The sequence below is a fragment of the Molothrus aeneus genome, chromosome 6 (genome assembly GCF_037042795.1).
Source record: "Molothrus aeneus isolate 106 chromosome 6, BPBGC_Maene_1.0, whole genome shotgun sequence".
NCBI classification, from domain to species: Eukaryota; Metazoa; Chordata; class Aves; order Passeriformes; family Icteridae; genus Molothrus; species Molothrus aeneus.
The window spans coordinates 55,827,444-55,884,117 of NC_089651.1; the positions used below are offsets into that span (position 1 = coordinate 55,827,444).

At 47.0% G+C, this 56,674-nt stretch overlaps 4 protein-coding genes across 12 annotated transcripts in view; 1 reads left to right on the forward strand and 3 right to left on the reverse strand.

Moving 5' to 3' along the window:
• Positions 1-5,547: 5,547 nt before the first annotated feature.
• Positions 5,548-7,925, reverse strand: HSPA2 (heat shock protein family A (Hsp70) member 2). The gene has a single exon (XM_066552103.1). The coding sequence runs from the start codon at positions 7,836-7,838 to the stop codon at positions 5,937-5,939; it is 1,902 nt and encodes a 633-aa protein (XP_066408200.1). The 5' UTR covers positions 7,839-7,925; the 3' UTR covers positions 5,548-5,936.
• Positions 7,926-13,804: 5,879 nt separating this feature from the next.
• On the reverse strand, positions 13,805-40,529 carry ZBTB1 (zinc finger and BTB domain containing 1). 4 transcript variants are annotated; one of them, XM_066552863.1, is made up of 3 exons: positions 38,181-40,529; positions 26,188-28,099; positions 13,805-15,629 (listed from the first exon to the last, which is right to left on the reverse strand). In XM_066552863.1, the coding sequence occupies exons 2-3, from the start codon at positions 28,077-28,079 to the stop codon at positions 15,593-15,595; spliced, it is 1,929 nt and encodes a 642-aa protein (XP_066408960.1). In that variant the 5' UTR covers positions 28,080-28,099; positions 38,181-40,529; the 3' UTR covers positions 13,805-15,592. The 4 variants fall into 4 exon arrangements, with proteins under 4 accessions (XP_066408960.1, XP_066408959.1, XP_066408957.1 ...); XM_066552862.1 differs by lacking the exon at positions 13,805-15,629 and having other exon boundaries at positions 23,182-28,099; positions 38,181-38,413; positions 39,552-40,529; XM_066552860.1 differs by lacking the exon at positions 13,805-15,629 and having other exon boundaries at positions 23,182-28,099.
• A 668-nt stretch (positions 40,530-41,197) lies between these two features.
• Positions 41,198-44,885, forward strand: ZBTB25 (zinc finger and BTB domain containing 25). Of its 2 annotated transcripts, none has more exons than XM_066552866.1 (3): positions 41,198-41,305; positions 41,971-42,150; positions 43,300-44,885. In XM_066552866.1, the coding sequence occupies exons 2-3, from the start codon at positions 41,978-41,980 to the stop codon at positions 44,432-44,434; spliced, it is 1,308 nt and encodes a 435-aa protein (XP_066408963.1). In that variant the 5' UTR covers positions 41,198-41,305; positions 41,971-41,977; the 3' UTR covers positions 44,435-44,885. The 2 variants fall into 2 exon arrangements, with proteins under 2 accessions (XP_066408963.1, XP_066408962.1); XM_066552865.1 differs by lacking the exon at positions 41,198-41,305 and adding an exon at positions 41,432-41,893.
• Positions 44,886-52,613: 7,728 nt separating this feature from the next.
• AKAP5 (A-kinase anchoring protein 5) overlaps positions 52,614-56,674 on the reverse strand; it is a 6,877-nt gene continuing 2,816 nt past the window's right edge. For all 5 annotated transcript variants that reach the window (XM_066551325.1, XM_066551327.1, XM_066551323.1 and 2 more), the window contains one exon: positions 52,614-56,674. This exon is cut by the window's right edge and continues 1,400 nt beyond it. In XM_066551325.1, the coding sequence (XP_066407422.1) occupies positions 54,900-56,674 (1,775 nt within the window). In that variant the 3' untranslated portion in view covers positions 52,614-54,899.

The following is a 56,674-nucleotide window of genomic DNA, read 5'->3' on the forward strand; positions in this document are numbered from 1 at the left end:
CCACTTCACATTATGCCCACCTCACACCCAGCACCAGCCTGCCCCAGAACCAGAGCCCTCAGAGCCACATCCACAGCTCCAGCCTGCCTGAAGGTGCTGACAGGCAGAGGCAGAACCAGGTCCTGAGTCCACACCAAAGGTCTGAGGGACACCCAGCAGTTCCCTTTAGTTGCAGTTTCATTTTGGAAAGCCAGAAAAACCAGCTGCACATTCTTCTAGTGAACTCCTCGTGCCATTACTCCCCCTGCATGGTTTTATCAGATGAAGTTATTGAACACAAGTAGTTGTCAGCCCTTTTCACACAGCCTTGCCCCCCAACAATCAACCTTTTGTTATAAAGTGCCTCTGACAGAAAGGAAGAAGTATTAAAAGGTACCTCACACTCAAAAGCTATTTTCAAAATTTTGATTTTGATTCTGTATTCTGAGGTGGTCAGAAATCTACAAACTTTACCCAAAAATGCCATAGCCTAATTTCTAGTTCTTCTCGGGATGTAATAACCATCTCCCTGCTCCAGAAATGGGGGGGGGGGGGAAAGGTGAAAACTTAATATAGAAATGCTATAGACAAGATCTTCTCTATTCAATTCTGTGAGCTTTGAAGAAAACTTGAAGGAAATTATGGCAGACAACCTGGCTTTTAGGTTTTTTTTGTGGATTACAGAGACTTTTTATATTATCAGAATTTTAAAATTAGTTATCTCCCACCCGTAGTGCTGGGGGTAGGACTAAGGACTAGCTACCATCAAATGTCTTTAACCAGGCTGTGCTGGAACATTTGCAAACACAAATGCAAATGAATGAGGTCTTCAGCAGGGAAATAAGGAGTCTTCCAATTGAGCAATGTGGTTTTGAAAGAAATATGTGTACATTTTTACATACAGCCTGGCAAAAAGAAATTCTGCTTTTATCCATGGCATGTGATTGCCAGACTGTCAGTGCAACTGTGCAGCAGCTCTTACAAGGATTGACAGAAAGTATTTCATGGTGCTTGGCAGTGAACATAGAAAGGCAACCAAGACCTCCTAAACCCATAGAAGTTTCTAGAGTGCTGCCAAAGTACACAGCATCACCACTTCTGCAAGTGATTTTGTCTCCTTAATCCTAGCCAACATAGATTTTTAACTGCTGACCTGCAAATAAATTTGGAGCAGTTGCATTTTTAACTGCTCCAGCAGGTAAGGTAAAGGTGCTGCCAACTGGCTACCTAAGCATGGGCAAGAACAACCTCACACTGCTTGGTCCAGGATGCAACAGAAATCTGTCAACTTTTGCAAAGGCCAATACAAAAAAAAAAAAACAATTCCTGAATGGTGGAAGAGAATATCTTCAGCAGTGGAAAAGGGGCAAAAATTTCCTGTGCTCTCAGTTTTCTTTAAGACTACAAAAAAAGTGTTGGCTCTTAGAGGGAAATTTCTCCCCTCTCTGAAATTCCTGGCTGGTGCTGTTACTGGGATGACAAGGTGAGCCAGCTTGTCTCTGTCTCCACCCTCTTGATGCAGGAGAGAGTAAAAGCAAATGGGTCATGCAAGGGTGGATCAGGGGGTTTTAATACTGCCATTTCATATGTGGAAGTGAAATATGTTGTTGCATCTGGAAATGCTGGCCTGCCCAACTCTATAATCACCACGCTGCTGCAAGCAAGATCTGCTCCAGAGGCAGGTCTGTGCTATAGGCTCCTGCCTGCATAAATACATGGAGGAGAGCAGCAGAGAGATGTGATACCTGACCCACATAGGTGTGCTAAAGAGGCTTTACTAGCATAACTTGTTTCGCTGTGGGGTAGGGAGGGGTGATAACTTTCCTGTGATGAACAACTAGAGAAGGTAATTTTGCTGCTGTAAGAGCATCCACATGCTTTGCTGCTTTAACAGCCCAGGACTCCCGAGTGCCAAGGTGCAGCAGCAGAGATCAGACCACCATGTGCTTCCTGAAGGGACACAGTAAGGGAAACATGCCAGGCACAGGGCCAAGGAGGAGAAACAAGGAATACCTTTGAGATAAGTCGAGTTCAAAATGCTGTTACCCTGCACTGCACTAACAAGACTGAAAAAAAGGAGCTTTAAGTATGCGTGCTGGGTGTAAGGCCATGTTTTTTAATGTGATGCCTCACATTTAATGTGAGTGCCAAGACTGGAAATGTGAATTTCCTGAATATTTTTTCTCTTTCTTCCTGTTCCTCATATGTATCTATACAAGTGCCTCACAACGGGGAAGACAGAATTTATGGTGCAGTCCTGAGATCCTTCGTGTCCTACCTTGGCTGCACCAAACCTCCAAGGCGAACCTAAATGACAGGCAGCTCCCAAGAGAAATGCTCCGCAGCCTGCAGGGCTGCACACAGCGCCTGCCGAGAGATAAAAGGCAGGCTGCTGGGATGTATTCATTCCTGCCTTGAAGATGGTATCACAAGGGATGAGCAGGGCTGCAGCCTGTCTGTGCGCACAACTTCAAACAGACGCTCCGGAGCGGCGGGGCCGGGCTGACTCACCCGGCCGGCTGGGTGGACACCGCCTGTCCGAGCACGTCCCGGCTCCCATGGGCTGCCCTCACACCCCTCTCCTGTCCTCAGCTCCTTCCGAGGGCTCTCACACTGCACGGGATTTTAGCAATGCTTTTGGCTCGGTCTTTTTTTTTTTTGGCTCTTTCCCCTGCCAAGTTATGGTAGGGAATTGCAGCGTGACACGGCTTGGCTGGAGGGGTTTAATTTGGGTGATTAAATTCTCCAATGTTAATGCCACGGGTGTTCCTCTATTTGAAATAACACCATCCAAACTCAATCAGAAAAACTTATGGAGCCATCAAAAGTTAATACAGGCGTTGCACAAGTGCTAGGACTTCCAAGCACTTTACATTCTCCCTTATGGGCTTTGTCTTTCTTGCACAGCCTTGTTGGAGCTTGGCAAAGTTCAGAAAGCCAGCCCAGGATTTTGACAGGAGCAGCTGGCTTTCCTGTGAGTCAGGACCATGCACAGGATGAGAGACGCTGAGAGCAAATGCAATGAAACTGCAGATTTTAAACAAGATTACTTTCCTGACTTTGCCAAATACATTTGAAAAGCGCAACCGCTCCCCAGAAGGACATGGACACACCAAATGCACCGATCTGCAAATGAGGAGCAGCATTTGGGAAATTGACTTTATTTCTTTAAGAAACTGGGGAGGGGAGGGGGGAATAGAGACCCACTGGAGTTAGTGGCAAGTTTCCATTAATAGGATCAGAGTTCACTCTACAGTTAGTACAACATAATGAAAATCAACGTGAAGTTTTTTCTCTGTTTTATAAACTAAGTGAATGAATGCAAGGAATCTAGCTCTGAGCTCTTCAAGTTTTCTTCTTCTTGCATTTCTGGGGGTTTGTTTGTTGACATATTTGAAAGGCTACTTTGTGCCTCAAGACTATAAATCTTTTCCCAAGCATGTAAGTCAGCACAAGTTTCCAGTCCTTTACATACCCCACACATAGCCTTAGGTGTATCACCCCAAAAAATCACCTCTTTTGTAGGAAAAAAAAATACAACTCTCCCAGTGTTAACCTGTTGTTGTCCTCAGCCACTTTCACCATTTAGATGGAGACCCCACATCCCTGCTCTCTTTTCTGTGACTGCCTCACTGCTGGAACAGGCACAAAGCAGCAGTGGCCGAGGTGAGAGGAAGGACAGAAAACAGCACAGGCGTGGGACAAACTGTCTGCTGTGTGCATTTAGCTCCATTAGCTCTGCAAGACACTTAAATAACAAAAAATTGTGTTTAATAACTGGGAAGCGACGCTGAGGAATGCAAACCAAGGGCTGAAAAGTAAAGGAAACTATGTGGCAAGGGCAATTACCAGTTGGTTAATAGAAAAAAAAAAATAGTTCAACCTGCATTTACAATGAAAATGAGTGCTACCTATTCCTCACTGTCATCCCATAGTAGTGGGATTTTGGTTAAGAAGAGTTTATGTGACAAAGTATTACAGTTTACAGCAACAACTTTTCATTTACAGAAAATCTAGTGCCATTCATAAACATATTACCTATTCATTCCTAGGGGAAAAATAAAATTAAAAGTCACAGTACCTTCTCATTCCCAGGGGCCCTCTCTATGTCACAGCCTGGAAATCAAGAGGCAGTGTACCTGGAAACAGGCAGCAAAGTGCTGTGTACCTGAACACCAGGAGCCTGACTGCTGCCTTTGGAGATCTCACTGAAGCCCTCAGCAGGTGCTGAAGTTGCTGCAATCGACTTCTTCAATCTCACAGTGATGGCACTGACATTTACCTGCGAGCTGCTCCATAAACCTGAAGTGTTTTTGAGTCATTTGCAACAACAGCTATCAAACAAGCTTTTTACAAGCCTCACATTCTCCCCTGTGATGACTGCAGTCCTTTTCTGCAGCCATAAAGAGAAAGCCACAGTCAGTGAGTGCCCTGGAAAGCTGAGAGAAATCCATGTAGTAAACCGGAGTGTTACATCTCTGCTGGTTATTAAATACTAAACAATTTTATTGTTGCCTCCCTTCTTGACACAAAGAACTAACTATAGATTTTTGTTTTAAATATACATCACCTACAAGCTTAAGCAATCAGAGTCCTAAAAGCTGTTTGCAGTGGGGAGAGCTGGCAGGGCAGCACCCACCACGGTTCCCAAGACACCAACGCTGCTGATATCCAAACAAGCAACAAACCAAAACACGGCAGCCGATTCCCTTCAGCTGCCCACTGCTCTGCAGTTTTTTCCCTTAAAGGACAAGCCAGTCCGAAATGTGCGTGCCACCAGGCTGCTGCAGGAGAGCTCATTAACTCGCAGCGCCTCGGACTCCCAAGCTGCCTGCCAGGTTTTTTGCTTTCTTATACAAATGAAGAGCTCTGCAGACAGTTTGCAGCAAAGCCAGACGAGTTTAACTACTATGCATTTTGCCTATTCTATTAAGTTCAGCATACCAGCTCCTTACTCAGCACTCCCAGCTCTACTTTTGATTGTCTAAAGAGGAGAAAAACACACAGTAAAGTATTGAAAACTCAGCGAGCACACAAGCAACCCAAGAATAGCTCAGCACTTTACAGCTGCCCACAAGCCGGTCTCTATTTTACCGAGCCCCACCACCTGCCAAGCAGGACTATTTCTGTTGTCCTCATTTCCCCGCTGTTCTCTCCCAGCCGCACGCACACGATGCATTCCCAAGCTGGGAACTGCAGCCCCAGACACTGGTTGCGGGTAGGAGCAGGTCCTGCCCCAAAACAGCACCGGCACACAACTCCCGGGAATTTTCCCTTGCTGTGAAAATCCCAGGAGCCGCACTCCCACTGCCTCTGCCAGGAAACCGGGGGGCTGCAACACCAGGACACCCCCTCCCCAGCACCCATCCCAAGCTGGGCTCGCCTCAGGGACCCCCATGCTCTCTCCCATTGCCACTCCAGGGCATCAGCCACCCCTCCGGAGCCCAACGCCCCCTGCTCCACTGCTGTCACCCCCCAGAGCCACAGACACCAGCAGAAAGGTCTTCCTTACCCCCACCCCCCCCCACCCCACTACTGCCCCTTCACAGAGAGGAGAAAGAGGACAGATTTATGCTTTTAAAACATTTTATTTATTACCAAAATTTCCAGAAGCCAAATTTGGCAAATTTTTTTTTCATCTTTTGTAAAGGTTTTCATGCATAACTTGAAACTTGTCAACTGCAACAGTCAAGTGGTTACTTTAGAAGAGACAGAGACAAACATCCAGAACACAAACAGCTGTATCTGAATTAACAACATTTGTCTATTACTAACCTTATAAAGCAGGACGTGCCTTCCCTCTTATCAAAACCAAGCTGACAGATCTGCCTTTATACACACCCAACAGAATAAACTCTGTTATCGGCAAGGACGTTTTCCTTAAACGTTAGAAAAAAAAAAAAACAAAGCAAAGAATGGAGTGACTGTCCATAAACCAGTCTTTACTTCAGTCCTCTTTAATCTACTTCTTCGATGGTGGGGCCACCAGAGCCACCACCGGCCCCTCCATCTCCCCGGTACAATTTTGTGACAATCGGGTTGCAGAGTTTCTCCAGCTCTTTCTGCTTGTGCTCGTATTCTTCCTTCTCAGCCATCTGGTTGCGGTCGAGCCAAGACACCACCTCCTTGCACTTGTCGAGCACTTTCTGCTTGTCCTGGTCACTGATCTTTCCCTTCAGTTTATCATCCTCCACTGTCTGCTTCATGTTGTAAGTGTAGGACTCGAGGGAGTTCTTAGCTGCCACCCGATCCCGGTTAGCTTCATCCTCTGCTTTGTACTTCTCTGCTTCTTGCACCATGCGGTCAATGTCATCCTTGCTGAGGCGACCCTTGTCATTGGTGATGGTGATCTTGTTCTCCTTACCCGTGCTCTTGTCCACGGCGCTGACGTTCAGGATACCATTGGCATCGATGTCAAAAGTGACCTCGATCTGGGGGACTCCCCTGGGTGCTGGGGGGATGCCTGTTAGGTCAAACTTGCCCAGCAAGTTGTTATCCCTTGTCATAGCCCTCTCACCCTCGTACACCTGGACCAGGACGCTGCTCTGGTTGTCTGAGTAGGTGGTGAAGGTCTGAGTTTGTTTGGTGGGGATGGTGGTGTTGCGCTTGATGAGAGCAGTCATCACTCCTCCAGCCGTCTCGATGCCCAGGGACAGAGGGGTGACATCCAGCAGCAGCAGATCCTGCACGTTCTCAGACTTGTCTCCCATGAGGATAGCTGCTTGTACGGCAGCACCGTAAGCCACAGCCTCATCGGGGTTGATGCTCTTGTTCAGCTCTTTGCCATTGAAGAAATCCTGTAGCAGCTTCTGGATCTTGGGGATCCGGGTAGAGCCACCCACCAGCACGATCTCCTGGATCTGGCCCTTGTCGAGCTTGGCATCACGCAGAGCCTTCTCCACCGGCTCCAGGGTGCCACGGAAAAGGTCAGCATTGAGCTCCTCAAAACGGGCACGAGTGATGGAGGTGTAGAAGTCAATGCCCTCAAACAGAGAGTCAATCTCAATGCTAGCCTGTGTGGAGGAGCTGAGGGTGCGCTTTGCCCTCTCACAAGCCGTGCGCAGCCGCCTCACCGCTCGCTTGTTGCCAGCAATGTCACGCTTGTGCTTGCGCTTGAATTCTTCCACAAAGTGGTTCACCATGCGGTTGTCAAAGTCCTCCCCACCCAAATGGGTGTCACCAGCTGTGGACTTTACCTCAAAAATCCCATCCTCGATGGTAAGGATGGAGACATCGAAGGTGCCCCCTCCCAGGTCAAAGATGAGAACATTCTTCTCTCCAGCCCGGGTTCCTTTCTTGTCCAGGCCATATGCGATAGCAGCTGCGGTGGGCTCGTTGATGATACGCATCACATTGAGGCCTGTGATGGTGCCGGCATCCTTGGTGGCCTGGCGCTGGGAGTCATTGAAGTACGCCGGCACTGTGATGACAGCATTCTGCACCTTGCACCCCAGATAGGCCTCAGCAATCTCCTTCATTTTGGTCAGCACCATGGAGCTGATCTCCTCTGGGAAGAAGGTCTTCATCTCCCCCTTGTACTCCACCTGCACCTTGGGCTTGCCTCCCTCATTCACCACACGGAAAGGCCAGTGCTTCATGTCTGACTGCACTGTGGGGTCATCATACTTGCGGCCGATGAGGCGTTTGGCATCAAAGATGGTGTTGGTGGGGTTCATTGCTACCTGGTTCTTGGCAGCATCCCCGATGAGCCGCTCCGTATCGGTAAACGCCACATAGCTGGGTGTGGTGCGGTTCCCCTGATCGTTGGCGATGATCTCCACCTTGCCGTGCTGAAAGACACCCACGCAGGAGTACGTGGTGCCCAGGTCGATGCCGATCGCCGGCCCCTTGGCAGACATGGTGTCGGCTGTTTGTGGTGCTGCTCGCCCGTGTCCACCCCGCCCGCTCCAGCTGCCGCCGCGGCGCGATATGACCAGCTCGCGCCGCCGCCGCTCGTTTTATACCCGCCGCTGCCGCTTCTGGAACCTGCCAGAACCCTGACGGCCAATCCCGACGTCCCTCGAAAAGCCGTTTGGCCAATCGCCCCCGCGAGCCGCCGGGGAGTGCCCGCCCCCAACGCTCTGGCCAATCAGAACCGCTAGCGCCTACCCGCCAGCCCGCCCCTCGGGGGCCGCGATTCTTCCGGGTTTTTCTCGTGCGCCGTGGCGCTCAGCCAATCCGCGGCCGTGCTGTCCCCTCGCCCCGCCCCTGGCGCGGACCTCAGCTAGAAAGTTCCAGCTGACATGACGTTATGCCGGGGATTGACAGCAGCGCTGTCCAATGGCAGGCGGGGACAGGCCGGGGGGCGTGGGGCTGTGCGGTCGCTACGGGACGCCCCCGCGCTCCGCCCGAGCGGACCCGCGGGGTGGGGGGGTTGTGGGTTCGCGGCCGCTCGCGCCGTGCGGTGTTTGTAATTCCTGAGCGCTCAGCCCGGCACTGGGGAATTTGCCCTTATTTGGTCGCAGGGAGGCAGAAATGTCGCCCTCCCTCCCTGACACAGACACACACCTCCCTTCAGCCTCTCCCCCGATTGTCAGGGCGGAACGGCCTCCACCCCTCCCCCGCCGCGGCGACCCCCGCACTGTCATGGCGGAACGCCTCCCCTCAAACATCTCCGCGCCCTCCCGCTGAGGGAAAGTGCCTGAGGGAAAGTCCTGCCGAGCCCGTGTTTAGCCTTATTTCGCCCGAACTTGGCCGGCTGACAACACCCCCGCCCCGTGTCTGTCCCGGTACCCAAACTCGGGGAGCGACACCGGGTTGTCCCGTCCTGTCCCCCCTCGGAACTGAGGGAATGGCACCGGGCTGTCCCCTCGTGCCCCGGCACCAGAGCTCAGGGCATGGCTCCGGTGGGGCTCTGGGGGCCCTGTTGCTGCGTGTTCCTGCGTGGTGACCATTCTTGAACCGCCTCCAAATTCTTCTCTGTTGTGCTAATGTGAAATGTCGTCACGCCTACGTTTAGCAAAAGCTATGGAGCTATTAACTCGGAGGTAGGAAAGTGCTTTGATGAAAATATATTAAACATGAAAATCCACTGTGGTTTCTCCAAATTATGCCTCCGTACTCTGAGACAAACACTTCAAAATATTCCAGTTCTAGTAAGGAGGGCAAAACATCCTGAGATTTTTTTTTTTTAATATGGAGTCTTAGTGAGTAGCTCCTTTTCAGCTCCTTTTAAAGTGTTGCTAAAAGTTTGCTATCCATAGACTTCAGGAGTTGTGTGAGAGAAGAATTAATGTCACTGTATATTTAAATCCTCTTTCATTACTTTTGTCCCCAGCCTTCAACAGTTTGCTGTCCCTGGCCTCATAGAAAACGTGTTACAGCTTTTCCCAGAGTGATTTGTAGTCACACAATTTTTACAGGCACTGTAACTCCTGTTCAAAAACATCCTTGTTTCCATTAGTGTATTTTTCAAAGTCTGTTTTACAAGACATGAGAGCTCCACCTCTTCTGTGCATTATGTATTTCATTTTGTGATGGAAGAGCCTGGATTTCTGACCATACATATTGTACATGCTTAAATAACTATTAGTCTTCCATAGATCCTGGTCTTTTTTTTTTTCTTTTTTTTTTTTTTTTCACATGGGTTCTGACCTTGGAGCAATCCAAAAGAAGTCACTGGAAAATGGGAACCATCAGCTGTCTCTGCCTACAGGAGCTGCTCTGTATATCCTGTGTGCATATTTCTTTGATGGGATGGGTGTCGGTTTCTCTTGTAGTTAGACCAGGGACTGATTCATCACTGAACCATCTCTTCCTGTAATTCACTGCCACTTCATTCAGTTGATTGTATTATGTGGGACAGGGAGAAATGCCAGGGCAATACAAAGAGAGGTGGATAATAAATTCTGTTTCAGCTGAAAAGTTGCTGTTGTTTATTATTTGTATCCTTGTGAGGACTGTCCCTTAGGAACACTAATAATGCACAAGAAACCTGTTTTAATAGCTGCAGCACAAACTCAGACCCTGTTATTCCAGAGTAAAAAGAAGACTCCTGCCTCAAAAACATATTTATAGAAACAGTAGATGGAGACAACAAGGGGAGTAGGAAATAACACGATATTGATTAACACAAGAAACAGTCTTCGCAGCAAAATTAATCTAATGTCTCATTTAACTATAGCTGTAACTGAACAAGGTTTATCCAATTTAGAAGTGACATTTCCTTTATTTGGTCCAAAGCTTTTAACCATATGTTTTATCAGCCCAAAAAATCAGGCACAAAATATATACAACAGCTTCAGACAAAACTTGTTTGGTGTTTCCTTGCCCAATAACTAGTGTGGCCCTGATATGGTTGTGCTGATACCACATGTGCTGGTAACCTGCTAAAGAGGTGTTTGCATTGCCTGGATTACTACTCACCCTGAGAGTACTCTCTCAGTCCTGTTTATTTCATCATGGGAGTTGTTTTGCTGTAGTAATTCTGGAGAAAAGATCTTGGAGGAACACATGAGCACACCATTTTAATGCTACTGGTGTAAAGAGACATCCTAAGGAAAAATCCAAAGGTCTCTGCACTGAGGCTGTTTAGCCTGTTGTTGCAGAAGTATTTCTTTTCCAGCTGGGCACACAGGTGCTGTTTTCTTCTGTGCAATGATATGTCTAGGTCTGCTTTTTAACTTTCATTCCTATTCAGTCAGAAGTTCACATGACGCTCTTGCCATCACCTCTTACTGATGTCCTCAGAGAAAGTCCAGTCTAACGAGAGGGAGCCATCCAAAACCTCATTAGACGTATTCTCTCTTCTCAGCAGAGCTATTACCAACCTGCTTTTTGTCAGCACTTTGGGAACCAACTCATGCATGTAGTCATCCTCTCATATGGGAAGAGCCACATGATTCCCTTTTATGTTGCTTCATATGCAATCATGGTACAGGTGAGCCAAACCAACTGGTTCAGAAATTAAAGAGTGAGCTTTATGGGGAGGACTTCAGCACAAGTCTGATTTTCCCTTTAACAAAACATTGGCTGTTATTCCCTCATCCTGAATCTGTAAGCCATATTTTCACAGCAACTTCCAGAGCAGCAATTTGGTACCTCTGGCAGTGGCAGGCCTCTTTCTGATCCATTTATTTGTGTTTAGGATTGATTATGCACCCATGTTTCCTGTTTAGCAGTGTTATGTAATATGCTGTAGGCTATTCTCCATTACACCACCCAGCCAGAAATGAAGATGATATTTAGATTTCTTCAGTGAAGCAAGAGCTCAGTATCTGGAGCAGAACTGAGAACTCAACTCTTATCTTTATCATGATAAAAGGAAAATTGTTTTTTCCCCACGTGTTTCATAAGGCAATGGAGTATAAAAATAGGACTGAACCCAAATTAGAGTTCAATCAGACATCAACCACTTGGATCATTAAGATAAAGTTGAAATGCAATGAATGATTTTTTCAGGTTTGGCAGTCAGAAGACCTTAGATCTTAAATTCTGGTATCCATTTCCCTAATACTCATTTCCCTTGTAAAACTATCCCAAAAATTGCATAATCAGATTGTATCAGTGAGAATGGATTATTTCATAATACAGCAATCAGTTCAGAAAAGTCTAAGCAACTGCTATTCTAAGAACTAGTAATACTTTGTCACAATACCTTTTCCCCACTGAAATTCTTCCTCTTGTTTAGATTTGTTAATGTAAGTCTGGTACTTGGAATTCAGACAAGAACTAACAGCATATAAAATGACAAGATTCTTCTAACAAGGTGTTGCATTAAAAATCATAGTGTATGTGGGGGAACTATGTAACTTGCTTTGTATTTATATACCTCCAGGTTTTGTGCACAGCTGCTCCTTGTTAATTTAAAGGGCAGCCACAAGACATCATCTTACTTATGTAAGTGCTTCTTTGTTTTTGTGACTAACAAATAAAAGTTCTGCAAATTTGTATAACGTGTTTTTTGGCAAATTACACAAATGTGTGATCAGTACTATGGAAATAGTCAGAACAGCAGAATACAGGGCACTGTAATTTCATACTGCCAAACCAGGAGTGCAAAACTCGTGAGTCAGATCTCCTAAATTATAAACCTAGTGGCTTTATTTACCTTCTGGCTTTTTCATTTTTACCATATGTTCAGATTACACTTTTAGGATTTTCCATGTAATTGGCAGGTCTAATTTTTTTTTAATAAACAAAATAGCTCATTACACCATCTTATAACTGAAATCAGGCAGCCTTAGATTGATTAGACTCAATAAAATCATGGAAGTTGTCAACACTGATTAAACTAATGCTTGATGCTTCAAGGAATAATTATTTTATAATTAAGTGGTTTTTAAGCACATTTATTTACATAGACTTCTGCCAGTTTGCTAAGGCATGATTAAAAGCTGAAGTTAGTATCACTAGTGCTAACTAGATAAACTGGTGTGCTGTGCATTTTAGGCAGTGAGTTCTTTATTCCTTTAACTGCAGCCTCCTTTTCTTGCAGCCAGTACCAGTTCTACTGAGTCCTAAGCAAGTGACTTTAAAGCAAAATATTTTCCAGCAATCACAGAATCAGATCAGAAATGACCTCAACACATCATTTAGTCTCATTTTGTGTTTAACCAAGATTTCCTTTCTTGCAATTTAAGGCAATTATTTTTATTCATATTGACTTTGGATATGAGAAACAGTTGTGCCATTTTTCTTTGCAACCAGATTTTTATATGAAAATCATTGTGTTTTCTCTCCACCATCTCTTCTGTAAAATTACTTAAAATTACTCAACCTGTACTCAGAAGGCTTCTTGGTTTCCAGACATTCACTGCTTTCTCCTGGATTCTCTGCATGCACCTTGTCTCTTAGTTTTCAAGTGCTATGCTCAAAACTGGAGACATTACCAGCTCTTGCCTTGGTGGTTCTGAAGAAGCAGATGACACTCCAGTTTCTACATTTCAGTTTTTACCTTTATTTGCAACATCATGATGTTGCAAATTCTCAGAATATGATCCAAAATAATGCATTGATTTTTTTTCAATTGAAATTGAAAGAGTAAATTTAGTTTAGATATAAGGAAGAAATCCTTTACTGTGAGGATGAGTGAGGCCCTGGCACAGGTTTCCCAGAGCAGCTGTGGCTGCCCCTTCCCTGGGAGTGTTCAAGGACAGGTTGGATGGGGCTTTGAGCAACCTGGTCTGGTGAAAGGTGCCCCTGCCCTTGGCAGGACACTGGAATGAGATGGTCCTTAAGGTCCCTTCCTTAACCCAAACCATTCTAGGATTCTATGAAATTAAGCAGCTGTTCCTTTACTTGTATGGTTCCAGCTTGCACTTGTTCCTATTAAATAATATCTTTTCAGATCCCATCTGCACCTTGCCAGGATTATTCTGAATTCTGATCTTATCTGTTAATGTACCTGAACTCTGCTTGGTCTTGCTTGAAGATATTAAAAGGATACTCTATATGGTCCAGGGGGTAAATAAATGAAAACAAAGAATTTTACCTAGAACTGCTGTGATGGGGTTAAACAATATACTGCAATTATTGGCAGTAACTGTAAAGCTGGAAAATTATGCTAAGTCTTAAACAAGATAAATGGTGTAGTGTAAACACAGGCAAAGACCAATACTTCTTACTCAGAGATCAGTATGTGATTAATCTCTCAGATTTACTGATATGCTTAGTGTGAGCAGTTTTCATAATAATTGAACGGTAGCATGATATGAATTCCTCGTTTTCTCATTTCTGTGATTATTTGATAATTATTCATCTCTGTTTTCCCTCTTGTCATTGGCAGGTGAAAGGGAAAAACACAGGAGCCGATGAAGCAGGTGGCACCTTCACCCTGCTGCCAAGACTGTTATCAACTCAGGTATAAGATGGAATTAAATCAGAATAATAAGCAGATTTGTAAGAGTATTTTATTAAAGATACTGTTGCAAAGCACAGAATAAGCTTTAAAGATGATGATAACTAACCTGGAATGTCTTTACTGATACTCTACATAGACTGGAAGTAATTGCTAAGTTACAGAACAGTCACAGCCTGTTCTAGATGTCCTACACTTTGTATACCGTTGAAGGCGATGCTATAAATGTATTCCCTTCTCTGCTCTGCTTTGTGGTGGTCCTGCTCTTAAGGTCCTTCATGTTGTCTCTAGAAAGCACATCCCATTTGCTCTTAGGTATCTTGTGCCTTCTCCCTGCAGAGTCCCCAGTGGTATCCAGCTTTGCCCAGATATTCACCATCCTCCCCTTTGCTCCATACAGCCACTGGGACTGAAGTGTCAGCATCCCAGTGCTGCACTGGAGGCTTTTCAAATACCTGCAATAATTTTTGAGGTGTTATGTGTTAATAGAGCTGGTACCTTCAACCTCTATATGCTGAAACATTGGGGGCTACGTAATTAGATTAAGGAATCACATTCAAAGATATCTGAACATCTTTTCTTGCATTTGTATAGTAACTTTATAAACTCAAAAAGAGTAAAGCAAGCACAGACACATGCCCTATACAAGCTGCAATACAGACAATATTGTACACACTTTGTAACAACAGTAATGAAAATGATGCCAATTATAAATAAAATTATAGACAGACTCTTCTTGAGATAACAGTTATAGTGAACAATGAAACATCCTTTTATAATCATGAGTAGAATTAGTAAAATATGTAACTACAGTAGAATATAATCAGCATGTTTAGTCTGCTTACATGTCTTAATTTGATCCACTGTTGTCTGAGGGAAGCAAAAGAAATTGATATTTTTATAATTCATGCTTGCCCTAATTTGGAACACTTACTGCCTTATTGCTTTTTTAGTTAAGGTTTTTCCCTCCCCCATTAATTTAGCTGGAAACATTACTATTCCTAAAATGTTCAAATCTGAACATGAACGTCTGATTCTCTTCTTCGAGCCAGCTTTTGCAAGGCTTAGCTCCAGAACAAGGTGCACCCTGTGCCCTGTGAAGATTATTTTACATTTACTCATCTCCTTGTTGGTAAAAAAATTTCACCATTCTGTTTAAAAGACCAGAGCACCATTTCTTTACTCTCCACATACAAGCACTGTGCTCCATGGAAGGTCCTCTTCAGCTTGCAAATGATGATCATGGCAGCAGGGAAAATCATGTCAGCTGGATCTCTCTCACCATCCTGTCCTTTCTCAGGGACCCTCTGTCCTCAGTTTTTAAGATTTTTTTTCACCTCTTACTCTTTTTTTTTTTTTTCTTTTTTAACACTTGATAGTTTAGCATTGTGCATGAATATACACTTGTAATGTTTGAACTAAAAAATCTACACAGTTTTTGACAGCAACTCTAAGAAGCCATATTTCATAAAAGGAGCACTCCAGCGTGTGGATAGAAATTTTGCAAATTCATTTCAGTGCAGCCCTTAACACCTGGCATCTGCCTCTTTTGGCTGTTTGCTCCATGAAAGACTTTGAATTTGTTTCTTACAGCTGTAATAGTCACAAAGAAGTAAGATTTATGATACATAGAAGAGTCCAAAACAACTTTTACTGCATGTTCTAATTTGACTGTTTGGTGCCTTTTGCGACTGCTGTAGTTATGTCAAAAAAGCAAAGGTGGTGCCAATTCAGATCTGGCACACGAGGTTCTGAGTTTTTATGAAATCTTTTGCCGACCAGTTCTTCCTCATGTCTTCTCCAAATCTGGTCCTCTCAGTTGTTCAGAAGCTTAGAAGTCCCTATTTCACTACTGCCATGCAGAAAAGAAATGCAAGAAAAATATTAAAAGTCAGAAGCCCGCACTGCAGTACTGTATTTGCTAGCATGATGTGGTCCCTCCCACCTCACCATGTGTGGTTTTGCTCTAAATACCCATCCTTCAGTTATATTCAGAGCACCCACCACAGTCAGGAACTCTTTTAAAAAGCCATTCATTTCCTTCAACCCCTACCCCACCAGAACACAATCTTAAACAATGTTGTCATCTTGTTTCAGAAACTTTTGCTTCTTTTTCCTTTGCCTTCTGTTTTCAAAACAGATACAGATTTGCTGAAGAAAAACTTCACTTCCCAAACCTCCCAGAAGCAAGTTTTCATACTGTATGTGTTACTTTCCAGCAGTGGTTTATGGCTTGGCTTAGTGGATGCTCAAAAAATTGCACAAGTATTATTTCCCCATAGCCACTCACAGCTTGGAACACCCCCACTCTGGAATACTTCTTACTGCTTCATATTTGACTGTATTTTTGGTTATGGTTTTTTTTTATCCTGCCAAACTCAGAGGTAACTGTTATGTATTTACTAAACACACACACCCTCACATACCCCCCAAATTCTTATTTTAGGTTAAATGCAGATAAATTATAAAAATATTTACAATTTCTGGAAGTCTCTTTCAACCACACTAGTTCATGACAAATATGAGCAGCTTTGTGTCCAAGAGGAACAATCAAGAAACTGGAAATGTATGGTTGTAACTTTTGAGGACAATCCTCAGGGTTCTTGGGTTGGTTTTTTTTTTTTTTTTGCACACTGACTTCTTTCTCTGGATATGTGAATCACATTGTACACAGTATATGATTGTGCCACTTCTGGACAACTTACACTTGGTGTTTCTATGAGACTGTGGTAGTCCTGGCCCAAGTGGTTGTGTCTACACTGCAGAGGCTGCACATGAAGCCAGGTTTAGCAGCTCTTTGCATTACTTACCTGCCAAAGCATCCTCGAGGCCAGCTCAGGGCTGAATTTCCTGGCACACCTTGGAGAGGAAAGCCTCGAGTGATGCTCCACACCTCGGTGTGCAGCGTGGCCAGGCCCTCACTCACTGCATGTGCCAGGCCCAGGCTTGTCTGGTATTTCATCTGCCCTCTGCGCTATGTCACATACTTAAGGTGGGCAAAAAGGCCAGCTGGGACAAAAGGCTTTTGTTTTGTGCCATGAGGGCAGTGTGAACAGGGGAAACATGTCTTGGGCAAACTGCTACCTTCAAAGTACTGCTGGTTCTGGCAGCAAGGCCACATTCTTAAAATTTTGGAGGGGAATTCACTGGACCAGTGCTGTTGCACTGTAACTCTTGCAAAGTAACTCTTACACGACTAGCTCAGAAGTCAGGAAGTACTCGTTTTTTTCTTTTTTTTTTTTTTGTAAACTAACAAAGGAGGGAAAAAAGATGTTCTAACTACAGTATGCATGTGAGCACTGTTTTTCCCCTGGACATCGGTGTTTGCCATTGTTGTTCATTACCATGTCAGCCAGCACTTTGCAGTCCAAAATCTCTGTCATTTACAAATCATGGACAACTCACACACACGACTGAACTTCATTCCACCACCTCCCTGAAATACATCGGCTGTGCTGTGTGGGACCACCTCTGAGTGCGGGAAGGTGGGCTGCCTGTGAATATTAAATCACATTTTTCCGATGAGACAGCAGAAACACTGCTAATCAGTGCCAACTGTGGTGGGGTGGGGTGTAGCACACACGGAGCCGCCGGCACTGCCGGGAGCCTGCAGCCCACAGGAAGGGAGATCAGAGATAAAACCTTGTGCCCTCCTCGCAGACTAAAACCGCTCAGCTGCCCTAAGCACAGAATTGTTTGGGGATGCACAGCCGCGGGAGGATCTGCTTCGCCCTCTCCCAGCAGACTGGAGCATTCCAGCGCTGGGAACAGGGACAGGCGCGGTCCCAGCGAGCCACGAGATGGCGCTGGAACCCCCATCCCTGCATCCTGAGCCGCTGCAGAATTCCAGCCCTTCCCAGCGCTTACAGAGGATGCGGCCCCTTCCACTTCATCAAAGTCAGAGGAAGTCTGTGATTAGCTGGATGTTTACAAATAAAAGGAGGATCTGGAGACAGATCAAAGATGGCTCTCCAGATTTGGCTCGATACCAGGCTCCTGCGCTAACAGCATCTGCATGGGTTTCGCTCCTAGGTTCAGTGGCTGAACTTGGTCTATCTCATCATGCATTAATAATGCTTTTTCAAGGCTTAGTGCATTTATTAGAAGTCTGAAGATTCAGCCAGCTAAGGACCTGAAGAAACAAAACAATAACACGCTCAGCCCACAAGAGTTTCCAGGCTCCATCTAAGAGAAGCACCCACTGGGTTCTTCTTCACCCTGCTTCCTGGAATGTAAAGGGAACCAAGAAGCAAAGATAAGCACTGTTCCAAAATCCAAAGGATGTAGTACTTCAGTCTTAGTAAACAGGAGCAGTAGCTCCCCTAATGCTCTCTAACAATCTGAGTAGCTTGGATGGTCCAATCACACCATATATGCTTTTCATGAGGAGACTGTAGTTCATCCAGGATCTCAGTGGCCTTGTCATAGCCCAAAGGACCAGGGAGAGAAGTAGATGGGAGATAAAAGATGTGGTGTTTGAAATACACTGAGTTAATGTATATGTGTTCTAAGGGACATCTTTGTTTTGACTCTGTGTAACAAACCAACATAGCTTGTGAGGTCTGGGAGGCCACAGACTATTCATTCCTTCTCTCATAGCAGTGCTCTGTTTGAAGTTGGTATTTCTATTTGGGGTCTAAGCCACACTGAACTTGATCAAATAAACATTCTCCAAAGGAAACTGCCTTTGAACTATTTAACTCTTTGCACAACAAACTAAAGCTGAAAGAACGGCAACAATTACTGTAAAATCTCTTGCGTCTTGACTGAGTTATTTTGCAGTTTTTAAGTTACTGTACATCAGGACCTCTGTCTTTTTCTGGCAGAACTGACTGTGTCAGCAGTGGCCAGTAAAATCTAAGTGAAACACAATCCATCTGAAAGCAGACTAGGTGGGGCTAACCCTCAGACTTCCAGGCACGCAGAGTATTAAGTGTCATATTTTACAGCATATGTAAGTGTACACAACTTCTATTTAATTCACCTGATAACAATGTAGCTCAGACATCTGAGCTCTCTCCTGGGCTGTGGGGCATACTAAGACAATTTCTTCATCAGTTCCAAGAGATCCTACCCTGTATTTCTTCCTCCTAAAACATTACTGTATCTTTTCTTTTCCCAAAGGAGGGATACTTTAGATTTTGTCTCTTAAAATGTTTCTGATTTATTCTAAGTAATTCAATAACCAATGGCTAGAAACCAGAACCTCAGTAATTTGGAAGCTGGGACTCGACCAGTAGGTACCAGTAGGAAACCCACAGGCAGGGAAGAAACCAGGGCACCATCTTTAGCATCCTAAATAAAAGCCCTAACAACGACTTGTGTAAGAGGAGCGTAACCAATACCAGAAGTCTGGTGTATCTGCTGCCAAAACCAAAAGCAATTTATGGTATTCAGCAAACTCTATTTTTAGCCAGCTTATCTGCATTTCCACAAACTTTCATGGTCTTTGGGGCTTTTGCCATGGAGAGAAGGACAATATGTTATTTTTCCCTTTCATTTTCTGGGGAGTCAGAAGCAGAAGTCCCTCTGGTGACCACCCGCAATGTAGTGGGATGGTTACCTAAAAAGGAGAGAACAGGTATTACTGAGTTGTGTAGGTTCAACTGAGCATGTGAGAACTATGAAAAAAAGCAACTTCTTAGCCCTAATCATTGCTTTAAAACAGGAAGAAAGCAAATCTTCCTTTTCAAAAACCAGAAGGTAAATAAAAGAGCTGAAAGGGTGCATTTCTAAAATAGCAACCTTGTCATCAGGGGAGATGAGGGAAAAGAGAGGGGGGAAGACTGATTTCTGCATCTTTTGTGTTGGCAACACAGCTGCTGCAGAGACCTTAGCAATTGCTGACACTGGCGGCACTTTGCCTGACAGACAAATTGAGAAACTAAGGATTTACAACAGTCCTGATTTCCAGTGGATTTCCTACAAACTACACAGCTTCCAGGATTTAGAGCCCTATAAGGGATGCACTCATTCCCTGTCAGGAGTCTGGGGATGTCTACAGAACTATAAGACATATTTATCTGAAGTCATGTCTTATTTGCAAACAAAAAAAAAGTACACCCCAAAATCTCATTGATGCACATCACACATGAGTTTGAGTGAAAACAATAAATGCAGCAGAACTTTGTCAGAGAGGGAAGTTCTTGAACCATTTCTTTGGTTTTTTCTCCCACCGGAAATTCTACATGCAGCATTGTTTTTGTGGTTGTAGCTGCAGGAAGATTTACTACGGTTTTTAGTATGCCAGAAGGCACAGGAAAGGATTAAACCTTTTCATTTTCTTGCAAGAGAATCAAAGATCCTGACCACGTCTGAACTTGAGGTTTCTGGGGTGAGGTGTGCCATGCTGGCTACACAAAAGAGACAGTCAAACCTGGCCTTGGACCATCTGAGGATTTTTCATCTCACAGTTCTGTTATCTTCCCTTTAATGTATTAATAAGAAACTTCAGAAATTTCTTATTATTTCCAGCCACTCTTACACAGGGAATCTGTGTGAATTACCGACAACCATTTCTCTAAAAGCACAATGCACAACGTTGTTTTCTTATGTCGTAATAAAAAAATCCCCACCCTTCAAGATATTTGAGGGTAAAAATAACCCAAATAAAGATCTGATAGCATTTCTCCTATGAAGCTGGCACTGGCCATTCAAGTACATGAAAAGGAACATGGGCTGTTTGTTTCAGGGCTGAATATTTATAGTCATGATGAAGTGATTCCTGAGTCATGAGCTCTACTGCCCTGTTACAAATTAAGATTTGTCTTTCTGCATTAAAAAAATAAAATCAGAATTAATTCCAGAATTGTGGAAGTGACTGTAAAAGTAGCAAAAGACACTTAATTTATAAAATGTGTCCTGATTTTTGGCATCTTTCCCCTACAAAATCTCAGCCTACTCAAATATCTCAAGAATACACCGCACAGCAATATTTTAGGAGTTTTTTGGAAGAAAATACAGAAAACTGGTTTATAGTTGAGAACTACAGAAATGTCAGCTTTTGAAAACATGTTCCTAATTTCTAGCTTTCAGCAGACTTTATAAAGTCAAATTAGTCATGCTTCATCTTGTAGGTCTTTAAGTCTGCGACAAGCATCAAACCAGCTGAGAATTAGGGAAGTCAGAAGATTTGATTTTTAACCCTCTGAGATTGAGAAGCACTTAAAAGTCAGAAGCACACAGGGATAGTAACAGATACTGCCAGCATCAGTTTAACTTACACAGAGAATTACCCCAAGCTTTCAGCATTAGACCAAAATGAGACAACTGTCTCCCCTTACTGAGAAAAGCAGCAAGGGGCACAGGGCAACAGAGGAGCTCCACAGCTGCATCTGGGCCCACAGCTGGAGGGCAGGAAGGCCAGATGAAGGTGGGAGCCATTCCTGGTGTTTGGCCAGACAAGGGGCCCAGCTCATTCCTGGCCTTGGGCCAGGCCAACCACACAAACCCAGTGGTGCAGAGCACTACCCAGTCTGCTTCAAGAAACACCAAGAAAGCTCCAGAGCATATTTGTGGGATGAGCTGAATGCAGGAAGGTTTCCAGTTCTCACGAAGAGGGCAGATAGCAGAGATGTGTCTCATTTGTAAGAGGTTGGGCTGCCTTTTTCCTTATCAGGAAATAGGAGATGAATGTAAGAGTTCAGCTTCCCTGAGGATGCTGGGGGGAGACAGAGACCGAGTTAAATTCAGGACATGCTCTGAGTTCTGGTACAGCTCATTTCAGCAAAGGAGCCCCCTCCCAGCCACTCATTCCTCCCCTTGTGCCACCCCTTCTATTGTGCTTGCACAAGATCTGACACAGAGATGGAGAGGGAATCACAGCAGGGAACTGATCCAGCCAAAAACCAGCCCCAAAGGGAATAGAAAAAAGCCTGTTGTTTGATTCAGTGCATTGTGCAGCTCCATAGGTACGTGCTCTTTGACAATGGAGAGGGTGGCACACAGGGGAGACGAGAGCTGAAACCAATGGGGAGAAGTAAAGGGCTGCCAGGGCTCAAGGTGGCACAGCCTCCAGCAGCAAATTCGTGTCCTCACCAATAGCTCTGAGCCTCTTGATGGTTTAGCACTAGAGTATTCAAATACAATCGTGTAGTCAAACTATTCACTTTTATAACAATGTATTTTTAATACATTCTCCAGGACAATATATTTTCTGTCCACAGCTTTGAATAAAAAATACGCTGAATTATATGTTTTACACCAACTGAGAAAGTATTACATAGAGAAATCCCCTAATTAAAGCATAAATTCTTAGAATTCCATGATACTCTATTTATTGAAATCAAGACTTCTCCACAGACCTGTGGGCTACAAATATCATTATACACAAATGTAAATACTCTTTGAACTAATAAGTCAGCAGGAAACATTTACAAGTATATATATATATATATATTAACATTTTAAACATCTCCTCTGAAACTGAAAAAGAAGCTCAATAGCTTTTGTGATATTTTAAAGCTCATACCAGGTCTTCATGAATTCCCTCTTTTTAACTTTCAGTAAATCTTGAAAGCTAAGAGCTAGGCTGGCCACTTAAAAATTCTTAGGATTGCAGCCCATAGCACTCCCAAAATGGGAAAAACAACAGAATACAGAGAGGTCCTCCAAAAATAAGAATAGCAATTCACTTTAAAATATAACTTATGGCATCCAGCAAATCTTTTTCTTTCTGGCTACGCCTTGTGCAATGCTTACACCTCCAGTTTTAAAGATCCTTAAGTGTTTTTATATGCTAATATTCACTAAGGAGATGGAAAGGAACAATGTTATGGCAACAGAAAAGCACAAATTAGAGGAAAAGAACTCTTAAACAAAATATTTTTTGCTTCCCCTTCATGATTTTTCAAGTAGCAGCAAAACTTCTAGGATAACTGCTGTTGATTTTTTTTTCATGTCTGTTTTTGTTCTGTCTCCACATTAAATCATTTTTGTATGGCAGAAGCACTGAAACACCATCATTTCACTCTCCTGCAGATGTTGTCCCATTCTGGGGAGAACATTCAGGAGTGGCCAGCCCCAGGCTGCCTCAGCACCCAGACCTTCTCCCCTTTTACAGCAGCCAAATTCCTCCTGTCACTCCAGGCCTTTTCTGTAACAGTCCCATGCTGTTCCCCTGCACGCTTTTACATTTCATCTCAAATACTCATCTATTTCAATACCCATCTACTTGCAAGCCAGGCTGACTTGTTTATGTTCTCCTATACTCCCCCTGATCACTTCTCAGGCTACTTCAGTCATTCTAATTTTTTCTGCCTACAAGTAAGTAGATCCACTTTTAAGCTTCCCTGCAGTGCAATTCATGCTCTTTGTGAGCCTTAGCATGGACTTTCATACATGTGAACTCCAAGGCACTGGGTTTTGTTTCCCTAGAACAGGAAAAAACATCCATTCAAGTTCAGTTGGAAAGGTTTAACAAACTTTACTTTGAAAGGCTACTACAACAACACAGCTTATAATTGAAAAACAGAGGTATTCAGGGTGTTTATAAAGTTAGATAGTACACATAAATACCATCATTCCCAGTTTCTCCGTTTAACTTCTGTAGTTGACAGGTCTACTTGCACTAGGAAGTCACATTTTTTAACATTTTTGGGTCAAGTTCAGACCAATAAACTCTAAACAAGGGCTCCTGATCCTGAGCAGGAGGCTCTATAAATCACCCTTAGCCCTTCACCGAATTCAGGACTGATCCCTTACATGGCAGAGGTCACCTCCTGCCTTTCAGCAAGGTCTTTAATCAGGGCTGTGCCGTGTCCCCGCAGCGCTGGGCCAGCGGGGCCGGCCGTGCTTGGTACGCAACCGGCGCTGGTTTGTGAGCTCATGGCTCAGGCCCACGGCTCCCCAGCCAAGCTGAGTCATCCTCACTCCGCTCTCACAGCCGGGACATTTCATCCACTCCTCTAGCCACCCCCTCCATGCCACCTTTGGGATTTGCTTCCCACTGCACAGCTCTAATCCTCCCTGCCTGCCTTTGCCACTCCCTCCCATTCAGGATCTCTTCTCCCACTCAGTATTTCCACTCCTCCAGTGCCACGAGACCCTCCTGCCAGCTCCCCCAGCGCTCTCCAGTTCTCCTTCAGTTCCCTTGACTGCTCTTCCCAATCCAGCTGATACTGTGAGGGATAACGGGCATGTCAGAGAATCACTGTGTGCAGTGTATGAAGCCCCCAGCTCTGGAGTGCTGGAATATTCATGCATTCATGCCTGTGCTCTTTTGGCTCCAGTGCTGTCGAGGACTCGGTTGACTTCAGCATCGTACAAGAAAACAAAGGACTGAGCAGTTAAAGCAAAACACTAAAAGCCCACTAAACTGTGCCCAAAGCAGCTGGTGCCTTGGAGCAGCTGCTGGCTCAGCACCAAGGGCTGGTGGGGGAGCCTTCTCCATCACTGCAGAAATGCACACGTCTGCCAACCAAGAGAAATCCTAATGCACATTTGAAACTGAATAAATGCAAGGCAACTCACACTACTTTTAACAGTTGAAGTGGAGATTCTGAATTGTATATTCACTCCTCTGAATAGTCTAAAATTAAAACTCGATACCCTTCATAATCCCCAAGAAACTAGGAATGAAACTCAACTCTGACAGAAACAAGCACATGAAAGCCCTGGACTAGACCGTCAGCTCTTGGCTCCTATTCTCAACTCCACCACTGGCATATGAGGTGATAGAACATTTCAGCTGGAAGGGACCTGCAATGATCATCTAATCCAACTGCCTTAACTGCTGATCTAAATTACTTTCCTCCCTCCATAGCTCAGTGGGAAATAGCATTATCACCCTCTTTGATAAAGTGAGATCTGCTGGGAGAAAGTACAACTGGGTTTTATTTTTTGTTTTCTCCACAATTGCGTATTAGGATCCTTTCCTCCACCCCATCACAAATCACACACTTAACAAACGTTTAGACAGCTGGTGCCTAAGAGTCAAAGCCAGTTGCTCTCTCAAAGGCCAAAGTGCCTCACTGAATTGGTGTCAGCTGGTACTTAGTAGGATTTTTAAATTCAATTAAATTAAGAGACAAGCTGCACAGATTAGGGCTCTGCTAGAATCAGAAAGAAATCTTAAAAAGCATAAAATATCTTTACATTTATTAAGCAAACTCTGCAGTCTTTTCTTGTTATATTCTTGTTGAAAAACAGAACATTCATAAAGTATCATGAAAACAAGAAGCAAAAAAACCTTAAGGTCCCAAGTAATGGGACTATCTCCACACTCACCCTGCTTTTAACTTTCCAACACAAGCAGCAAGACACAGTTCACAGCTAGGCTGAAAATGCAGTGTTCAGTGCACATGGCCATACTGCATTCCTAGCAACCCAACCCACCACGGCCACTCCTCCCTTGTATGTTAGGATAAGCAGGTTAAATATACCCTCAGAGGTACAGACAGTGAAAGAAAGGCCAACATCAGTTGAACAGCTCTGCTAGGACTTCCCGTCTGGAAAACGACCACTGTTCTGGAACCCCTTGGTTGTCCAAAGAGTCATTAATTCCCTTCCCCCTTGTGCACAGCAGGCCGAGCCTGCAAGGGTTAACTGAGCCTGTGTGCTCTCACCCCTGGGAAGCAGCTTCCAACAAAGCCAAGAAGCAGGGGACCAGGACAGCCAGCTCTGCCCCTGCAGCAGAGTCAGAGCCCAAAGGATTATTTCTTGGCATTGTTGGTTTGGGTTTGGCTTTTTTTTTTTTTTCATTTTGAAAATTGATTTGGGGATTACAAACAATTATGCTCTTGCACATTAATCGCTGGCATCTAAAATTTTCACATGAAGAAACAACACATGGAAATATTAAAGCACTCATCTTATGGACATGGATCCGAGAACTGTTTAATAGCAGTCAGTGAAGGGGTAACATTGTGCTTTTAATCTACAGTTTAAAAATAATGATTTGTATATCTACGTAGTAAAACAATAAAATTAAGAACAGAAACTGGTATTAGGAAACAGTGAAAATGTAATAATTAAACACATGATGCTTTTCAAAGCTTTATACTTAATGAGCCTAAATAGACACCTATGGTTAGGAGGGTCTTAAAAAAATAATAAAAAAGAGACTTATTTTCAATTTTTTTTCCTTTTCAAATTTTTTTACTATACTTATGCTTTGCTTTGGTGTTCTCTCTGCTGCCAACTTAATGCTTTAACAGTATGTTTATGCTTATGTTCTTTTCAAATGCTTGGCATTATAGTGAGATCTCATATCTTTCCTCAAATTAAATTTTGCTCCACATACTCCACATGTATACAGATGAACATCCCTGTGCTGCTCCAGTTGCTCATTATTTGGGAATATCTGAAAGCAGACCTGGCATATAGTCTCTCCAGCTGATAAGTGAGATATCATATGCCGTACATGGTCATGTTTTCGGAAGTTTCCTTGATCACAAATGGAACAGACATACCTGGCCATGCCTTTGTGCATATCATTGTGGAGCCGCAACTGGCGCTCTCTTAAGAACTGCTTCCCACATGTCTGACAAACAAACTGTTTTTCCTTGGTATGAACGGTATAGTGTTCCCGCAAGTGGCAACGCTGATAAAATCCTTTCCCACAAAGGTTGCAGAAATGCTTACGCCTGTGATCCCTCTCATTCTCTTCCAGCATGGAGTTCTTGAACAGATCTTGCTCCAGGCAGTTTGACATATGTTCAACCACTAGGTTTTCAGTATCAAAACGCTGGCCGCAATTAGGGCATCGGAAAGGACAGGCAGAATGCTTGTATAACTGGTTTTTTTGAAGGCTGTTCATTTGGAAGTGACTGTCCCTGAAGTCCTCTAGCATCTCTGCAAACATCATGTCCCTTATTTCTGACTGCTCCTCGGGGTTTTCTTCCAAGTCCATTTTCTCCTCAGAATTTCTGATCCCATTCATGGTCAGATCCTGGGGTTCTCCACAGGTCTGTGCATGCTCCTGTAGTTGCTTGCCTTTGACCAGTATTTGACCACACTTGCCACAAGCACATATATTTTCTATGTGTTTGGATAAATAATGAGAGGACAGATCTTCCTCAGTGATTGTTAGCCCACAAAGTTCACAGGGAGCATTCTCCACATCTTCCTGCACTGAAGAAGCCTTGCTGTTAAGGTGCCGTGGACTTTTCAAACACTTTCTTTCATCCTCATCCATGGATAAGCGAGGCTTTAGAGTCTTCCGAGCATTTCTCTTCTCTCTCATCTCCTCCTCAACGTAGTATCTGTAAAGCGGCTCTTCCTGTTCATCATCTAGGTCATCATTGTCAGAAGACTCATTGCAGTCTTTATCTGCCACCTTGATAATATTAAAATCCTTCAGCTCATCCGTAGGATTGTCCTCTGGCTCCACCTTGATGATAATCCTCTTCCTCTCAGAGGCTCTACTTCCTTCTTCACCTGATGTCTCAGAGGCAACAGTGCTGCTTTTTCTGCTCGTGATGTTTGACACGGGAGACGATGAATCGTCCGCAGCATGGTTCGAGTCCCCCTTGTATTTTTCTGTTTGTGTGGAAATCATTTTAGAAGTAGAGTTCTTTTCACTAAAGTCTATTTTCTCAGCACTGTAGTACCTGGCACTTTGGTAGGAATGCCTGTTGGTGCATGTTAACACATGCTCATCCAGTAGCTTTTCACAGCTAAAGCTAAACCCACAGCTGTCGCAGGTGAAGCTCCTTCCAAACCGGCGCGAGTGGGACACGCGCTCTTTCGTGTGAGAGAATTTGGACGTGGTGCTTTTTTTGCAGACATCAAACAGTTGCTCGGGGAAGCTGTTGAGGTGCAAAGTTTCTTCCTCAGGCTCTTTGTTATGGGATGTATTTACCGTTGAACTTGGTGGCTCCATGCCCCACCTGTTTGTTTCACTGCCATTTCTAGCAAGTGCGTCTTCATACATTCTCACACCAAATATCATTTTATTAGTCTGCGTGCTAGAAGCAGGAGATGAACATCTTAAACTAGATGAGTCTGTGTCCTGTATATCTTCTAGACACTCAGGTACATTATACAGCTGTAAATAGTTCATGGCCACTTTAAATTGCTCGAAATTGGCAGGGGCTGTCATAATTTTTCCTAAATACATGAACTGTAAAATAAGATCAAAGCATTCAGCGCTAATCTTCATGTTGCTTAGATTCAGCTGGGCTGTAGTGTTTTGATGGTTCATAAAAAACATCCTAAAATAGGCGCTGCAGGCAGCAAGGACTGCTTTATGTGCTTGAAAATAAATATCATCGATAGCGATGCAGCAGTCGCACAGAAAGCCCCACTCTCTTTGCTTGTTTAGCTGCTGAAGGACATAGTTGCTATGGCTGGTTTTTGCCATCTTGTACTTCGATTACAGCCCTGCATAAAGAAAAAGGTATCTGTTAAATCATGAGCACAAAACCCAAAGCCTACTTCAACGTAGGGAGGAACTGCCACCTCTTTTCTCTCTAGATCTTCCTATTCTGCCAGTCTGCAGCACAGCTTCCTGTCTGGAGATCTCTGCTGGTAACTACTTCTGAATATTGATGCCAGTGAAAGCATCCATAATTCCATGTGCTCACCACTAGACTTACAAGACTAGTAAACTAATAAACATAACCAGCACACATGTCAATCAGAGCTGCTAGAATATAAATTAGCAAATATATCTCCAAGTCCTACAGCCAAGGTTTTCAGATAGGAATTCTGAATGCAGAACTTCAAAAACTTCACAGGGTAGACTTCTGTAAGATGGCCCCAGGACAACACCTATACAAGGTTGTCAGAAACCACTCTTCAGTCTCAACTTGCCTTTTTACCTGTCAGTCCAACGGGCACATGATGCAACACACACTGGAAAGCAGGCCAGGCTCAAACTGGTCTTTCCCTCCCCATTAAAGGAAATTAAGAGACAACAGAGCACCCACACAAGCTACTCCACACATTTTGCTCTTTGTGGCAGCTGAGGGACCATCTCAACCTTCTCTGCAAGGCGTCCTGCAAACCAGGAACTGCAAACTCAAACGCCTTCTCAGAAGCAGAGGGCAGCCCAGCTGCGGTGGCACGTCCCACGTTCGAGCCCAGAGCTGCAGATGGTGACCAGGCGAGCTGCGTGACAGCCACAGGGACTGCAGAGGCAGGAAGTGGTGCACGCCGTGCCTCCAACTGCTCTCAAAACCACTCGTTCAGAGCGCTGAAATGTAACCAAAACACGTAGATGGGAAACCGGACAAAGAAAAACTCAGCAATGGAGAACTGAGAGAGCCAGAGGTGGAGCCACGGTGAAATGAAGCCTCGGCAAAGACTGGAAAGAAAGGTCTGCCAGTGCTGAGGGTTGCTCTGTGTGAAAGGACTAACTCATCCTCAAGAGAAAAGAGGAATAAAACATCATGGTTTATGTTAACAAAAATATCCAGAAGAAATGCAGTGTACACAGGAGATGTGAGTTTGATTAAAGTCAAACTTCACCAAGTGTGGCCAGCACCTAATCACGACTCACGTTAGAAAACCTTTACTGATACACATAAGCTGTTCTAACTGCACAGGCTGAGGGGGTAAGGAACCAGAAGAGGGTATAGAGAACACCCTAATTGAAATGAAAAACATAAAGCAGTAATAGGATTCTTAACATTTTGAAAGGTTATTGCAAACAGTACAAATAACTGAATGAGGTTTGTGCAAATAAAGACCAGGCTAGCAAATAATATCTACTAAAGGGCATTTTATGACTCAATGAAATGCATGGATTGATTTGCAACCACTCTTTCAACTGCCCAAAATTTAAACACAACACACACACAAATGCTCCATTTTTCTTCTTATTTTCCTAACAGCTTATATCTCCTAGGGGGAAAAATGGGTAGAGAAATTAAATTCCACAATTAATGTTGAATTCGCAAGTCATAGGCGTTGCCTGGCTTGTTAAGCAGCAAACCTAGAATTAAGTCCCCATTCTTCATTCCACAAAGGACTGCCACGGCAGAAAGGCTCCCAAGATCTCGAGAAAAGAACATGCTCACCCCACCCAGCAATACTCCCTGCTGCAAACTCATACAGCAGTTCCTATGGATCACCCCCAGCATAAGATCTTGTCTGGCAACAGGATCCTTGAGATTTGGGTTGAACTACCCTGACAAAGAGCATCTGAATGGCAGCTGCTCCTCTCCTCTCAACCCAACCCCCCACACCCAGAACTCCAGGCTAGCACCCTGCCATAATAATTCTCAGATTGGTTTGGCCCAGTGATGTCCGCTGCAGAAATGCAACTCATTGCATGGAATTAATTTCTCTTTTTTTACTAACTTGCAAGGCAATGGCTTGGAAAGTAGGAGAACCTATGAAGCAGCTCCACATCTTTTCTACAGAAACTGATTATCATCTGTGTCACTGGGTGATTTCAGAAGTTTCTGTGAAGAACAGCAAAGCTCTTGACATCAAGTAATAATAAAAGTGCACTTCATATTCTTCCAAGTGGTAACGTGTTTTGGATTTGAGGCAATTCATTAGATGCTTAAATGTTACTCAATCTATTGTATTAAGAATGGCAGCTGCATAATGATAAAGAATTAACTTCAACTTCCACATTCTAAGAGTGAAAACCAACAAGAAAATGAGATGATCCCATTAAGGCACCACTGGCCTCTCGATGTGAGCTGCCAACACGACAAGAAAAGGCTCAGGACAGCTCATGTTAACTTCCCCATCCTCATAAAGAGGCAAGTTCAAAATGTTTTATTTAACTGTGGTTTTTTTACACTAGATACACTCCACTGTGCCCTCCAATAGAAAACCAGCAATACAAACAGCAAGCCTGTCCAAAACAGGTGGTCACAAACTATCTGCGGGCACCTGCAGATGGGGTCGTTTCCAGATGGTGGGAACAACGAGTGACAGCACACAAACTGCCCTTTTTCAAGTCTTCTTTGAAAATGGTAAAAGATATTTCACCTTTTGACAGATGAACTCCTGCAAACCTTTCAGCACGTGGATCCTAATGTGCAACAATGACCCACTGGCAATGCCATCGCTCAGGGAAAAATGGGTGGAGCATGAGGCAGCTTGAGCAGGATGGCAAGGTTTTGGATTTGACACGTCCTTGGTCTCTACCACAGTAATACTACATGTAGGTATTAAAACAGAGTGTATGAGGTGATTTATGCTAATGACAGTCCTGGCATCCTGCCTCTGGATGCTGTATTAACCTGCTGGATGTAACTTCCCACCACAAGAGTCTGTGTTGGGCTATTTAAAACTTTGACACATTTCAACCAGCAACAGCAAAACTTTCCTTCTGAAACCTTGGACTGATTACTTTTTTTCCCTCCTCCACAGAAAACCTCAGCCAAAAGGGTTCCAAAAATGAGGCTAAGAAAAAGCTTTCATGTATGCAGATTATTATTTTTTGATTTAGAAATTAAAAGTTTCTCTTCCAAAATCTTTGAGGAGATGCTTTATGTGGGAGAAAGCGTTATGACCTTAGATATGTTGTCACAATATAAAAATCTGCCAGAATTTGGCCAAACTACATGCTTCAGGGGGAGAAGATACAAATTATCAGTTTATTCACACTTAAGACTTTGTTAGTTATTGAAACTTCAGATTATAGCCTTGCTGAGAACATTTCATCTTCTTGCAGCTGCTTAGTAAACAAGGGCTTGCCTGAGCCATCCACAGTGAAATCCCCTTTTGCACAGAGCTCTGCCATGGTTTTAAACTACAAAAGGGTTGATTCAGATAGAAGAAATTTTTTATTATGAGGGTGTTGAGACACTGGCACAGGTTGCCCAGAGGGGTGGTGGATGCCCCAAACCTGGAAACACTCAAGGCCATGCTGGATTGGGCTCTGAGCAGCCTGATTTTGTTGATATCCCTGCTCATTGCAGGGGGGTTAGACTAGATGGCATTTAAAGATCCCTTCCAACCCAAACCATTCCATGATTCTGTGTGCCACCTCCACAATGTCACAGCTGACACCAAAGCCTCCTGGGGACTGCTCCACAGACAGCATGACTCGCCACGGGGTCTCAGCTTCCCTTGTGGCAGCTGATGGAGAAGATGCCCAGCTCTGGCTGAGGGAGAGCCAGAGCCAGGAGGGGATGTAGGGAAAACACAGAGAGATTGGGAAATGTGAGGAGGATGTGATGGAAACCCTCTGGAGATCTGGAGAGAAGAAAAGGGCAGGCTGGGAGCACAGTGCTGAGCAAGAGAAGGGCACTGGGATTAGGAAGCAGCAATGGGAATTAAAAATGGGTTCACTAAGTGTCTAAACAAGGGAAGAAGCCATTTGGGCAAGGGGCTGGGAAGAGCCAGGCTGCAGGGCCTAGGGCAACAGGGGTAAAAACCACAGACAGGCTCTTCCTGGGGGATGGGTGGAAAACAATTGGAGCATTCATGCCTTCAGAGCAGGAACTGCACCCCAAATTCCCAATCCTGACATCCCTTTGCCATCAACAAGCAGAACAGGCTTGCTGACAAACTCCTTCCCAACAAGAGCAAGCTCTCAGAAAATGGTAATTCATCATTACTTTGTTACTTTAATTGCTAAAATGGCAGCAATCTGCATTTATCCACTCATGTGGGTGGATCCGTACTGCAAACTATTTTTGAAGTTTGCTTTAGAAAAAAACCCCAGTTATTAGAATGAAAACAGGTCTTTTTACAGAAAATTCAAGGTATACACATATATTATGTATATACCAAAGTATATTCTTCCATCCCTCTTACCAAAATTTCCCTTACTCAGCACATGCTCTGGGTCTGTCCAGGCCTGGATCTGAGCAATACAAGACAAGATCCCTGCTCATTTGGCCAGCATTTGGAGCATGTGAACTAAATGAGAAGTGGGGGACAAAAAGGACAATCTCACAGCAATATCCACTGCTTGGAGAACATCATCCCATTGCTGTCAATGCCAGGACAAGTAATTTCAACCTTTCTGTTTTGGTTTTTTTTTAATAATCCTGGGTTGCATTTTTTGGATGTCCAATTTATTCACACAGGCAAACACCACTCGTGGCAACTGAGGCCAGTGGGAGCTATCCTCTGTAGGTATTAAACACTGAGTATCTTAGAAAATTAAAACTTCATGCAGGTGAGTTTGTCAATCCAAATCTTTTAATTATTTCTGATCCTCTCTTTCAAAGAGAGGAGAATCACCAGCCACTTGCCCAGTGGACTAGCACACTTTGTGAAGTATCCAAATCCTGGAGGCACCAACCTCACAAGTCCACAAGGAACCCAAGTGACTCCATCTTCAGCAGTGATTGATTTGTGTGGTAAAAGCAGCAAAGGCCACATTGGAAGCAATCCTGAATGATGCAGAGGTGTTTTGAAAAAATGTGCTAGAAAAGCATCTGATATGAAAATGAAAACTGAAGGTATTTGACTTGGGCATTTTCACTCTGATTTGCAAACTCCAAGTCTCCATATGCATTTTATTTCCCTAGTAAACATTTATTTTCACACAGCCAAGCTTTGATTCAAGCTACTTGTCTGCCACCAGACTTTTCTTTTGAAGCACCACTTAGATACTATTCAGATGTGACCATGAACAAGGTTAAGTTGCACTACTACACTAACCAATTATGTTGTTTTTAAGTCTGCTAACAAGAAAAAATAGGTATTTACTACAGCTCCATGCCGTCATTTCCTCACACTCAAAAGTTTTCTGAGACATTTTAAAACAAAAGAAGCTTAAAAAGTCCTCAAGCAAAGAAGTAGTGAAGTTCTTTTGCTAACTTCTCTGTCTTTAAAACAGGCATACCACAAGGTTCAGAATTCAGGAGCCTTTCGGCTCCTAAAATTAGTAGGTGGTTTTCAAAACCCAGCATTTCCACTGCTGAGCAGGCAAAAACATAGCACTTATATGCTCAGTTACTGGCTTCTTTTCTTTGGAAACCAAGAACAGGCTGGACAAAAGTGCAATAAATGAGTGGAGAATTTGGTGCTAATAGAAAATGAGACTGGAAAACCTCAAGCAAACAACGCCCAGTTATCAAAAAAACGAGTGCACGAGGATCAGAAAGCAAATCTCCCATCTGTCTGTCTCCATACCCCACCCTGGTGTGGCTTCCCAAGAACTCTTCCCCCTAATTTTGCCATTGTGGGTCAGATCTACCAAAAAGCCTGGATTCCTAAATGACAGCATTGACATGCTGCAGAAAATCCTACAGAACATGTACAAATTCTCCACAAAACACCCAAGAAGTTTTTGTGTTCTGCTACTGCACTGACCACAGAGCTGTCAACAGGCTACACCTTTTACCTAGATATTCTCAGTAGAAAGCCATAGAGATTGCTCTGGGTCCCTCAGTTTACACAAACACTGAAAAAACAGCAAAGAACTTGGGGCCAGGTGACAACTGTCCACCTCAACAGCGAGTATGCATCAGTTTGCATTGCAAGCACAGCCTTGATCATAAATTAAAACAGCTGTGGGAATTCCATGTACTGCCAGGGAAAATGTAATTAAGCTCCATTATTCAGGCTCTGAAGGACTAAAGGTATAATTTATCCTCCTCTCCCAGCCCTTCCAATCGCCTGCCTTTCAGGCATGTCAGTTGGGAAGGTGATTCCAATGAGGCAGATATTCATCTTCAGACACATCCTGATGGCTGAATCAACTCATTTCAAACAGACTCCTGGACAATGTAAAGGAACAAGTTTCATGGCATTTGGGCTAGATTTGAACCAGGGGAAGGGAAGATGCTCCAAAGCCTCCAGCATGAGCTGTCGGAGCTCCTGGATGCCCTGTTCTCCACTGCTCAGCCAGCAGTTCTCTGCCGATTCAGCAGCCATGCCCACAAATGAGAAACAGACATCAAATTTTAGCAAGTTATGCTTCTCAACTGCTAAATGAAAATTAGTTAAGATACATTACATGGTCTTAGGTCAGAACACTCCTCAAAAGACAAGGAATACAGCTTGACAGAAAAAAATAAGAAAACTGAGTTTGTGCTAAAGCCCCATCTCAACTTCAAACAACTTAGGTCAGACCTAGGGAGTAGAAATCCTAGAGAGACCTTATGCAGTCCTTTAAAGTAACTTGCTAGCCACAAAGGTTGACTCTAGAAAGTCACAGTTATCTTTTATCTGGCACCTTTACAGTTGTCAGGCAACACGGTAATGATATGTTTAAAAGAAACTATTAGTGGGGAAAAAACTATGACACCCAACTAATGCTTTGCAGCAGAAAGATGAGCCTTTTCAACTCAGCTCTCCAAGTTACACCAACTTTCAACTCCTGGAGGCATCTTGGTGGTTTAACCACATCTTGAGACCCTCAAATGAAGTCCCAGGTGCCTTCCAGGAAAGGATCCTTGGCTAAATACAGATTGCACTTCGGTGTAACAAGTTGCTGGATGCACTCGAATGAAGCATGGTAACTTGTGACACACAGATCAGACTACAGGTTTTCTTGACTCTTCCTCATCTTAAATGTTCCACATTTTACTTTCAGCATACTAAAAATAAAAATAAAGCTACTAGAGTCTCCATCCAATGAAATAGGTCTAATATGGGGGAGAAAAAGCGACAGCCAGTGAATTCTGGAGTTTTGTGCACTGTGTGCACAAATTAAAAATTACCAGACCAATATGAGGATATAAATGGTCCTCATGCAAATTATGTCAGCTGCTGTGCCCACACACTGTGTCCGCAGCAGAACTCTTTGGGTGAGGGTGTTTACCATTCCCAAGCAAAAGCAGGGCTGAATAACCCAGCTGCTGGAGAACCACTGCCCAAACTGAAAAATGAACACATGGCTTCTCACTCTACATGTGTGTAGGTCCAGGACAACTGTAGTGAGAGGCCCAGCTGTAACAACTAAGAGAAAGGACACCGGGCTTGTATCAGGGAACTTTCACTATCTCGTTTCTGAGCAGCTATTCTATTTCCATCCAGCAGGTAAATAGCTATTGCAGCTTTGTCCGTCCTGGATTTTCAGGGCTTTCCACTGTCAGCAAGAACAGGAACCTGTGAAAGAAGCAGCCACTAACATTCAAGTAAGAAAGCATCTAAAAACCCAAATCCCTGGTTGGCATGAGCACTCTCAATGTAATCGCTGCTAATTCCTGTGCCAGTGACAACAGTGGCTGAGTCTCATGAAGGGAAAGACTTGTGCAAGCAGAGCTGAAGCATCTGTTAAGTCTGTGATCTTATTCCACACAAAACTTTCTGGCTACTAGGAAGAAGTGTCTTCTATTACTTCTCTGAGCTTCCCACACAGCACCAACCCACATCTTCATTACCTGCATCCAACCGCCCCAGTGGCTGCTGGTTCCCTGCTACCTCAAACATCAGCAGAGTGCAGCTAATACTACTTGTTACTCCTTAGGTTTTCTGGCCAGTCATCCAAAAATCTCTCCACAATCTTGTCAACTCGCTTTGCTGTTGCTGCCTAGGAAAATCTCTGCAACCGCTCGCGTTTGGCCGGTTTTCCCCACGGCCATATGGTCCCAACGCCTCTCCCGCCTCTCCTCCGCTCGCCATGAAAGCTTAACTTGTAATTCGGCAAAAACGAGAAGCCCGCATCCCCCTGCTCCCGGCTGCTCTGTGGGTTTTTCCAAGAGCTGTAATGAGGAATGTTAAACAAACACCTTTAATTAAAGGAATGTTTGTTTAGTGTAATTAAATGCCTAAGGAACACCGCACTGTTGCAACCCCGGATAGTTTTGCAGTGCGTGCTGTACCTTGCGATACTCGAGTGCGAGGGAAATAATGCAAGCAAGTGACAACCTGGCAGTAAACACCCAAATATTAAGCAGCGTCCAAGCCATGCTACCCGTTTACCAACGCCTACGTGTCAAGAGGAACCGGCACTCCTGTATCAGCTGAAACAGGGGGTAAACTTGAGAAACTGAGTTACAAAAAATCCCGAGAGAGGAATAAAAGCCCAGCCCCAAACTCACACCGCGTTTTCAGTCCCATTTCCTCTATTCTCTTCAACTACCTTTCTATCCGAGCAGAAAAGAGGAGTCCTTTGAAGAACGAGACTTTCGACACCGCTCCCAGAGCGGCACAGGGTTTGTTTTTTATGTGACAAAAGTATTCCCCTTCCTTTCCAGCCGCCTCCACGGCGATCCAGCGCACTGCCAGCCCCGAGTGAAACCCAAGTCTCCCGCCTGGCAGGGTGGAGCATTCCCTCCGGGCTGCAGCTCCGCTCCGTTTTTCGCTAAACTACCGCAACTCGCTCGAAGTTTTGGGGCGTTTATTTTGTGAAGACAAAAGGAAGAGAAGCGGCGGCACCCACGGCGGGGGCCGGGGCCAGGCGCGATAGCGGCACTCGAGATGTTTACCGCGACTTCGAGCCCCGGAGCCACGCGGGCGGCGGGTGCCCTTCCCTTCCCTTCCCCGCCTCTCGCCCCTGCACCTCCCTAGGCCGCTTCTCGCTCTCCAGCGCGGCATCCCCCGACCCCCGCCCCGCAGGTGGAGCGCGCCCGCCGCGACCCCCGGAGAGAAGGAGGGAGGGCAGGAGGGAGAGCAGGAGCGAGCCGTAGCCGGACCCGCCGCCGCGGCGCCGCCGCTCAGCCCCCGCGCGGTCCCCGCGGCGCCGCTCCTCTCCGCGCCGTGCCCTGCCCGGCCGCCGGGCGCAAGGTCACCGCTCCGGCCGCCGGCCAGGGACCGGCCGCGGCTGGAAAGCCCCTACCTGGCAGCGCCGCCGCCACTATGGCGGGCCGCGCCGGGCCACGCCGCCGCTCGGCACTTCCCACCTCCCGCCGCCGGCGGAGCTGCGGCCGCCTCCCGCCTCCTCCTCCCCGGGTCCCGGCGGCGGCCCCCGGGCCCCGCTTACCGCGGCTCGGGGAGAGGCGGCGGCCGCCGACGGGGAGCTGTGTCCGCGCCGCTCCCGCCGCTGCTGCTGCTGCCGCTGCCGCCGCGGCTGCAACAAAGGACTTCCGCCCCGCCGCGCTGCCGCTGCCGCAGCGCCGGCTCCGCCGCGACCGCACGGAGCCGGACCCCTCCCCTCGGCGGCCGCGGCTCCCGGCGCCGCCGCTGCCAGCGCTGCTGCGCCGCCGCCAATGCCGGGGCCCGGCGGGCGGCTCCCTGCCGCGCTCCGCTCTCCTCCCATGCCGCCGGGGACGCGGCGCAGCGCGGGCTGGCGCTGCCGGAGCCCCCTCAGCCCGGCTCCTCCCCGTCCTCCGGCGGAGCCCCCCGGACCCGCGGCGAGGCAGCGTTCGCCGGCGGGCGCCCACCGGGACCCCTCGCTGCTCTCCCGGCCCCCCGCAGTCCGCCCCTTCCCCGCGCACCCGGGCTCGCCGCAGGGAACGGGCAGTCTCTGCTTTCCCCCCGAAGCGGCCGTGGCCGGTGCTAGCGGGGAGGCTCCGGTCACCCGTGTGGGTGTCCGGCGATGGAGTGTCGTACCGCAGCCCCACGGCCCCCGCGTGGGACAGTTCAACTGCGAGAAAACCACTGCGAGCTGCGTGAGCAAGTATTTCCTTCTCGCTGCAATTTCACACGTTAATACCTCCGCCCTCCCTCCTGGAGCTTCACGGTGATGCAGGAGCACAGGGCTGGCAGCCACCGCCACACTCTGTCACAGATCCCGAGAACAGCGCTTTTTTTCATCCTTCCAGGAGCTGTTCCAGGCCCTCTTCCCACCAGTGTCTGGACCTCTCCTGTGTGACAACATCCAGCTTCTCCGGAACTATCCCATGTGAGTAAGTGGGATTTCCGGCCCCCCTGCCATCTGCCGCAGATCTGAGAGAAAACATAAGCCAGGTCAGGCTTTCCTCCAGGTCTTACCACTTGACTTTTCCACCCCCAAAGTGACATTTGTCCTTCAGCACAAGCATTGTAAGTGCTTAATCCGCACAGCTCCATCATTCAGTTCTGGAGATACCGTTGTTTTTATGTTGCTGCAACTGAGATCCCTCTAAGTATCTGACAAGCCAAAGGGGCAAACTTAATATTAGCAAAACTAAGAGATTTTATTACAAATTTGAAAATGGCAAAAGTAACAAAAAAAGGCAACAAAATAAAATGCCACAATGTTAAAATGTACCGGCATCCATCCCTGCTTCAGTGACCCTGAAGGTTTTCCTGAGGCATCCCTCCTCTGTCTAAGCAAACAGGACAAACACAACTAACACAATCCTAGTTTCCAAATGGAGGATCAGCCCTTCCTCCTGGGTCTGTCTGGGGATTTTCTAACCACTACAGAATAAAAGCAGAGCTTTCAAAATATGTCTTTCAGAATGTGTCTAAAAAAATCCCCGTTTCCCCTCTCACTCTCCTTCAGCCTTGCCTCAGGGATCTGTAGCAGTCCAAGGGAAAAAAAACTCTGTGGCTGTAAGACACCAGCTCCCACAGAAGGTGGAGGGACCCCCACATTACAGCTGCTTTGTAGGTTTTCCTGTTTTATAGGAAGTTAAATAAACGGCCTTCACAAGCCAACAGAGTCGTGGTTTTCAAATCACACTGAAAAGTTGCTTTTCTTATGGTTCAAGAGTCTTTTTCTCCCCACCTCTTTACACACCCCAGGGCAGCACAAGCCAAGAGCACCCATGAGGGGCTTGTGCAGCCTCTTGCTCTGTCCCATGTGCATCACACTGGGAGCTCCTGCCACCTCCGGTAAGGTGGGGCACAGGGCAGTCCCCCTTCCTCACCATCCCCGCTCTCTTACTGCCTTCCCACCACACTTATAGTTCCAATTTACTTTTTTTTTATTATTATTTTCTGACCACAGAGGAGGAGGGAGTAGAAACACGCATGGAGAGAGCTGTGATTATGTCCTGATGTCTTTCTGACCCACCAGCATAGGCTGTGTCACTTTGTACTGGCTGTCAGTGATATCATTGCCTGTGTTTTACAGCAAAACACCAAATTCAATCCTCACCACTGCTTTCATCAGTTTGGCTCTGGTTTCTCTGGAGCTCTTCAAAGTCCTCTTTGGACCAGAGTCAACCTAAATAACATGTAAATAATTAATCATTTAAATAAATAACATGCCATCTGCAAATAGCGACTCGCTCCACACACAGGTTAATAAATATGTTAAATAACCCAAAACAGAGTACAAAACCTTGAGCCACCTACTGCCAACCTCTTTTGGGGTTGAAAAGTGGGTACTAATATTTATAAGAGCAGCAGGATTATAGCTCCATGGTCTCTCAATACTGCTGCTGTGCAAACACAGGAGGGAAAGATGGTCCCTGAGTCCTGTGAGCTTTATCTTTAAAATAGAATAAATAAAACATAAGGCAATGGAAAATATAAAGCTGTGCTGGTCAGTGGGATAAGCAGCAAACCCATGGATGAAAATGCTTTGGAGCCTACAGTCTGTCATCTCTCAGCCCATCTTCATCACCCACCCAGGCTCAGGATGCCTGGAAACAGCCCCATAAGCTGATGCATTCTGGTGGCCAGGAGCATTATTTGCCTTTAATATTCAAGAATTGCATTTATAGGGATGCAAAAGGAAAATGGACTACAAACTATCAAGTGCTGAGAGGAAACCAAGAGGGCTGATCTGAGGCACTGAGTATCTTCTGCAGAGGCCCTGAGTCAGCAGAGATGGTATGGAGGAGATGGGTGTGATAGATCTTGGAAACTGCACCAAAATCATGACAAAAGCACACAAATAGTGATTTTCACTGCCTTTTCCAGCTGGAAAAACAACGTGTGAACATCAAATGAACCTGGTGGCAGTGGGACACTGTATGGACTGGACGTTTGAACAGGTTCAGAACGCAATTTGGTAACATTCATCGGAAAGACACCTCAGAGGTGGTACTGAGTGCCGGAGCGGAGGGTGGGGCTGGCCGGGGCGCGCAGGGGCCGCGCTGGCGTTTCCCGGGAGAAGCCCTTCCCTGCCCATCCCTGCCCATCCCTGCCCATCCCTGCCCGGGAGGGGCTGCTGGTGGCCGGGCAATCGCGGTCAAGGGTGGGAGTGCCGCCTGTGCCTCCTCCTCTGCCTGGCACCCCACCCGGCACAGCTGCTCTCGCCCAAAATAACCCCTGGTTGAACATCGGTGAGCGACCGGAGGGGGCCTGACAGAGAAACGCTGCGTCCTCGGGACTTGCGGTGCTTAAAGCAGCGCAGAGGCCGCAGAGACTGGCGACGAAGCCAGATCGTATCTTCTCATCCATTCCCGGCCAGACCGGGGAAGCTCCTTTACTTTTTTTTTTTTTCCTGTAAAAAACAAAACAAAACAAAAAAAAAACCAAACAAAAAATCAACCCAACCCAAACAGCACGCACTTTATGCCGAGAGCGGAGGCGCTCAGCAGACCACACTCCACCACCGAGCGATCAAGAAGCCGAGCCCCCCGCCCAGGCTGATGCCTTTGGCAACCCACGGGAAAACACGCACCCTCCCAGAAATCCCCCACGGGCGTGCACACGCTCCTTCCCTCCCTCGCTCGGGAGCCGCGGGCGAGCAGCGCGGGCAGTGCCGCCCCTGCGCCGCGCCCACCGCAGCGCCGAGGCCGCGCTCAGGGCCGCGCTCGCGTTTCCCGGGAGAAGCCCATCCCTGCTCGTCCCTGCCCGGCCCGGCGGGGCCCGGCCCGCCCGGCAGGAAGCGCGGGGGGGCAGCGCCCACCCCATCCGCCGGGCGGGCAGCGGGGGCGGGCGGTGGCGGCGCTTCCGCGGGTAAGCGGCTGCGCGGGCGCGGGGGAGCCGCGGGGCCGGGCCGGGAGGGAAGGAGGGCGCTGGGCCCGCGCCACGGGCAGGCTGCGCTCGCCGCCTCCCGATGAGCGTCGTGTTTCTCTCTCGCCCCCCCCCCCCCCAATAATTTTCTGCGGAAACAATAGCAAATATCAGCGTTTATTTGCGCAGGGGCCGCTGGCGGGGCGGGGCGGGGCGAGGGCGGCTCAGCCCGCACAATGGGGGCTTTGTTGGGCGCACAGGGCTCCTCTGTGCCGCAGCCGCCGGGCTCAGCCCCGCTCCCCCGTGCCTCCGCCGCGGCTCCGGGGCAGCAGAAAGCACCGTCAGATCGCAGGGAAAACGCCAGCCAGGTTTAAAGTTAGCGCTGACACCCCGCAGAGCGTGGTTAATCAGCGGGAGAAGCGTCTCTGAGTGTAGCAGGCAGATGGGAAAGTCCCCGAGAGGTCTTGAGCTCACTGGTCGTGGGTTTGAGCATCAGCGGTGGTATCGGAAGGAGAAACTGTTAAATTGGGGTGCAGGGACTATCTGGAGGAGGGAAGAGGCTCCATGCCAGGCGTCCATCTCGTTTCGGTGGTGAGAAGTCAACATGTGAGCCTTTGGGAGCTCTCCGATTTCTTAATGAGATGAACATCTTGTTCCCTTGCTCCCAGGCACACCATGGATACCACCGGCCACAGCGTCCTCCTCCTCCAGCAGCTGAACATGCAGCGGGAGTTTGGCTTTCTGTGTGACTGCACAGTTGCCATTGGAGATGTTTACTTCAAAGCCCACAGAGCGGTGCTCGCTGCTTTTTCAAACTATTTTAAGATGATATTTATTCATCAGACGAGGTAAGAACACACAGCTCTCCTCCTATCCTTTTACCACCCTCAGCATTCTGCTTTTTCTTCTTTCTAAAGGTATAAAAGTCTAAGAGAGTATAAATAGGGACGTTAGGTGGCCTGAGATTATTTTCCTAACCCAGCACAGGCCTTGGCTCTCTAAACAATCCCAGACCAGAAAGCACTGCCCTTTAAAACCATTTTCTTAGTCAGCATATGGCAACATCAGACCCTGCATTTTGGAGATGAGGCATTTGTGTGACCGGATAAATAAAGCATATAAGTACCACCATGTTCCTGCAGTGAGAGGCTTGCAGATTTGGAATCCAGGGATATCCTGGTACCTCCTGCCCCTGTGAAATATGTCCAGTACTTTGCCTTAGGTAGTAGTCAAGCTTGCTGGTTGAGACTCATTTCTGGCAGGATCCACAGGCTTGAAACAATCAAGAAGCTGTGGCCTTATCACAGTGCTGTGCTTCAGACTCTTGGAGATAAGGGCCGAGACTGAGATCATCAATTCATTTCAAGCTGTTGTTCACATGCTTCTCCTGGCCAGGTCAGGAGTGGTTCTGCAGGTATAACAAGAGCAGTGCCAAGGTCTGGCCTCTGACCTGGGGCTGGCTGTTTGTGATGGATTAAATGTTCTTCATTCCCCTTCCTTTCTGAGGGTCGTGGCCTCCAGCACCTCTGCAAGATAATCTTTAGGATCAGCTGCATCGCCCCTTGGCTGGAAGTGAGATGAGTTAACTGCCCTTCCCTGTGGATGTTGTTTGCTGACACTTAAGTACAATACTCATAAAGATTACACAGTACTGGCAGCTGAGCTTATTACTCAGATAGATGGAGTGGCACACACTGGTGATGCACAGCTTGCATGGCATTGCTGCGGTGCCGTGTGGCTGCAGCTGACTCTGCATAGGAGGGATGGGGTGGCCAGGGCTGGTCACTTGCACCAGCCTCAGCTGCAGTTGTGCACGTGGCCTTCAGAATCACAGGGATAAACGCAGACTCAGGCACTTGGCTTTGCAAACAAAGCTTCTGCACTTCTGCAGGGTTTGGCAGGGAGTGCTGCTTGTAAAAGCGCTCTCACAGCAAATGGGCAGGTAATGGATCAGGATTTGGATCCCTATATGTACTTAATCATCTGTTTTGTTTCAGCGAGTGCATAAAAATTCAGCCTACAGACATCCAGCCTGACATATTTAGTTACTTGTTACATATCATGTACACTGGGAAAGGGCCAAAGCAGACTGTCAGCCAGAGCCGGCTGGAGGAGGGCATCCGCTTTCTGCACGCAGACCACCTGTCCCACATCGCCATCGAGATGAACCAGGCCTTCTCCCCAGAGCCTGTCCAGTCCTCCAACTTGTACGGGATCCAGATCTCCACGGCACACAAGCTGGCAAAGGAGCGCCTGGGAGCGAAGGAGAGCCTGCCCAAGGCGGGCAGGTCTGCGGCCCAGGGCGATCCCCCCCAGCTGCAGCTGTCCCTGGCCATCGGCCTGGACGAGGGTCCCCTGGACCAGCAGCCCGCCCGCCCCCCGGCCCAGCCCGCGGCTCTGGCCAAGCCGCCCGAGGAGCGCCCGAAGCTCTCGGTTTCCATAAAGCAAGAGCGGTGTGACTCGGAGCCCGTGGTGTCCCAGAGCTGCACCCCTCCTTCTCCGGGGGTAGCGAGCCCCATCCTGGCCAAGGGTGGCCTCAAGGTGCACCTGTGCCACTACTGCGGGGAGCGCTTCGACTCGCGCGAGGGGCTGCGGCAGCACCTGCACACCCACGTCTCGGGCTCGCTGCCCTTCGGAGTGCCCGCCTCCATCCTGGAGAGCGGCGACCTGGGCGAGGTGCAGCCCCTGGCTGAGGACAGGGAGCCCGGGGATGGCCATCGCCTCGGCGCCTTCCTCCTCAAGGAGGATGAGCATCAGCTGGAGCATCCGAGCTGCAGCGAGCTGGAGCCTCTGCAGATCGGGCAGCTCTCCCTCATCTCCAAGGACCACGAGCCGGTGGAGTTGAACTGTAACTTTTCTTTCTCGAGGAAGAGAAAGATCAGCTGCACCGTCTGCGGCCGCGCGTTCTTCCGGAAGAGCCAGCTGCTGGAGCACATGTACACGCACCGAGGGAAGCAGCACAAGTACGGCCGCTGCCAGCGGCTGGAGAGCCCCAGCACCCCCAGGTTTCACCCCTACTGTGACAGTGAGAGTGTGGGAAAGAGCTCCAGTTTGTCCCAAGAGCACTTGGATGAATGTATACTGGAGTCAGACCTCATCCAAGAAAGCGTCGATACGATCCTGGTCGAGTAATTCTCCCCCTTCAGATCTGAAATTGGATGTTTTGGCATTCTCCACCTAGGGAGTGGCTGCTCTGTGCAGCTGATTTTCTTGAGCCACCGTTCCCCTCACTGCTGAGATAACTGTGAAGGACTGTGTACTTTGACTTGTGCATTTGCTTTTTTTACTTCTCTAACTTTTAAACTCGAGTTAATTCCCATCTAAGTCCTTGGAAGCCTCCATGTAACTCAGTTATGCTTTTCCTGAATGTGAACTTACTCCTACTGTGCTTTACTGGAGTAAAGGCTGTATTGCTGGGTGTGAGGTTTAAACATTGTCTAGTACTCTGTGTGGTGCCTAGGACTGTTTGTATCCCATAGAATTGCTCTTCTGAAACCAGATGGATGGAAGTGTAGAGGGAAATACTTACTGTGTTTCCCAAACAGTTTGTTTTTAATGAAAATAAATATCTCAAGGAGATGAATCCTGAAGTTCATGTTGTTCATGTAACTGCAGTTAATAAATCTCTGCATAAATATTTGCAGGAGCCATAAGGCTGCTCTTTTCAAGGGAATTGGCAGTGTTGATGTAGGGGTGGCAACCTTCATTTTGACAAGCCCTGGAGTCCTCATCTGTCTTCTAAATTTACTTTTAAACTCTAGGGATTTGCATGTGTTTTTCCTCCTTCCTACTCCTCCCTCATTCACCACTACTGCATAAGCAAGGACAGATTTTGATGCTCCTCCAGGACCATGTTTCATTTTTGGACTGTCTTCTCTGCAGGGAGGAAGGAAAGCTGCAAAGGAGTGTTCTCTCTTCTTTGAGAGGAGACCTACCCTGGCTTAAGTCTTTACAGGATTAAATGCCAGACACGTATTTTCTGAGTGAAAATGATTTCTGACTTTATAAACAGCTTGGAGTAAACACATTTTTAAATATTACAATCTGTATATTTGCTCAGAGCAAATACACAGCGTGTTATTTTTTTCTCTGTTTGCAGAGCCAGTGTTAGATGATAACATGCAAGTTTTTTGCCTATCATATAATCATAGAATGGTTTGGTGTGGAAGGGACATTAAAGATGATCTAGTTGCAACCCCCCTACCACAGGCAGGGACACCTTCCACTAGATTGCTCAAAGCCCCATCCAGCTTTTCATTTATCATTACTTGTTATCTGAAGAGCAATATCCAAGAAGGGGTTAAAATTATACACATGCCTCTTGAATTCAGTTCGTCCCTCTCTAGTTCTCATCCCAGGCTGCAGCCCACCCCTCAGAGATGCTGTTACTCAGAAGGCCCCAGGGAGACTCACCGAGTTCTTAGAGAGCAGAGCTCTCTCCTGCAGCTCAGAGCAAAAGCCTCGTGAGCTGCTCCCGTAATCTCTTTACCCAGATTTTGAGAAGCTGGAGGCTTCCTGCCAGTCCTGGTGGAGCCTTTGGGAAGGAGGAGCCTGAACAATGGTGTGAGAACAGTTTGCTGTCAGAATGGCTGCTCCAAAGCTCTTTGTAGTCGGGGCTCTTGGGCTGTCTTTGGTATTGTCCTGGAGCAAGAGCTGCAATTAAATCACTGCCGAATTAAAAGAACATCTGAGGTCTTTGTAAGGGCGATTGCCGCTTCTCCTGGGCAGGGAGCTGCTCACTCCAGGGGCAGGATTGGCCACTGAGAGCTGCCAAATTGTGTTTAAAGACAAAGGGGCAAAACAACCAGTCCCTGAGCCTGCCGAGAAGATGTTGCAAAATGCAGGCTGTGGTTTGGAGTGTGCTTCCCTGCAAGCTCCAGTGCTCCTTTTGCTGCTTGTACCCATTAAAGCTGCTCTGGTGTGAACACATTTGAACCCTGTTTAAAAAGCCCTTCTTTAGAACAAGCAAACAAACAGAGCCCAGCCGACACCCAGGCCTGTGAATGCTGCATCTGAGCACGGAGCCATTCACACAGAGCATTTCCTAGAAGAGAAATGCTTCTGCTTCTCTCCCAGCCTAATAGCATCAGCTAAATCACATCCAGCACAGGCTGCTCATAACTGGGCAAATGCCTTCCGGCTTCCATTGACCTCTATTTCTACATGATAGGTAAAAAAAAAAGAAAAAAAAATAGGTATTTTATGGTCATTCCTTATTTGTACGTGACACTTTACTGAGTGGGCTGGCTTCTCTGGGTGCTGCTTGCTTCCCTCGGCTTCCTGCATTTAATTTAAAAACAGAGAGAAGCGTTTGCCGGGGTGGCTAGAGCTGTAGAAATGAGCTGTAGAGGGACTGAATATCAGCTATTCAGTCAGTAGATGAGCACCTCGGATTGTCAAATAGGTGCCTAACTTGCCTGAAGTAATTGGTATTGAAAGTCAAAGGGTTCTTGATGTCTCTGCAGAGGTAGCAGGGTAGTGGTAATAGAGGTCAGCAGCAGGGACAGCAGCAGGGACAGCAAGCAGCACTGCCAAGGCATCTCTGGGACACGCTGCTCATCCTCAGGTGCGTGGGCTGGACTGTTTTGTTCTGTTCTTGCCCATTAGAAAGGGAGCTTTTATAAAAGCTATGATCTCGGGTGAAAGAGCCAAATGTCACTCAGCTGTGTGTGCTGTAGGAGTGACTCCATGGCACTGACTGCAAAGATACCAGCAAAGCTGAAATGAGACATAAACCAGGGCTGTGTTCCCGTGTATCCTTGATGATACAACTGCAGAGAATTGTTTCTGTTATCCTCACACCCCCTTTTAAAGGTGTACTTTGGTTAACCTTTGTGGGACTGAACATCTGTGACATCAAACATCTGCCAAAGGCTTTTTTTTTTCATCATTTGCAATACAAAAAATGCATTTTCAGCAGTTTTCTACTGCAAGTGTTAAAGCACTGTTATAATTAAAGCAGCAGGAAAAGCTGGAGACAGAAGTCATCAGCTCCGAGTTATGTTAACATAAAAACATAATTCTCTCCAAGTCTTATGAATAGAAAATAATTTTACAGGGCAGTTACATTTGCTAAGCATGGGCAGCAGCTGCTCCTGGATAAATCATGAGAAGTTTTATTACTGTATGTGGAAGACACTTGAATTACTGAGTGCTTAACCTTTATGCCGGTGCATGCTTGGAAATCTGCCTGACTTGCACAGCTGGGTTTGACAATACTCATTTCTTGTTGTGGTTTGATTTTTTTTTTAAATAAAAACATTAAAAAAAAGTCACAGTCTGCAGAATAATTATACTAGAGATTCCTTCCAGATATCTGTGATTAGTTAATTGATGCACACGGGCTTGGGCAAAGAAAGCCCTGGGGTGGGAATACTTGAAGGCTGAAAGTCCCAAAACTCCAGGGGATCCTTGGAGATTTGCCATGTGCTCTGGAGAGGTCCCATCATTAGGGGTACTGAGCTGATGAACCACAGTCATTGAAGTGCCTTCTCTTTGGGCTCTGCAGCTCATATTTTATGTAAAGATGGGAAGACTGGGGCTCAGATCCCCCCTGCCAAAGCCCCTGAGCATGAGCAGACTTTTCAGCCAGCTCAAGTGAACCTCTGCAATGCCACGAAGTGCAGCAGTGGCTGTCATCATGTATCTGGGTGCTGGCCCCAAAATACTGACTGTACATTGGCTGGCTCAACCACCAGAGCATGAGAAACAATTTCAAGATAGGTAATTTGAAATATTTTGAGTGCTCTGATGCTGCTGGATCCAACAGGGTCTGTGATTCTCAGGCTTCTTAAGATGCATTAAAATGTGTGGACAAAAGTGTATTTATCTCCCCTTGCAGTGTGGGGTCTGGAGAATGTTGCTTTTTTGCCCACTAGGAAGGTTGAACAGGGAAATGAAATTTCCTGTTGGGATGTAAACCTGAAGCAGTGAGCATTACAGTTAAAAATAAGGCCATGAAATACTGCTATCATGAGATTTCATTTCTTCAGTGTAATGCTGATACTGAATAGTTTTCTGGTATTTTGGAGGCAGAAAATATTTATCCTGTGTAAGTGAAGCCTTCAGAACTGCAGTGAAAAGTGACCTCAGCATATGCAATTCAGCATCAGTGAAGGGGACCATGGGCTATCAGTGGCCAAACTTCATGGCTTAAGGAAGGCCTCCCACAGCAATCAGCCAACAGGTCATGCCATACCTCTGCCATGATCCTCAGATTCCCTGTTTAATAAAACTCAGTCTCTTCCCTTCTTGTCCAGGATTGCCAAAACAGCTGCAACAGAGTGGGCTTCCCAGCAGTCCAGCACTAAGAAAATATATTCTGAGCAATAAGAAATCATGAGGGAAAAGCTAATGAGGATGGATGTGCCCTAAATTACATGCTGTTTAAATATTTGCAACCAGAGCTGTGTCAAGACTGAGCTCCCTGAGATGCAATCGCGGCATCTACGGGATTTGCATGTTTCATTAAGAAAAAGTAATGACACAACTTCAAAAGCAGCCTAGGAGAGGAAATGTTCTCCACCAACTATTCTAAACCAGGGGCTGCACCCTCAGAACAAAGGCAGGACAAAGCTCTCAGCCTTCTCTGGGTTTCACCTGGGTGGAGGTGGCCCTGGGAAGCTTCGGGGGGTTCCAGCAGCCCGTGCCTCGGGGGTACCTCCCGGGATGCACAGGGCAGCGCAGCAATGTTTAGTCCGGGTGAATCCTCCTGTCACTGGCACAAACGCTGTAGGAAAACACTGTCTAAAGCCCTCTGTCCCTCCTGGCAATCACTGGGATTTGCAACCCATTGGTTTTAGGACCTATAGGCGCCAGGGCAGGGAGACCAGGGCGGCGAGCCATGGAGGGGTGATGGATGCTGGAGAAGCACCTCGTGGCAGGCAGACAGTGGTGTCAGCCACCCAGACAGGATCCAGCGGTGGGCGTGAGCCTCGCCGAGCTCCGGCCCAAGCGGCGGCAGCGGCGGCCGATGCTCCGCGTCACTTCTGCCCGCAGCCATCCCTCCGGGAGGGACCCGCTCCCGCAGCGCTCGCCTCCGCCACCCGCAGCACCGCCGGAGCCAGCAGGGCGGGCGGCCCAGCCTGTCATTAGGGCCGAGCATCCCCCACCAGGCTGTTTTCCCCATTCGCTTACTCATCGCGCTAATGGCCGGGGTGCGGGCGCGCCTTCCTGTCGTGCCTGTTGCTCTGGCCCCAGCCGCCCGCTCCTTGCCCCACGCACGGCTGGGAGCTTCGGGCCTCCCAGTGCCTCGGCCTCCCGTGCCTTGCTCCAGCTGGGAAATGGAATGCAAATTGGGTTTCAGGCTGTCTGGGCTGCGCCTTGGTGCGGCGCAGTCTGGGAGCTTTGGCAGGCGGGGAGCGGCGGGGGCCGCCGGCGGCAGCGGGACCGGAGCCGCTCCCCCTTGCCGGGGATGCTCCGCAGGAGCCGCGGTCCCTGCCCTTCCCGCCCAGCTGCCATCTCAGCAGGCTCCCGTCACGCCGAGCTGTCACCCTGACACACCGCGGCCTCGAGTCTTCATTAACGTGGCAAATGGTGAGAGCAAATGTGACACGAGTGACGGGCGCTGGGGCGCAGAGATGACATCCATCCCTCTCCAGATGGAAATCTTCTCTCAGGGACAAGGACAAAGCGGTGCTTGGTGTGTCCGTGCACCGATAAGGACCTGGCATTGGAAAGGCACCTCCCGAAAGGACAGCGGTGCCTGCAGAAGGGACCCTGCTGGAGCATCTTGATGGGGGGGTGTCACCTCTTCCACATTAAAGAGGTTTGGAAGGCAGATCTCTGCGAGGTCTAACTTGAGGACTGACAGGGTGACTGCCAGCTCAAGATGCAGATGATACTTTCATCTGAACAATCTGAATTGCAAAACATGTTTTCTTACCGTCTCCCTCCCTTTTGTATCCAGCCTGTTTGTCAGTTTTTATATAACGAAACCTACTTTAAAATGCTGGGGTTGGGTATTTTTTGCTGAAATCCACTTTTTGGCTAAGTGGACTTTAACCCCACAGCAGAAAAATCCCATCATTTGGCACAGAACTGCACTCTTCACAATTCTCTGCAAAAAGAAAGACGTGAAAGCTGTGCCTCCTAAAAAACATTAACCTATATTTTATAAGAAATAACATCCTCTGATTAGGTGTTTTTTAAAGTCACATTTAATGTTAAGATTTTGTCTGTTTGCAAATGAAAAGTATTTCATTATTTTAGTACTACCCAACAAGAGCTGACAAGAACCATTTCTCTGGGAAATAAAACTGCAGAGGTAAAATCATATTAAAGCAATTATTTAAATCAATCTGTTTCCTTGGAGCAGTTCATTTTGAGTTACTCATGTTGAAAGGTTCTATCTATAACACAGGAAACATTAGGGCTTCAGTGCCTGTACATGTGGGTCTGGCTTCCATCCATCCATCCATCCATCCATCCATCCATCCATCCATCCATCCATCCATCCATCCATCCATCCATCTACCCATCCATCCCAAGTGCAAACCAGGATTCCCGTGTATTTTGTGAATTTACTCAATTTCTTACATACATTTGTGAAAAAAACCAAAACCAAACAACCCAAACTCCACAAAAACAACAACAAACCCCCCCACAACTGCATCTTCACTTTTATACATGTTGCATATGAGAATATCCATGATTTGTGCAGGGATTTATGCAGGGATTGCACCTTGGATTCAACCACCAGACTCCTGGCTGCTGTAGAGTCAGTCCTTTGAAACCTATGGAGCTGCCATGACCTTCAGCAGCTGGAGATCTGCCTCTGTGCATTTCTAATCCATTTCTGGTGTCCCAGGGCAGGAAAGAAAATGCAGTATTTGTTTGTGCCATCATTGTCTACTGGCAGTTTCCACAAGGAACTTTTCAATGGATACACTTGTTTTCTGCCGGGCTCAGTGTTGACTTAACAGAAAAGCTTTCTATCCCCCTGGAAGCCTTTCTGGGTATGAGTTATACTATTTAAACACCCTTTTCTTTGCTGCTAACATAAAAAAGCTGTGGGAGATGAAAATATTCAAAATGACACAGCAAAGCAGGGACAGGGAACTTGGTGGATATATAACTGAATTGTCCCCACTGAGGAGAGCACAGGAAACATCTGGGACAAAAGCAGCAGCACAGGCTGTGGGGTGAGCAGAAGAACCACTTCCATAATTCAGAGGGCAGCAAGCAATGAATTTCTGGGTAAGGAGCCAGACAGCTCAGAAGCAAGCTGAATAGGGCCATAAAAATGATTGGCTATCAGGAAAAAATTCTTCCCTGAGAGGAGTGTCCAGCATTGGAACAGGCTGCCCAGGGCAGTGATGGAGTCACCATCCCTGGAGGGATTTAAAAAATATGTAGATGTGGCACCTGGGGACACAGTTTAGTGGTGGCCTTGGCAGTGCTTGGTGATCTTAGAGGTCTTTTCCAACCTGAATGATCCTGGGATTTGATGATAATTCCAGATTATTTTAGCTGTTGGTGAGGATGATGGTCCTAAAGACAGGCCACCCTTTGGTGCTCTGGCACAGCCATGCAGCCACATCCTCACAGATTCCCTGGTTCCCTTTCACAATAGCAAATTTATCATTCCTTCTATGAAAGAATAAATGTTTTATTAATGTTCTACTCTCTAATCATAAGGAAGGAGTAGAGAGTCTTAATTAAGTCATTAGCAGTTGTTATGAGCCTATATTTTGTTCTGTAAACCTGAAAGGATAGTATTAATACTATTAAAAATTTATAACTCCTTTCCATTGTATTTTGTGTATGTTTTAAACTGTCTCAAGAAATTACATGAAGGACATTATGCAAAAAACCCCAAAACAATTAGAGTGTGGGACTGATTTGATCTGCCCCCGAAAGTGCCAAAGCACCAAATGTGCTACTCCCCTTCCCAAAATTCCAGCCCCAATCTGAACACTGTCAGCACCACCCTTGTCAGTCTGCAGAGCCTCAAACATTTTCCTCTGGTGCCACGGGGTATCTAACAGGGAATTTAACCATGGGGCAGCAGGATGGTTTTTCTTAGCTGCCAGAGATTTGTGATCCTTCACCAATTCCTTATAGCAGTCCCTAGGCAGCCAGGACTCCATAGTAGAAATGATTGACCGGCAACCAAAAGGAAATGTCATAGAAAGGGCAGAGGAGGAGCAAACCTCCAAAGAATTCGGATCTGCCACCAATATTAAGATTTCTCTCTGCTCAATGTATGACTGCCTGAAAAAGCTGGACACAATGGAGCACCCCTGTGAGTTAATCCTTTCACATCTAAAATCTCTCCATAGCTGCCCACTCAATCACAAGGCAAGAAAACAACAGGTACATTCAGCTTTAATGAAATAATCATCAGTTCTATGTACAGCTATAACAGAGGGAAAATCAGATACAAGAGAGGATGCAAACCCAACCCCTGATACGGAGCAAGTCACAGGGCAAGGGCTGGACTAGGCATTTTTGCCATTCTCCTCCTTTTTTGAAGACGTGTTTCACCTAAAAGGCAGTACTGAAATAACACCAAATCCTCCCAAAACAGCTGAGCAGGCTGACAGCCTGGCCCTGGGGGGTAGTTTTGTGTTTATTTACTAAAGCTTGGACATCCTCCTCTGCAGCTGACTCCAGTGGGACCCCACAGCAATGCTGCAGCCCTTTGCTCAGCACCAGCCTGCCACAGTGCCCCGTGTAATCCCGTAAGCCCCTCCCAGCATCGGGATGGCTTTTCCTGGGGTGAGCTGTGGCAGCTCCAAAGGTATGTCTAAAAGTCCTTTAAAAGTCCCTTTTTCAAAACTATGGCAAAATACCTGGAAGGACCAGTATGAAGTACAAAGCCATTAAAATTGTACACACTGAATTATCAATAGCTGATAACTTAATAAACAAATTCACAGGAAGAAAAAGACACTTTTTTCTTTACCACCCTCTGGGTTTTTTGAAGTTTTACTCGCACAGAGATGAGCTGTGGCTCTTGCTGCTCGCAGTCCTCTTGTGACATCAAGGAGATGTTTTATCAAGGTTTAAAACATGTTTGTGCACCAGATAGGAGGGACAGGTACAGCCCTTGTATTTTAGCAGGAATCCAAAGCCTGTGCTGGGCAGGGAAATCTCAGTGCACGGTCAGTGAGCAATCACCAAGCACAGCTGCTATTTCTGTGCCAGCTGAGGAACACGCAGGAGAATTTTCTCAGAGGAACACACTGCCTTGCCCACAGCTGGACACAAATCCCAGCCACGCAGATGCAATCCCATATTATTAAAAAGCCCCTTTCTTCTGGGGTGCTGGTAGCTGGAGGTGATGCTCACACACACACACGGTGCAAACCCCTCGGACAGGGCAGTTCTGGGGTTTGACAGCAGTAGGCTTGTCCAGGCATTTTCCAGCCATGTCCTCATGTCAGGATTTTTTTTCCCTGAGGACTTGGGTAAGATTGCTCCAGCATTTCCCTGCATGTTTCAGAGCGAGCTCCATGGCGTGCCAGAGCCTGGTGGCAGCGAGCCGGGCACAACGCACGATTCCCAAGGGATGCCTGGGCTGGATGAAGGCGGGAGGGCTTTGAGGGGGGAGCGGTGCGGGACAGGCTCCGCCAGCAGCCGGGGATGCCAGCGGCACTCAGACCAAATCAAAGCAATCCCAGCGCCGGCAGCACATTGCAGCTTCCCAAACTCTGCTGACTGCTAACACGCATGCAGCTCACTGCTATTTATATCGCATGCCATGGTTAAAAATTATGCTACATCCGAGGAGAGCTTCAGCACGACACCGGGATGGGGACGGAGGAAGGCGAGGGAGGAGAGGGGCTGCCGGCGGCAGGGCTGCTCCTGCCCAGCCAAGCCCGTGATCCCGCAGGGAATTTTGCCCGTCGAGTTCAATGGTGCGAGAAAGGCTCCCCCAGCAGATGAGGCGCTGTCGCTTTCAGCCCGGGGTCAGCAAGGCGAGGCTGATGCTGAGCTTTAGCGTGTCTGGAGATGCACAGGCTGCTCCTGACAGGGGGAGAGGCCGAGGGAAGGAAGGAGAGAGCTCGCTGCAACCCGCCGGCTTCGTGCCACAGCACTGACCGCGGCTCCTGGCGCCTGGGGCCGGTTCACAGCACAAAGCACAGCCTGGCATTGATGTTTTCTTGTGAATATTGCAGACACTTTGCTCTTCCTCGTCTGCAATAAAGGCCCAGCAAGGCTCCAGCTGTTTCAGCATGCCCCGAATCCAGCCCAGCAGCAGGTTGGGCACTCGCTGCCTCTCAGGGCCTTTCTTCCAACACATGGTATGCACAGATCTACAGCGTGGACAGCGGGGAAACAGGGCATGGGGGACAGCAGAAATGTGGCCATGACAGAAATGTGCCAATAAGTGAAAATACAGTCACTGTAACACCTTAATTTTTCCGCAGCTGTGGTCAGTGGTGCTGTCTGAAGGCCCAGGGGACACGCTGCCCTCAGCAGGGCCTGCCCACGTCCCGGGATCCGTTTCACATGGACACAACTGAACGGGCATGCAGAATTAACCACACCACGGCCCCGGGAGCTCTCCCAGTTCTCCACACACCCTGCAGGCCAAATGGAGCTTGAAATCACTCCCTCTCTGCCCTTTCTCTCTGGGGCAAGGCTGCCATCACAGAAAGCTGTTGTGCTTATTCTGTTCCAGGGCCATTTCGTTGACCAGCTGCTCTATGGATGACTGAATGGCTGCCTTCACGAGGGAGGAGGCGGTTTCTATGAGGAGCAGCTCGTACTGCTCTCCAGTTCTGTGCCCCTGGTCACCCAGACCTTTCTCCTCTGCCTGGGGACCACCACCAGCCTCAGGGCCCTCTTTTTGACCAACATCAGTGTTCCTGTTAGACTTTTTATTCCCTTTTTGCTTTTTTTGGTGCAAAACTGGGGACGGCTCATAGGCCTGGTCAGAGTCGGTGTTGTCAGAGTCCTCAGCTTCGGTGATGGTGATGACGATGCTGACACCAGCGCCTGCATTTGCTTCTAGTATCTGACGGCTGGAGCATTCCTGCACACTTGCTGCCTCTTGCACACCTGCTGCATCCTCCACACTTGCTGCCTCTTGCACACCTGCTGCATCCTCCACACTTGCTGCCTCTTGCACACCTGCTGCATCCTTCACGCTTGCTGCATCCTGGGCACTCGCTGTCTCCTGCACACTTGCTGCATCCTGCAGGCTTGCTGTATCTTGCACACTCTCTGCATCCTTCACACTCTCTGCCTCCTGCACACTCACTGCTTCCTGCACACTTGCTGCCTCCTGTGCACTCTCTGCATCCCGCACACTTGTGGCATCCTGCATGCTTGCTGCTTCCTGCACACTTGCTGCATCCTTCATGCTTGCTGCATCCTGCACATTTGCTGTGTCCTTCACCCTCTCTGCATCCTGCACACTTGCTGCATCCTGTACACTTGCTGCCTCCTGCACACTTGCTGCCTCCTGCACACTCACTGCATCCTTCACACTCACTGCATCCTTCACACTTACTGCCTCCTGCACATTTGCTGCCTCCTGCACATTTGCTGCCTCCTGCACACTCACTGCATCCTTCACACTCACTGCATCCTTCACAATTACTGCCTCCTGCACACTCACTGCATCCTTCACACTCACTGCATCCTTCACACTTACTGCCTCCTGCACACTTGCTGCCTCTTGCACATTTGCTGCCTCCGGCACACTCACTGCATCCTTCACACTTACTGCCTCCTGCACACTCACTGCATCCTTCACACTTACTGCCTCCTGCACACTCACTGCATCCTTCACACTTACTGCCTCCTGCACACTCACTGCATCCTTCACACTTACTGCCTCCTGCACACTCACTGCATCCTTCACACTTACTGCCTCCTGCACACTTGCTGCCTCTTGCACACTCGCTGCATCCTTCACACTTGTGGCATCCTGTACATTTGCTGCCTCTTGCACACTCGCTGCATCCTTCACACTTACTGCATCCTGCACATTTGCTGCCTCTTGCACACTCGCTGAATCCTGCACACTTGTGGCATCCTTCACACTTGCTGCATCCTGCACACTTGCTGCCTCCTGTACACTCGCTGCATCACCTCTGGATGCCAACTCACTGAAAGCAGTTACAGTCTCCTCAGCTTTGCACTCCTGAGAAAGATTTATGCTCTTTTCCAATTCATCCCTTTCAGGCATCTCTTTGCAGACACTGGGGATTTCCTGGCACTCTGTGATTTCAGGGGCAGTGTCAGGTTGATCTTTAGAAGCAGGCGCTTCGGGAGCAACTTCCCTGCCCTCCACATCGTCAGTGGTTGGGGGCAGACTCCCTTCCTGCAGTTTGTCCTGGGCTGTTTCATCAAATGTCTCTGAACTGGTTATCTCCAGCTGAACAGTGCACTCTGAATGTTCTGCATCCCGTGTGG

Bases quoted from the DNA above. Each gene is read 5' to 3' on its own strand.
- ZBTB25 (XM_066552865.1), top strand. From the start codon at position 41,745: ATGGGAAAGTCCCCGAGAGGTCTTGAGCTCACTGGTCGTGGGTTTGAG. The intron at 41,894-41,970 runs GTGAGAAGTCAA...CCTTGCTCCCAG, and splicing joins GCGTCCATCTCGTTTCGGTG to GCACACCATGGATACCACCG. The intron at 42,151-43,299 runs GTAAGAACACAC...GTTTTGTTTCAG, and splicing joins ATATTTATTCATCAGACGAG to CGAGTGCATAAAAATTCAGC.
- ZBTB1 (XM_066552862.1), bottom strand. From the start codon at position 28,079: ATGGCAAAAACCAGCCATAGCAACTATGTCCTTCAGCAGCTAAACAAG.
- HSPA2 (XM_066552103.1), bottom strand. From the start codon at position 7,838: ATGTCTGCCAAGGGGCCGGCGATCGGCATCGACCTGGGCACCACGTAC.